We start from the raw sequence: 60,948 nt of genomic DNA on the forward strand, positions 1-60,948 counted from the left end.
TCATCTGCATAAACAGGTGGTTCTTCCAATTAATATTATGTAACATGTTATATTAAGACACCCACATTTTAAGGGATTAAAAATACAGCATTGATGTGTGTTGCCTTCGTTTTAGGTCATATTCACACAGACTATTTACTATCTATTATTGGATGGGCCAATTAGAAAAAAGGAAACTTGATACTAGTAATATCAGGGTTGGGGGGGGGAGGGGGGTGGTAGTTTGTGCGATAGACTAATGCGTTCTGCAGAGAAGGGAGACTGGCGTTGGTCACGGTTTGGAGAAAACAGGACGGCGGATATCGCTATAAAAAAAAAAAAAAAGAAACTTAGTTAAGGCGGCAGGCGTGTGTTGCGGCTGCCTTAACTGAAAGTGCTGCGGGACACCTTGAATATTAGTGATCGCAATGAGATTTTGACTTCTGTCTCTCAGCTTAATGCTGTAATGGCTAAATGGACAAACTGTTGAGTGGACATTAGACTCCACAGCTGTTGGAAAATAGGAAGTTAAGAATTTCGAACAGGTTCCATGTTCCCCTTTGATCTCATCCCAGACCGTGTTCATGCTACCAACCAGTGTAGAGCAACACCGCTAAAGGCCGATTCACACACACGACAAACCTCTTCAGCTCTCTGTCAGCATATGTAGTATTTTGCATCTAGCATCATATTGCATTTCATTGATAAAGAACCTCCTTTGAACCAAGAGGATTCAAACAACGTCCCTCTGGCAGTAGGATCTTTCCTCGATTTTTCCATTTAATTGAAAATATGCCCCCAAAAACGTAAAAAGACAAAGTGCCGGCCCACTTCTACAAAATCACTACTGCTACTTCAGAACTCTCTTCAGAAATATCGCAAATCACAATTGTATTATTTTGTGGAGCTGAACGCTCCATGACTTCAAACGAGCAGTCTTTTGCTGCTCTCTCTCCGCTTGGAGGATGAGCAACTGAACAGTGACAGGACGTCAATCACTCACAAAGTCAAACATAAACAACAGCGAGAGTACAGTATACAGAGCATCTTCTTTGAACAGTGTTGCCAATTTAGCGACTTTCTCGCTATATCTCGCGACTTTCTAAACCCTCCTGGCGACTTTTATTGTCAAAAGCGACTAGCGACAAATCTAGCGACTTTTTCCAGTTTTGTTGACTTGCTGGTAGGGATGGGCGATTAATCAAATATTAGCGATAATATCGCAATCATTTTGACGACAATGTAAAATTTGAAAATGTCGTGAATATCGTTTTTTTTTTACTAGTCCATGTGTTGTTTGTGTTTTAAGATCACTGTCTGGCTCCTCTGTGTTCACACACACACACACACAGACACAAACACCGTTTGTGCACATGCTGACAAAGAGCATGGGCACAAACTGAAAATTGCACATGCACAGGCACTATCTTTTTTGTCCTGTCACATAAGGACCTCGGCATGAATGGTTCCATGTGAAGTCCATTTTGTCAAGTTGCAAGTACCATGTTATGGCAACTGCTTAAATGCACCACACATGTTGTACTTTGTAACAATAGTTGTTCAATTTAAATTATTTTTGTAGTTTTCTAATGGGGTAAAAGAAAATCATGTTTTTTTATTATTTAAATACAAATGCAAACATATCAAGATATATATTGAATATCGTAGAAATGTTGACAATATCAAGATATCATTTTTAAATATATATCGCCCAGCCCTACTTGCTGGTGTTTTGGAGACTGACGTGAAAGCACGGATCGTTTTGCAGTACTGTCCTCAACGAGCAGCGGGTGCTGCGTGAGCTCCTCCGCGTCCCAAAGTACTCACAGACGGCCAGTCTCACAGCCTCGCGCAGCAGTCCCAGCTGCAGACCCACACACTCCACATCCAGACTGCAAATGAATCACGCATGTGCTAAGCCAGTGGTTCTCACCGGGGGGTCGCGAGACAGAGAGGGGGGGTTGCAAGATGAATTCCAGAAATCAAGGAACATTTTAAAACAATTAGAAATAGCAAAATAGTAGTTAAATTAATGCATGCAAATAAAAAAGCCATCAGCCTTTTGATTTTCCATTCACTGTAAGTACGGCAAACCATCTGACATCCAACCAGGAGGACGCATTAGTTGAACTGTCAAGCGACCGAACGTTAATGGCATCGTTCTTAACCAAGACACTGGCTGAGTTTTGGATGTCAGTGGAGAGGGAATACCCATGGCCGCGGGAACTAGGGGTGCTGAGGGTGCTGCAGCACCCCCTGACAGCACGATAATTTACATTTACATTTAGTCATTAAGCAGACGCTCTTATCCAGAGCGATTTACAGTAAGTAGGGTTAGGGTTAGTACAGGGACATTACGCCGAGGCAAGTAGGGTGAAGTGCCTTGCCCAAGGACACAACGTCATTTGGCACGGCCGGAAACGGCCGGGAATCGAACCAGCAACCTTCTAATTACTAGCCAAATTCCCTAACCGCTTAGCGACCTGACCCCAGAATTTAGAATAATATGACTTGAAAATCCACCACCGCGGCACAGCCCCGCAGTATCGGACTGGCCATCGGGAGCACCGGGAGAAGAATAACGATGGAAAAATGGGGCTGAAAAATTGAAACAAAAAGACATCACCTTCACTAGGCAAGGTTTTTTACAAACACCGATCCCAGACACTGCAGGTGTCTGGGATCGCTCCATTGACAAGCATTAACTTCCTTGAAGGCGGGTACTCTATTGGATCTGCCCAGAGCCACTCTGATCTGCCATAACAAATTGATAGCGTTTGCCTCAGCCAAGTCCTTCACCACTACTGTAACGGAGCTAGCTGCCGTAGCTGGAAAATCAAACTTTTCCCAAACCCAGTGGGGAGGAGGGCCACAACATCGCGGCCACCAACAAAAGTCAGCAAAATTTGTTCTTGCTCCAGCTTTAACTTCTGGATTTTCAGCAGCGTTGCCACAACAGACCGAATGGCTTCGCTTGGATCTTTCTCCGCCTCCATTACTGAACTACAACTCAAACTAGCACACGACATCAACGTCATCATTCTCAGCCACTCCCAAAAAAAATGCTCACCAGCCAAAAATTTCATTAGCCACAATTTTGTTGTTGGTAAATTAAGTTTTATTTTACGTACGTCCTACAATCAGTGCAATACATTATTAGAACTTAAACCAGCCATTCTCGACTGGACTTCCACTTTTCGTTGAACAGTCTTTTCTTTTTCTATTGTCTCACTCCCCCCACACACACACACACACTAATGACTCGAAAAAAAGATTTGTTCATTTTACTGAACGAGATTCAAAGAACCTAGTCAGTAAAATGATCCGAACTTCCACTACTGTCTACTTGTAAGATTAGCATATATTTAACAATGAGTAACGTTAGATAATTCTCACAAATAGTTGTTCAAGCAACCAGCAGTAAGAACATTATAATTTTGTAGTAGCCACCACGGACGTTTCATATTTTGGTATGTAGTTTAATGCCAGTTGCTAAAATCTGCTGTCAATTTTAGGGGGACAATTATGACATTTTCTCAAGAGCAATTCCTGAGAGGGACACCAAAATTACTGCTGTAACACGATAGCCTACATTGTAATATGTTAAATGTGTATTATTAATATTATTGAAATTTCATTATGTTTACAGTGGGGGTGGGGGGGGTGATTTATTTTTCCCAGGATGGGGGGGGGTCGTGTCCCCCGGGATTTCCGCCTATGGTTAGCGCACATGTTGATGTTCTCTCACCTGGAGAAGCCTGCTGTTGTGATGTTTCGCTTATTCCATCGTGGCAGCATACTCCTAGCCTCAGACCTGACCCCGGACCGGTAAGTAACTACTTCAGCTCACGTACTGGCTGTGTCGGATTGCTAGAGCTAACAAGAACGAAAGGGAGCCCACTTCCGTTACAGTTGTTTAGCGGTAGTTTTCGCAAAAAACAGACGGAAATACAACCTGGAAACATAGCTAGCTACATAAAATGTTATCACACTGTTGTTTGTGGCGTTTTTGCAGCTGCCTAATTGCAGTTTTAGCTTGCTAGCTATCTCCCGGAAGCTAGCTAACTATCTCCGACCTGTACGCTGTAGGTAAAAAAAAAAAAAACGATACTGTAAGTAAACGCGCCAAGTAGGGTTGTGACGTCGTTACGTTAGTGACTAGTGTATGGCTTGCTAGATAGCTACCGTTAACTGCACTTTTTGCCACATAAACAAAATCTTCTAAAACTGTGCAACGGACTTTCGCGGAAGTACAACGCATTTTGGAATGAGACGCACATATCGACACCGGTCATGTCGGCTGTGTCGTGCAAAAACTGATAATAATAGTAGCCTAGTCCTTGGCAAGAGAGCAAGCACACCTAGTAAAAAATACTGTATTCTCTTAGACATTATATCCAAAATTACGTTAAAGGGGATTAGAACCTGCGAGGTCTAGAATCTGCCGGGCAGTATTTGTGTGTGTTTTCTGGTTTTCTTGTTTGTCTGTTTTCTGGTTGTGTGTGTGTGCTCATGGTGCAGCATGCTTTGGGTCCCGGCTCATTCCGAGGCTGTCAGCCTGCCGTCCGCGGTGAGGATGAGAGGAAGACAATCTAATCAGCGCTAACATAGTTAAATAAGTTATGGAAAGGTGTAGATGGTGGCGGGCGCGCGGGGACGCAGGCTATTTCATATCAGGAACTGTGTCTCTCACCTCCTTTCTCCCCCTCCCTTCTCTTCCTCCTCCTTCTGCAGACGAGGTGAATGCAGATCTACTGTCAGATGCTGTGAATGTTGGAATACTGCTGACATGTCCAAGACCAGCTGTAGTTCTCTGATTAAAGCAGGTGCATTAAGCACATGCTTCCACGTGCAGTTAAGAGGCCTGAGTGCTTCCTTTACACTCATGTAGTTTGAGCTCTTCAGCATGGCTCTGAGAGTAGGCCTCAGATTACAGACTCATAAAAACAAAATGCCAATAGGTCATTGTTTTCTCGACCACAAAAAGAGTATGGCACAGACATGGTCTATGCACCAGAAGATGCTCACATATTGAAGAAAATCAATAGAGTCCACATGACACAGGCTACACACAGTCTGCACACACACACACAGACAGACAAATGCACATACACACAGTTCTCATTTCAGGTCTTGTTTACCACCAGTATATCAATTCCTCCTCTGACAGAACACTGGGCTACATTTGAAGGGTCCTGTTTGTTTCCTGCAGACTGGGGTGACATGCTGTGTACTGTAAGTTGCCATGAAGAAAGGATCGATGGCTTGTTTCACATGTGAAAGCAGGTGCTTTCGATTTCCTCTCCCTCCCCTTACCAGGGTTAGCTCAGCGTAATGAGATAATGTAAGGCTTTATGGTTTCATGTCAGGGCAATAAAGTCTTCTCATCACATCCGTTGACTAAAATGGATGCTGGTGTTGGAGTTATTTTACAGGGAGAGGGGTTGAACAGGAATGGGTGGGGGGGAGGAGGGGGGTTCCCGTAAACTTGCGTAATATGAATAATCCACTGGCGGGATGTTAAGTGCACTCATTTCACAGTCCATTTCACAGCTGGCAGCCCTCAGAGGAATCTTTGTGTACTCTGACGGAGGAGATATTCAACATCGCTCTGGAGTTTCTCTGCTCTGCTCCTTGTCTTGCTTGATGAGAAAAGCACAGCTCAAAAACGGAACTTCTTTTCTTTGTGACTGACAACTTCTGAAGGACTCTGTGAGCGTGCTCTATTATCAGAGGCTGCATTGACTGTCAAAATATTCTCTTTTCTGCTTCTATGGCGTGTCGAAAAAGGTACATGGACAGTATGAACATGACTGGAAGTTGGTAGGGCAGAACCGTTGCTTTCCAGCTCGTTCATGCACTCAATTGAAGATTAGAAAGAATTCTTCAGTCAAAAAAAATATCAATCAGTCATAAAGTAGAGTAAATTGATTGATTATTCATGACTGCAGTATTTCTCAACTCCTACTATCATGACATAGATTGAGTATATATCCATCCATATACTAATCCATTTATTTATCTGTTTATCCATCCACCCCTCCATACACCCATCCACCTATCCATACAGCCACCTCTCCATCCATACAGAGCCCTGAGGCCTTGAGTCTCATCCTCGTGGTCCTGACTAGGAACTGTGGTCTGGACGGGCTCCTCGCAGGGAAGATGGCGTCTGCCCAGAGGGGCTGGGGACTGGATCTGTGCTGCTGGAAGACTGCTCCCTCCGGCTTCACACGGAGGTCTGGCCCCAGCACGTCTCTGACCCGGGAACAACAGGACCCCAGAGAGAGTCCCGGGTCTGACTTGGGGAAACTCATGCATTTGTTATGGATCTTCTTTTCGGTTTCTCCTGTGCACCCCTGTCAGCGCTGCATTAGAAAACACACATTTGATAGAAAACTAATCGCAACCTCGAAGGAACACATCTGTCTTCTCGACGGCCTGGTTTGATTTCTCCGACTTCAAATGAACAGGATTAGTCCATCCGATGACACTTCACGCCAGATTGAAATGTTAAACATCCATTTCGGAGCAAGTAATTCGTGTTAAGCTAGTCCTCATACATTATTAACTGTGTGCTTGCTGGTGCTATCTGCTCAGCACAGCCTACATACTGCCCCATGACATATTAAATGCGCTTGGAAGAAGCAGGCCAGCCATGGTGTTTTTGCTGACATAGCAGGGCCCAAACCTATGGAGGGTGTAAGATAAGATAAACAGAGCAGGGTTGACTGAATCTAACAGAGGCTGATTGAAGTGTGGCTGCCCAGGCCTCCTCGGGCCGCTACCTCGCTCAGCCACGCGTCCGACACGCACGTCGCAGGGGTTTAACCCACACGTGCTGTGGCCACATCTACACTGCCCTCGCGAACACAGGCATCTGCGTCAATGAAGGAAAACCCCGACACGGAATCCATGTGATGGGAAGATCAGACAAGGGACTGAAATTAAATCTCCCTCCCTCTTATCTTTTTTTTGCGTGCTCAGTCAGTTTCTTTATGACAATTAACCCCGCGATTTAAGAAGTTTTTCCGCTCCCGGCAGTGCTGTGTGTTTCAAGGGAAACTTGCAGAAAGGTGCAGATTTTGGCAGGAATCATTTCGGTTCTCAAGCATGACGGGCTCAGACTGGAAGATGATACCAGGCTTATCTCCGGACCCACACGAGAGCCGGGGGAGGAGACAGGGATGGAAGCACCATCAGCGACCGCGCTGTCTCCCTGGCCCGTTATCCAAACCCAACCTTTGGATCCCGGTTCCGTACTGGAAAATGTGCTCAGTCTCAAGCCTGATGTGGCTTCAAACGTATTCTCCTAACACAATTGTGTCAGAGCAACCTCAAAAGTTTGTGATTCAGGGCACAGAGTGAAAGTGTCACTTAATTTCTACTTCGTCGATGCTCCTTGGAGGCAGTGCGTCTAGAACGCGCGCTGACGGACGGAAGATTCGGTCTCACTCAGTCTCCTCGTGCGTCATCGAAGTTGTAGGCAGTGTGAATGTGATGTCGATATCAGTGCAAAATCTGAATAATAATTGGGGGTGCGGGACTGCGGGGGCCGCGCGGGGTGGGGTTTCTAGATTCTCCCGCTTTCAACTGTCTCAACTGAATCGGAGACGGAATTTCCCATTCAATTCCATCGTGCGGAACCAATAGGTTACACATTTTGACCCCCTGCATTAGTACGAATATTGATCAATCATCAGGGCTAAATCAATCAGTCAATTAATCAATACCGCTTTCCTGATATCGCATATTTGTTTATCCCTGGGTGTCTCGGAGTATGCAGCATAATTTCTCTATAGTCTACACGTTCTGCTGGCACAGACGTGTATACACAACACTGCGCCTTCGCATAAAACAATCAATGCACCTACAGCGTAGCCCATAGTGTATCATTCTGGCTTGAGCCGCAAGAATGATATCGTTTTTGTTAAAAAAGAAAAAAAAAAACAGTTTTTAGTCGGATGTTTTGTCACGAGTGCTTTTGCCGACAGAATAATCGCAAATTAATACATAACAAAAAAAACAATCTATGGTGATGATACAGAAAGACTCGCATTCTTAAAGGCTTCGGTGTGTAAGTAAAAAACAAATAAACGTCAATTTGGGGTCAAATTCACAGTTTTTGTAAGTGTTCGTATTTGTATGTCAAAGTTGACCCATTTAAAGGCTGGGGTAGGCTACTCACCGCGTTATCCTGCATGTGAAGAATACTCTTTTGATGAATTGAATCATATCCAGTGCAAAAACGATCTCGATGGGGAGGCAAATTATTGTTCCCGTCGATGCGTGGTGATGGATTGGACTTGTGGAATGTCCTAGTCCACGTGTATAAAACTGAACGACGTTTAAAATATCCAAAAGAAATCCATTCGTTCCGTGCAACGTACGTCGATACCCAAACCACTGGAGCGCTGTCCAGTGACAAGAGGATATGAAAGTCTAAACTCCTAACTTTCGCTGCATGTTACTGTCACATAGCCGTAATCTAACTGATACACAAACCATGTATTTGCTAATAGTTAAGAGGTGTAGCCTTTCCTACAGAATTGGTGATGAAAAGAACACGTGAAAATATCTCATCCCACGCCCGAACAATGGAGACAGCGCTACCCAATCAATGGAGAAAAAAAACACCCACTGAATGTTTTTGATCGCAAGGCAAATGACTCTACTACGATGCAATCAGATAACGGGATCAGATGTCAAACATGTAGGCTAGCTTGTCAGCCATCCTCTGGACGTTCTGTTGCACTTCTTTCGAGCTATTTGAGATTCGACCACCTGCTACATTCCACCAGCTTGGTTACGGCTAAGCCTGTTTTGCTCAAATCTAGAAGCAGAATAACCTGATAATGAAAGAAAAATGCGGTGTAGACATCTATATTTGTATGGAATGTTCAGAGCTGTGATGCTGTTCTTTAGATTAGTTGAATAGTCAGTTTATTTCCAAAAGCCTTCCACAACTCTCCAATGCGTAAATCAGGTTTTCCTCCAAAAGTCCATCACTTGGGGCAGCCAAAGCGTTCAGATTTGCCAAATAAAATGCGTTCGTTTTGTAAGGGGTGGGGAGTGTTTGTGTGTATGTGTGTGTGTGGGGGTTGATGTTTTCAAATATTATGCCTTACAGCTGATTTAAACATGTGCTGTGCAACAAGCAATACCATTGTTCAATTTCAACATAACCAAATTATTCGACTATACCACAACAAATTCACATTCCTAGTTTCATATTTGCTCTCATTTTTCTGTCATCTTTTTCCGGTTTGATTTGGAAAATAGGATTTCATTCTGTGAGAACGAAATGCTGTGCTCTAAAGATTTGAGAAAATGAAAAAAACTAGTTAATACACACTTCCCTCTCATTATTCCCAATCTCCACCATAATGCGGTGCACCAGGGCCGTCACGGGTTTAAAAGACCAACACGTTTTTCTTACCTATGCCCAGCCTATACGGCAAGTGTTAAGGAAGAAGTCTAGTTCCATCTATCAATATAATTAACAACAAAAGGGCTTATAGTGCCTAACAGGCAAGCCACTGAGAGCTTTGACTCCCCAGGCAAGTCGTTCATATTCTACGCGTTCAGATGGATGGTGATGAAAGGGTGAACTAGTTACCCAGGCAGACCGTGAACACAGCTTGAGTATAGCTCTCTCCTTCTCTCTACTGCTCTCTTCTCTCAATATCTTTCTCTGTCTCTTTCTCTATCACTTGCTCAACCTCTTGCTCTCTCCCTCCCCCATTCTCTCACGCTCTCTCTCCGTCTGCCCCTCTCACTTGTTCTCACCTTCTCTCTCTCCTCTAACCCACTGTATCGAAGCAGCAGGTATAGACGCTACTTGGAGCATCCTCCGTAGACACTCGTTGAGCGCTGGACGCTGGCCATCTCCCCTCCCAGCACCTTGAGGGCGCGGAGGGAGGCCTGCAGCGCTGCTCTGGACCACAAGGGCCTATAGGTCACTGAATATTCCGACAGGGTTCGGCTGGCGGAAAGTCAGGCCAAAGTCAAGTCAAGCCAAGGTGTGCTTGGAAGCTCGTTCATCATTAGGTTGCAGTAAACCAGTCATGTACACACAGTCTATACTAGCCATCGCTAACCACACAGGCTAAATGGTATCTATGATTTGTACACATTTAGGATATAGGCTACATTAATTTATGAAACTGATATTTACACCATTTTATGACTCACAGATTCAGCTCACCACCCTAACAGCTATCCTCTGTTTCTGTCGAGCAAGCTCTTTTGATTAATAAGTGAGGGGTAGACTAATTGAATTTTGAGGATGAATGAGAAGAGTTGTCCGGGTCCCTTCCGGCAGAGCTTAAAGCGCTGCAGCTTTTAAGAGGTTTAGGTTCAGGGAGCTTTCCTAACCCGGTTCCTGTGTCCTCTGTGAGGATATCATGTTTGGGGGACTGTAAACACCGTACCCTGCAACCCCTCAGAGGTGGGAAGACTCCACAGATTACACGTTTCAATTAGCCGTGGGGCGGAGAAAATTTAAACCATGCTAATTCTGGTCCCCAATGTAATCCCGGAGAAAAAGTCGAAGCGCAGAGGCACAATCGCCAGCCCCAGCTGTCTACTATTTCATGGATGCATTACAGAAATAATTCACACACGTCCATGGTTTAGGCTTGGAATTTGGGGGGGAACAATGTTTTAGAGGTAGTTTTTCTCGAGACGAATTTCTGAGCCTGTGAGCAATTTCAGCGGTTTGCTCTTTACAATGTAGGCTATACTTTTCTGTACTAGCCTACTTCACACCTAGAGTACATATTGGAAACCTTAAAACACACTCCCACTCACAACATTGACGTGTTACTACAAACTTGAGTGTGGAAAGTCATTGGCTCCACTTATTCTCATCTCCGAACATCATTCAACCTGACAGAGTATGCTAGCTAGGCTAGGCTGTAGCCTAGATAGGCCTCCCTGATATAGCAATTTAAACAAGTAGCCTAAAGCGTTCGGTAACCTATTATAGGCCGCACGCTGTAGAAGTAAGGCAGCTTTCAGAAGATGATAGCCTAGCTACATCTGCTGGTGTGATCTGATCTGTTTCAAAATAATATGTTGATTGATCAATAATTAACAACAAAGTATTGTTGAGACTAATCATTATATCATATCTCAGCTTAGTTTGCATGTTGGTGTGTAGTGAAGCTATCCTTCCCAATGCAAGTGCATATGAATCTAATTTGTGGTTACCTTGCCCAAAACGTAAACACCCTAGCTAATTTGTTCTCCAATAGCTACACTGATCAAAGCGGATCACAACTCCCTTTGACGTTGGCTGTGCTGAATGACAAAATATAGCCTACAAAATCAACAGAAAAACATACAGTCAGAGCCTGTTTATTAGACATTCCCTGATACAGTGCCTTAGAAGAGATGCTCTATGTGACGTTGTGGGAAGTGTGACCAAGAAGAATGACTGAACTCAATCTGGTGGGTTTACGAGGCCGTGCGGTGAGCGGCCTCTACTGGAGAGAAGCGGTACTGTTGCTCCGCTGACGAGCGTGTTGTTTCTCTCCGGAGACCTCCGAAGCAATGAAATGTGTTGCCTTGGTAACTGCAGATGGTCAGAGTTCAGTGCCTCTTCGGTGTTGCATGAGACCGACACACGCGTGTGATGCTGGACGTAAAACATCTTAACGATCATAAGAAAAAAAAGAAACGTAGGCCTATACAAAATGAATGAATTAAAGGACAAACGGTTGTGTAGAGTGAGATTACACAGGCCTTTCAGAAATTGCACTTGCTGTGTGTATGTAGCTACTGTAACAGAGTTGCAGGCCTAGGCTACTTTGTTAAATGAATATAATGCCCAAATAAATGTATTTGGGGTTCATATCCCACAACGTTGGGCTGGGGTCAAAAGTGTGTAACTCACTCACTGTGTGCAAATGACTTATTTTGGTAATTTGGGTTTCGTAATCTCTCTAAACAGCAGAAGTCTGATTGTCTTTAATGACATCGTCAGGGAGAGGATTGAAGATGGGGTCGGAGGAAGAAAGTAGTGGATGGAGGTGGACGCGTCCCCCACGAAGATGGAAACGGGGGAGACTGAAGTCCAGCTGACCAAACCCCACTATTCCTGAACATCGGAACTTCCTGTTCGAAAATACAGCTCCCATAGGGGGTGTTGATGAGGAGGTGTGTAAGTGTAAATGAACAGAGGTGCAGTAGTGTAATCTAGTCTCAAGTAGTGGGCATACAGTTCATTTAATAACTTAGCTCCCCTCCTCCCTGTGCCAATGTCTGTGTTATAACAGACTGGCTGGTGATGGAACCAGACTTATAGTAGACCTACCGTTCTCAGTGACTATAGGCTACAACAAAAATAGGCCTACTTTATTTTCTTGTATTTGGTGTGTAGCCTAGCTTAGTTTGTGTGTTTTCTTTTTACCGTGCCTTGTAGCTGTCATTTGATTATGTGCAGTGTACGTGCTTGATAAATACAAACCGTTCCTTGACTATGACCACAGAATAATAGCCTACTGAGAACAATGCACTTCCTAGTGTTCTGCTGTACTTTCAATATGCAGTAGCCTATTTGTATGTCGCTTTGGAGAAAAGCATCTGCTCGATAAATCTAATGTAAATGTAAAAACATAAATATAGTGCTCAACTGAAAAAAAGACCAGTAGCCTAGGCATTTTAATGGACGTTCAACATAGCCTATATTTAATTTAAATAGCAACAATTCATGCATTTTTATAGGGAGGAGTTAGTTAAATGTTTTCTTCTAGAGGTTTTTATCAATTCATTTGTGTTACTCCCACGCTTGAGGCCACTTGTCTTACTATAGTCTATGATAAATGGCAATTTTGTGTTGTGGATGATGAATGGTGAAAGTAAACAAGGAAAAATCAATCACTTGATTTTTTATTTTTATTTAACATGCATTTTCATCACCTTTTTTTAGCAGTTAATTATTGTTACTTTCCCCTTCATACCAATTTATTGCGAGGGATAGTCAAAATGACTTGTAGGCTACAGTACAATTATTGTTGTGATTTTGTATGAAATTATAACACATTAGCCTGAAGTCTACTTTTGTACTGGCCGGCGGCGGGGCCTACTGTGTTTTTTTTGTGTTTTTTTTTTTTTTTAAACATCCGATGGCTCAATTCCTCAAAGCGAGATAAGGTAAATTCTAAAGGTTCACTGCCTATGAACGGCTACGTTACGGTTTTGGAGTAGCGGTAATTTGTAATGGCGACCGTGCCGGAGATGTGCCTAGGTTTGGGAAAATGAAGCGAAGAAGAAGTTATTTCTATTAAGAAAACACCGGGGTTCCCCAAAGGAGGAATTAACGTCGAAAACAACGGCTTTCTTAGGGTTTAAGTTATAGCTACTTTTGAACCTTTGTACCCCGAAATGATGAAGCTCAAGTCAAACCAAACCCGGACATACGACGGGGATGGCTACAAGAAACGGGCCGCCTGTCTCTGCTTCAGGAGCGAGAGTGAAGAGGAGGTAAGCCCGAGGATGAGAGGGTGTAGTGTGGGCCTCACTAGCCTATACTTTGTATTACTGGATGCTAGGTAGAACATAACGTTTGCTTGATACATGTTTAGTTTGAAATACTTATTTTTGCTGGCATTACATAGTGTTATCATATGGACAAACAAGTTGCCAGTTTTACTTCAACGTAAGCAAGTGTTTGTTTTGTGTAGCCAGCTAGCCTGCCAGTTGTCTACGTACGCTAGTGATTATTAGGGAGCTAGCTTAATAGCTGTAAACTGGCTTTCAGAAAGGGTAGTTAGCTAACCTGCTTAGTGGGACAGTTTACGACTACATTGATGGAGTTTTTAGTGGCAACTGGTCACAAGTTAGCTAGCCAGCTAGCTAACGAGGAGTCTATATGCTATTAGTAGTGTCCAGCTAGCAGAATAGCTAACTAGCTAATAACATAGGCATCATCTGATAATGACAGCCAATCTCTGACATGCTATTATGATAGTGCTGAGAAGGTTGCCAAGTCTCTTGTTGTCATCCCATTATCTGCCAATGTCCCCTTGTTGTTTTTACTACCATTAGCTAGCAACTTTTGTTTGTTAAAATAACTGAATTGGGAAAGAGGTCTGGTGTGATACATGATCAACTCTTGACTCCTCCTGTTCAGGTGCTGCTGGTGAGTAGTAGCCGGCATCCAGATAAGTGGATTGTCCCCGGTGGGGGAATGGAGCCAGAGGAAGAGCCCAATGTTGCTGCAGCGCGGGAAGTTTGTGAAGAGGTCGGTTGTGTCTCTGTGTGTTTGGAGCTGGGAATGTGTTAGTCTACATTACTGGGTTGCCTGAAAGCTCGATCACTATGAATATGCTGGGGTTGCTCTCTCTTGGTGTCGTGTAGAAAACGAGACTACAAGCATCCAGGGATGACCTCACCCAGAGCTGCCTGAAAGGCCAACATGAATAGCAGTATTCCACATGGATGAAACATCCACTTTAAACTCCCCATTCCTGCAACCCCTGCCCAGTTTGGCACAGCAGTCATCCTGTTTACACAGAATGAGAAAGCAGTGCGCCATCTAAGCAACCAGTGAATCCAAGCATCATGTTACACAAGAGTGTTAAAGTGCCAATCGGCGTCACTCTGCCCTTTACATGATGCTGTGGCTGCCCTCCAGAAGTATCCTCCATTACTACCACTCCAGAGGAACTACCCTGCAGTATTACACCTCCCACGACTTGGATAATTGTTGTTTGCTGTTTAACACCACACACCCTGTTGGGAACTACAGCCTAGTAGTTTGTAGGCTGTATTTAAGTTGGTGGACAAACATACTTTTAAAGTTACTTAAACATGGTGCAGATCACTGGCTTAAACCTTAGCCTCAATCACAATGCGAATCAGGGATAGGACAGATGTTGGACATAATAAAAAAGAGAACCTTTTAAAAAAACTCAGCGACAACCCAAATAGTTTAAAGCTTCGGTTGGCTTGCCTCTCCCCCTGGCACTTCCTAATTTAAAGTTCAGGTACTACAGAAGACGACAGAGGATGTTTCACATGAAGCCTGGTTAGCGCGCTGGCAGAAGCCCCGAGGACAGCGCGCCCGGGGGTGTTGAAGGGTACGAGAGAGAACGTCCAGGACAGCCAGGGCGTTGAATTACATCCCCCCCTGACAGATCGGCTGCCTTTAGAGCGGGGTCGCTGTGTAAAGATTATACACTTTGTGTGATCCATCACATTGTGTGCTGATATCATCTCTTATTTTGGTTGGTGTGATCAGTAGGAAGGGCATCTGCCCTTCCTGGCTTGCATGTATATTTTCCGCTGGGAGAGGGCTGGTGGAGGAGGAGTGTCTCAGTGGGCTTGAAGGCCTACGAAGCCTGTTTAGGTCCCGAGAAATCTAAGTGTCTGACTGCCCAGTCAGTTGGGTCTGTGATGGAGAGTTCCCTGCCCAACATGGGCCCAGTGCGGGCTGTAAGCCTCTTACTGCATGGGGTTGTAGCAGGTCATAATCCCTGCCGGCTGATTCTGATGGTCATATGAGAAAGGGGGAGAGAGAGGGGTGGGGGGAGAGAGAGAAGTGCTTATGCTCGTTGGTGCAGACTCATGCCAGCGATGACAGAAACACAAGGTCAAAGTTCACTACAGGCTCATGCCGTTGGGTGTCCACACCCCTCCCCCAGCGAGGGCTGTGTTGTCTGGGGTTAGGAGGACTGGAGGACGCTGCGTCCACCAGGCCGACAGAGAAGCAGGAGAGAGCAACACCCACCAGCTATGAATTGGCGTATTGTATCAGCTGAGTTTGGATCTTTAGAAAGAGAACGTAAAGGCGGGGGCTGTGTCAGTGTAGTGTGTTAGCATTAGCAGCACCTGGGCTGTGTCAGTGTAGTGTGTTAGCATTAGCAGCACCTGGGCTGTGTCAGTGTAGTGTTTTAGCATTAGCAGCACCTTGGCTGTGTCAGTGTAGTGTGTTAGCATTAGCAGCACCTGGGCTGTGTCGGTGTAGTGTGTTAGCATCAGCAACACCTGGGCTGTATCGGTGTAGTGTGTTAGCATTAGCAGCGCCTGGGGTGTGTTGGTGTTGTGTGTTAGCATTAGCAGCGCCTGGGTTGTGTCGGTGTAGTGTGTTAGCATTAGCAACGCCTGGGCTGTGTCGGTGTAGTGTGTTAGCATTAGAAGAGCCTGGGCTGGTTCTGAGGCTGAGGTTGGGGTCTGAGGCTGGGAGGTTGGTTCTGTGGTTGGGGGCTGAGGTTGGGGGGTGGTTAGGAGGCTGGGTCTGTGTCTATGGAGGAGGTATTAATAGATGAAACCTGAAGCAGGCTGTTTCAGTCTAAACCTGGCCTGCAAAACATCTCACATTCCCAGGAGGAGAGCTACGCCCTGATCCATACTAGACCCCTCGACACTCCCATTGACTGACTTGTAAACGCTAGCAGGATGAGTAATAAACTGATGTTATCAGCAGATTCCAGGGCTGTTCAGTTTGAAAGCAGATTGGAGCATGGCTCATAACAGGCTTTCTAGAAATACACATACTGAATCATTTGTACAGTGTGACCACATTTCAAGGATATTCTTAGGGCTTTTGATTGTACAGTAAGTTCAGTCAAGACTCTCACGTGATTGATTTCACCATTTATTCATATTACATGGAAAAATAGGTTTAACATTGGCGGAATAGATGGGGAAGCGCTCCCTGCCTTCACTGCAGCATGCATGACGCGAGGCAGGGAGCAACGAGTTAAATCCCCCTCGGGGAGTACAGACAGACAACATTGGGGAGAAGGGGATGGTGGTGGGTGGCAGCAGCGCAGAACACAAAGGTAATCGAGGACGCGTGTGCGTGCATGTGACAGCTTTATAGCGCCGCCTATCGGGCTAAGCCTATGGGCTAAGAACACGGCGATGGGTGCTATGACGCGTGCTGCCCGAGTGCCATGCCTGAACTAGCTTCGCTGATTTCTGAAAACTCAATACTTGTCTTCAGCCAGGGACTCTGTCAATGTAACCTGTCAGATCTAGATTAACTGAGATGTCAAAGATGCAGGAGATGATTGTCATTTTTTCCATCTTATATTATGCCTTTTACCTAAAGTACTTGTTTACTTGGCAACAAACCTGATTGTGTTGATTTGTGAGGCGTGTCCTTAGCTGTCTGGTTTGTGAACGTTACAGGCAGGTGTGAAGGGGACTCTGGGACGCCTGGTGGGGATATTTGAGGTGAGTAATCTAGTCCTTTTGGATCTACATTTCTCATGCAGAATATCACAATCCATCTACTACTACATTAACACCACACACACATTAAAGCTGCAGTAGGTAACTTTATTAAATCAATTAACATAGAAGAAACAGCTTCCCCAATTCCTGTTTGAACTACCATAACTTCCTGCAGCTAAAGCAGGAGTTTCACAAAACAAGCCAAGGAGGAAGGCCTGCCTTTTAAAAGGTGATTGGCTGGAACAGGATTGCTGGAACATAATTGTCTGGGAAGTAGTGGGCCATTAAAAATTGGAAATTTACATTCATCTAGCACTGAGCTGTCTGTGTTGTTAAACAACACTTAGAGGGCCTCATTAGCTTACACAACACATTCACAGGGGACAAAACCTTTCTTTTTAATTACCAAACTAATCTTACGGTAAGTGACGAGCAGTGTTTTGGAGTCTTTCCAAGCGAGTGAGTGAACCCCTTCTACCCCACAGAACCGGGAGAGGAAACACAGAACGTTTGTGTACGTGCTGGTGGTGACAGAGGTCCTGGAAGACTGGGAGGACTCGGTCAACATCGGTGAGTATCTAGAGGTCACCATGACCCCTCGACCCCTCCAGCCTCGTCCCCGTCACACTGTTCCTCAACCCTGTCTCCTTCCTCTCAACAGGGAGGAAAAGGGAATGGTTTAAAATAGACGATGCCATCCAGGTGCTGCGGTGTCACAAGCCTGTGCAGGCCACCTACTTTGATGCTCTTCAGCAGGGCTGTCTGACCAGCAACGGGACACCCCTGGTCACCTCCATAGGAGGAGATCTGTCCCCCACCTATAACATCAATCAAAGCTCTGTGTCGGGTATCAGATAACTACAACATCACGCCCTGGAGCCCCACGCCCTGGAGCCCCCCTCCCTCCTCTCTCTCGCTCCTACCTGTATGGTTTTCTGTTTCTTCTTCGTTGTCTCCATGGTAACATGGTTTGCCTTGCCAACTCCTTTGTGCCAGAATTGTGGCACAGACTTGATGACAAGTGTTGGGTGAAGATTCTGAAACACTTTGTAAATGTACATGTAACCTTTCAACCCCCATCCCCTGTTCTTTTTCTTTCTTTTTATTGACAACTGCATGAATTGTTCCTCACTTCCTCTTTCTCCCTCTCCTCCACTCTTCTCTTCCTCCTATTCTCCCTCTTTTAACACGCCCTTAGCGTGGTGGTTATTGAATGCAAGAACTACTTTTTACTGTTGTAATGTAAAAGTGTATACTTAGTGCTTAAGCTGAAGGCTTTCAGTGGTCTTTTTAATGTCTCATCTTTTTGGTTCTTTTCTGTGAATGAATGTTGCCCATGAGTGTATTTTTTCCCTGTTGTACGGATAGGATATGTTCTTTGTGTCTGAATGGACAGACTTGTTGGAAGTGACTTCTTTTGCATGAGCACTGTTTATGGTTTTGGTCTCACACATTCTGGCGACCTGATTCTGATTGTGAAACAGACAGTCTTTTGTGCTAAGGTCTTTGAAATCCTATTCATTTTGTTCCTCATTGTGGTTTTTGATGTCAAGATCTCATTCTTTATCTGAAGAAAAGGGGCGTCACAATATTTCAAGTGTCAAGTCGACACTCCCTAAGTCTTCTTTGATTTAGCCAATCACTGAATCAAAAAAAAAAAAAGAATGTTCCCTATATAACTATAAAATGTGAGAATAGACCGGATAATCTCTCCTCAGAGAACCAGTTTTTCATACTTCAAAATGTTCCCCTCTTATTTGGTCCTTTAGTGGGTTCTAACTTTGGGATTCAGGGGTGTGGATGACGAAGTTGTCCTTCATGTCTTAAGATCTGAGCGTTCCTGAGGAGAACAGCGAAGACTGTCAGGACACCAAGCACATATCACCTTGCAGCAGATCAGACCTTCTCTGCTCCTCCGTCTGGTTTCAGTTGAATAGTGGTTGTTTACATTGCGTTCATAACAGGTAGGCCCTAGACAGGTATTTTAAGGTGAGTTTTTAGAGGGCACTTTTCAGTAAGGTGAAGTTGTTTTATTTTCTAAACCTTCATTCTTTAGTATTTAATCTGCATCCCCAAAAACACTAAAAAACACCTGATTGACATTGAGAAAGTATTGGAATATAAAAGGATGTCTTTGGCAAGATGCAGAACAAACAAGCCTTGTACAGTTTGAGACCTCGTTTTTAACCGTGTAAAATGCTTTTGGATACTAGTTTTTTTTCTTCTCTTTGACGTCTGGCAGAAGTGTCTTTAGTCCCGCTGTGTTCTGCCTTGATATCTGGCATGGAGCGCTCGGCTCAATACTGTGAAACTGGAGGCGCTGTAGATGGCATGTACAACGTTTGTCTTGTAAATTGTTTATTTCTGTAAAGATCAAAGGTGAGAGAATGCAAATGACAAAACTCTTTTCCTGCCACGTGTAGATGAGCAGTTCCCAGCTGTGGTCTGGGGCGGGAGGCCTAGTCACACGGGGTGAAGACAGGGCCTTGACCTTGGTAAATAACTTCACTGGGGTAACAGACTGGACATCTGAGGCTTGTGTTGCAGACTGTATGATGTTAGGGGCCTGTTCAACATTCACCACCAAAACCCTCTTCCAAATCCCTTGCCCAAATTAGCCTGCCAAGCTAGAAATGGTTATTGCAGACACAAAATGTAGATTTTATCCTCGAGGCTTCCTGCTACAGAACCATAACTACCAAACTGCAGTCAGGTCATGTCAGACCACGGAGCTGTTATTTCAGCCTGGCCTCTTGTCAGCAGGCCCCCACATCAGAGGTGTTAACCAGGCCCTCCCCTGTCACCTCTCCTGCCCATATCTCTACTCGCTATGGCTTTCCAGATAAACAACCCCTACTAGCCTAGTTTCTAATAATTTATTTTGACCTGTGTTTCACCTACTTTCATTGCCCATCTGTTCCTGAGTTGATGGAGTCACGGTAGAATCAAGCCCTGCTGTGACCATGGCTGCAGACTACAAGCCCTGCCGTAACCACGGCTGCAGACTACAAGCCCTGCCGTAACCACGGCTGCAGACTACAAGCCCTGCCGTAACCACGGCTGCAGACTACAAGCCCTGCCGTAACCACGGCTGCAGACTTTGAACGTGCTTTTACTGCTTTTTATTGGTCTCGTTAGGTGTGGAGGTCGAAGTCTTAGTTTGCGTTTCCTGGCGCCAATGTCTAGCGGAGATTTCATATTAGCCCCTTTCTGGGCCAGTATGTGTCAGATGTGTGAAGGCCGGCCAGCAGCCCTGAAGACAGCCGTGTGGGATGGTCCAGAGGAGTCTCAGTCTGTACCAGGCTGGGGAGCCGGACGGCAGACACACTGTCCAAACGAATGTGACATAACTCACGAGAAACAGCCGATGTCTGAACAACCATCACCACTTCCTCCCCCAGACCTGTCGTTTCCTTGTTTGTACTTTGTGTATCTCTATTTGTGTTATTGACATGATGTCTTGTACTCTGGAAGGTCAGAGGCCGTCTCTTAAAAAGCTTTTGGCTTCAGTCTGAGACGGTCAGATGTGTCTCACCCCTGTGACCTTCTACATGCCATGCAGGCAAGGCCTCTCCACAAAACGGGCTCTGGAAAATGAAGTAAACATTGAAGTTTTAATGACTGTTTAAAAGGTCTACTGGGGGAACCATTTAGAAACACCTTTTGCGATTTTGTCTGACAGGATAGAACCAGCCAAGATATAGTTTCAGACCCAAGACATCCTCCAGTAAGAAAGGGACTATATTAAGGATTGACAAGCTGAGGTAGTCCTAAACAGCTGTTAAGTGATGATGGCAATAACTTTGGTTGCAGTATTGAACACATGACCAGCAAAGAATGTTTGGCACCATCTAGTGGTCATTAAATGTATGAGGCATCAAACCACATCACTAAACCCAAATGAACAAATGTTGCAATTTGTAGCATTTCAAGCCGTTAAAGGCCTCTGTCAAATATTGACAGAATTTTCTTTAAAATGCTTTCCGTCAGATTGTGCTACAACTTTTGTAATTGTGCCTGATGTGGGAGAAACAATTTTTGGGCAAATTACGTTTCAAAGAGAATGATCTGGTGTGGAGCCTAGCTTAACCTGGGAGCTCATGTGATGTCATCGTGTTCTCCAGGGTGTTTGTGTGGCTGACGATTTCTTTTCCTTTTTGTCATTTGGGACTGTGGAATAATCCAGTGTGAGAAGACAGAAGATTGTAATATAAATGTGCCAACAAGTAAACACCAGTATTTCACATTATGGGTCTGTTGTCTTTTTATTTTCACCTCCACCTAGTGAGTTTCTCCATCAGTATTATACTTACATATTTAATCTTTGCTAATTTCTCCTTGTACGCTCTGTAGCAGAGTACAGGACAACCAGCCTGCTCCTGGCTGATCTGACACCATATGCTCAATATACCGTATTTGTATTATATGAATATCAAATTATAAATATGCACTTGATCGGGCACTGTGCAGGTCTTGGTGGCTTGCTACAAAAGTCACACCCCTCAGTAAAAACATTTAATTGGTTACGGCTTTGCAGCCACGCAATAAAGCCATACATCTACTTCCACTGCTACCGATTCCTACATGTTCCGGGTCATTACAGAAGCACGCATCAGAGAGGCACGTAGAGACTGCAGAAGGGTACGATCAAAGATGAGCGACAAGAAGTTGTGTTTTGTCTTTATTGTACAGAAATCGATCCAGAGTTTTACTGTGGAGGCTGCTGTCCCCGGCCACGCCCAAAACCGCCCCTCTGTGGAGAGAAACAGGACGTCAACCCCCTCCTGTCACACGTCTACACACCTGCTCACAATACTGGAAATAACAGGATTTTTAACTATTGAGACCTGTGAAACGGTCTTGGAAAACAAGCCTGTTCACTACCATGTTGATAAAGTCCAAGCCTGACCCATGTTGATAAAGCCCTGGGAATGTGTGTCATATCTCCAGTGGTCCTAAGAGAAACCCTGCCTGTCCAGAGACACCCGGGATACTTACAAACTGGAACTCTGTCGCAGCTCCTGCGCCTGCCTCAGCCTTCTTATCGGCACCAGCTGAAGAGAGAAACCATCTTAATTACAACACTTCAAATCAGAGACTTAAACACTGTACACTTCAATCTAGGTCCGTTACATCCAGATGTACAGGTACAACTGAAGTTAAAAACACAATTGCATAGTCCCTGCACAGTTGAAACCAGGACTAATATTAGATGTCTAAATAAACCCCAGTGGCGTGTGTAGCAGTCTGCTGGTATCAGAGGAGGTACTTACGGGGGGCAGCGGTCCTCCTGTAGGTGTCTCTGTCTGCCTCACCACGGTTCAGACGAGCTGGTCTCTCTCCCTCCATACCTTGACACACAGGAAGAGCAGGACAAACCATCAGCTCATCCAGACAGGAAGTTACACACAGGAAGAGGAGCAGGAACAACCTATCTGATCACAGCATCCATACACACGACACACACAGGAAGTCACACACACCTAGGTTCCATCTGACACCTAACCAATCCAAACCACCAATACCAGTTCTTGAGACAACAAATAAATGACCCGTCTCCAGTACCTCAGTGATTTACGAGGACGACAGATTAAGTAAGAGCGCTACTCCTCCTCCCCCCTCTGGCTGAGCCCTGAGCCTCAGGTGGGAGACCTACCCTTGGGTCTGGGTCTGGCGGTCTCTGGCCTGGTCTGGCGGCGGAGGGTGGCAGGGACGATCTCAGGAGGAAGATGGAGGAAGTCTCTCAGGTACTGGATCCCTTCATTGGTGAGGTACCAGTAAAAATGGCGCCAGGCAAATTGCTCCTTGACATACCCACACGACTTCAAAGACTGTAGAGGCAAACATGCACAGAACACATGCTTTTTTTTTCACCCACACAAAACCAATAACACAGCAACACAGCATGAGCAGATCTCAATTCAATTGCAAAACTTCCAACACATAGTGACATCAACTGACAAGGCCCTAAACCGCTATTACTACAGTAATCAGGTAGTAGTAAATGCAACGCAGACGAATCCCCATCAGGGGCAACTCAATAGACGCTGTTCAAACAACATCCTTTACAAACGCTAACTGTGCTCATCCACTGACAGTGCTTAGTCGACCCAACATCTGCCTAATTCACTGCCAGAACAGTATCTTGGATATGAAATATACTTAGTTCCGACAGATGCTTAGTCGCTACCGTTTCCCTCCTCTCACCTGCATCGCTTTCATCACGTGCAGGTTGGGCACGTTCTTGTCGGCAAGCTCGGGGTGTTTGGGCAGATGAACATCTTTCTTTGCCACCATGACACCCTCTTTGAAGAGGAGCTCATAGATGGCAATACGGTTTTTCTTGGGCATCAGCATCTGAAGAGATAAAGTATGTTTAAGCGGGAGTGAACAACGACCATTAACAACCTTCTGCGAGCGACGTTTGCTAGCTACAGCTAGCTTAGCTGCATTGAACATAGGCTATATGCTTAGTTAGCATATTATTGCTTACTGTAGATATATTAGTAACCCACTGACCAAATGCAATCCACTTTGTAACAACTTAATTGAAATTATCATATCAATTGATACCACAATTCGTTAAGACTTTACATTGTATTAGACGCTTTGTCGTGAGTTGCCGCTACCAGCTAAGACCAACCGAACTAGCTCGGCAGTCATTCGAGGACATCAGCGCTTGAGCCTGGGTCCATCATTGCGGATCTGGATAAATTGGCGTCTCTTTCTACATCAATATATCAACGAATTGATGATTAACAGTACCATTATACAAAAAAGTAACGTAGACGTTTAAAAACGAATACGATGTCGAAGATTTATATAGATTGATTCGCCGGTTATTTCCTTACCTTTCCACTTGGTAAGTGACCGGAGCCGGAAGGAAAGACCTTCGGTTGCTGAAGAAGATTTAAGGGAGAACGTTGGACTCAGTCGCTTTACCGCCATCTCCTGGTCTGGCGGGGATAGGGGGAAACGTGTAACAATCGAAATTCACAATCGAATTAAAATAAAATTGCTAACATTTTCTCTTATAATTTACAAAATACACATGCACATTTTGCGTGAGTAGTTCTCTTGGGATCACTGCGTTTTGTGCAGAATAACTATAGTTCTCGGATTCAACCGGCTTGTTTTACAAGAGCGCCAGTCTTTTGGACCATCCCCCCTTCTGGCGCCCAATCGCCCCCTTTTATGTGATCATCACCAGTCACCACAAGCGTTAGCATAGCTGTCAGGTCTGTTGACTAGGCGAAGGGCTCTAGCTGGGTTGTGTTATCCGGGAAGACAACGGAAGAAAATAACCCAGAAACTCTTCATCATAGTCGGAGCGCATTTGTTCGAGGGTGAGTTACTTGCATGCGTGGCTAATAACTGCAACACATTGTAAGGGGTTATTGGTTAAGAGTCTAATATGAAGGGGATTCCATACGGATTACATTCACGCATTCTATTGTTCCCATAGCAGTGTAAGACTGTTTTATTTAGTCATACAACTTCAAGTTAATCCCAGGGGGTGCGTTTATAATAGTGTTAAGGTCATATTGGACTTGAATCGAGCACGTTCAGTAACCGTTGTTGCTCTCATACAAGCAACTATTTTATCCCAGTCATCCAGTTATCTGCGATCAGGTGTCTGTGACTAAATTAGAGATGTGCAACGTTATCTTAGGCACACCTGAAACATTGCCCCAAAACTCCTTCAGTTACATCAAAATCTTGGAGCAGACTCGGGCTTTGAGTAACTTTGTAACAGTCTATGGGCCTAAGATATATATATTTGAGTTTTCCTGCACAACCGCATTCTTGTAAACCTACGGCATTTGAATGTTACGTTGCCAACAGCGGTCGTCAACGCATCTACCCGTATTGTGCAATAGGCTAGTCGTGGTAATTGACATATGCCTAGTTGGTCTTAGTGTCAAATACGTTTTCACGTTTCACGATTCGGAGTCACAGGTAAGTCAATGGGAACTCCTTACAGCTAGTGCATATCCGGTTCTGGACAGTACATCAGCTTCCATAAACCGTATTGATTTATTGCTCGAGTCTAGCTGTTACTCACCTTCAACTGAATTCTGACTCGCGGACACCTGCTGATGTGAGTTTATCAGAGAACTGTCCAGGGTGCTGAACCCTGAACCCCGAACCTCCCAAACAAACATCTCTCGCGCAGCAGCCCCCCTGTCCTAGACATGACCCCACGTACCGCTACCACTCAGCATTAGCTTAAGACCATCTGAAACTTACCAACAGTACGGCCATGAGATCACAGCTCGGCTGAGTAAAAGAGAAGCACATTAATTATGTCATGTTTTTTATTTGTTCCTGTTTGTATACAAATGTATGCTTGTTTTATTTTTGTGCTGTTTGGGTTAGGGTTAGACCAGAGTACATCTGGTCTTTGAGACAATCCCCCTGTGATGTATGAGTTTGCCTTGACACTGCTGGTGTGATGGAGAGACAGGGGAACAACAGAGCTAGTGACAGTGTCCAGGTTGTTCACTAGAAGCTCTGCATTGCAGTAAACACAGACATGCATTAATAAGGGTCCTGGCAGAGACAGCCACACTACGGGTCAGCTGGCCGTGCACCCCATGGATCTATGGCAGCATCAGGACTCAGACATTCCTGTTCTCTCTCATCTCAACTTTGTTTAGGTCTGCATCTACGGTGGGTGAGAACCATCTGTTGTTTTGGAGATAAATTCAAAAATCTCTATAATATTTACTGTTATCAAAGCCTGGGATAGTTCCAAATGGATGCAACACATTCTTTTCCTTCTGTTGAATGTTAGCCCACGTTATCTGTCATGCGTAATGACTTCCGGGAGGTTCTGTAATGGCTGCTAGCCGGTGTTTATTTTCTGCTGAATGAGAAGGATGTTTTACTGGCATGGCAGACCAGATAACTGACACAGATCCTTAGAGTATATCTAGAGAGTGTGTGTGTGATGCACGTGTGTATGTGTGTGTGCCTATGTCTGCAGTTCTCTGTGTGTGTGTGTGTGTGCCTATGTCTGCAGTTCTGTGTGTGTGTGTGTGTGTGTGTGTGTGTGTGTGTGTGTGTGTGTGTGTTGTGATTAAGTGTACACATCTGAGTGTCTGGGTTAGTGTCTAATTTGATTACTTCATGTGATGAATAGGAAGACAACATCTGATTTGTAGACCTCAACTCAAACACAACATACGAGGCTTCGCTATAATGTAATTAATTAGCCCTGATCAGAAGTTGCTTTCTGTCCCCAAAAGCATATAAATCTGTCAGCGTATTCCCAGGAGAGCGGGGCATTGTCTGCTTGCCGTTCTCATGTGTTCTTACAAGTCTGCTTCAGTACATACGAGGACTCTCACCATTCCCTTTCAGACGCTAGATGACGAGGAAATGTTATTGAGTACATTTGAACCCTTTACTCAGTAATCCTTTGCATGATGTGTGGAATACTCTTTAGAATTCTGAACAATGTAATTATATTAGGCATAATGATTTAATGAAAACACATGACAGTATAATTATCAGAGTAACTTGAAATGCTGTAACTGAATTTTTATTATTAGTCTGCATAATCCTCAGATTTGACAGTGGATGTATGCTGAAGGGAAAAGGGTGATATTGATTCATTTGAAACATAAATAACCCCTCCTGGTTCCAGAACCCTTGTGAGCTTTGTTCAAATGATTCTTCAAAACCCTAAACTGTTCTTTCAGACATGAAAACAGTTATACCTGTCAGACCTGAAAAGTGTTCCGCCTCAAACATGTATTTACATTTAGTTATTTAGCAGACGCTCTTATCCAGAGCGACTTACAGTAAGTACAGGGACATTCCCCCCGAGGCAAGTAGAGTGAAATGCCTTGCCCAAGGACACAATAATAGCCTGATTCCCTAACCACCCAGCCATCAGACTTCCTTTCATATTTATTTTCATTCCCAGGGTATCAGTCTTTTGTCATTGGGGCTGTGATGTGGTAATCTTTTGATGCCTGTGCCTGTATTTACAGTACTGGATGGAAGTGGGATTGATCCTCTTAATGCTTCCTGGATCGAGCCCTGTGCTGATTGTTTCTTCTGGGGGGGCAGGGTGAGCTGTTAAGTAATTGGAGATTGTGATAGGATCTCCTGTGAGGACCACAGGGTTGTGACTGGCTGGCTGTCCTTAAAGGACCAGGCTATCCTTTTCCTACTAATACATCTACTTTATTGCTCATGTCATCTAACTCATTAGCCAGAAGATGATCAGGGACACTGTCTAGAAGTAGACAATCCTCTCATAGATAGTTGCCTGGAAGTAGCCAATCCTCTGGCAGATAGCTGACTACCAACAGCCAATCCTCTCATAGATAGATGTCTGGAAGTAGCCAATCGCCTGGTGGATATTTGTAATCCATATAGAGTATCAACTCATGATAACCCTTTCCTAGATAGTCAGTCAGATGTCAGTCCATACCTTCAGATGGATGAGAGGGAAGTCTGCATTGATCTTTCCTAGTTATCTCTGCTGCTGCTATCTTCTCCCAAGACAAGGAGACACGCACGCAGACAGACATCAGCATATCAGAGATCAGTCTGGTCCCTGTAGAGGTTAAAACCAAATCAGAGAAGAAAACCTCTAAAACTGGATTCTGCTCTCGTCTGGCACAGAGGACGTGACCTCCTCTAACTTGTTTGATTTGTCTTTGATATGCTGGAGTCCTAGACCAGCTGAAACCCTGTTCTTCCACGTACAACTATAGAAGCACCAGCAGGCCATATCTTTCCTGCTGCTCCTCTCTCATTCTCAGGCCAGTTTCTCTCTCAGGAAGAAGACCGTAAAGAGAGGAGTTAGCGTGCCCATCTAGCTCAGGAGTTCTAAAATATGAAATAATTCAAAACTACCCTCTTACAACACTGCAGGTTCAGGCAGGAGGACTCAGTATGACTTTACGAATACTTTATTTCCCACTATACAAAACACGATTGTACATTTGATTTGGCATTGTGGTTCTGCTCGCATCGGCTCCCTGCCGCATCCAACGAGACACCGTCTCGACCTCCGAGCAGAGAGCAGCGACGCATTCCCCCTGAAACAGGAAACAGAAAACAGAACCAAGGGTGGAGGCCGGGGAGGCGGAGGCAGCAGGAAGACTGAAGTCTATGTCGCACTAGCGATGCATATGCCGGGAACCCCTTATATACCCCGCCCTATTAGGAGGGAGTGCCCTGCGCATAAAATGACGCGTTGCTAGTGGCGCGCTATGTCTCACGTCCTCCTTCATGAACCAGCCCTGCTTGTTTTTCATTTTAAAAGCAATCCTGGAAAGGTCTTGGTCTTGGTCGGTGACTCTCCAGCTGACTGCAGATTGCCTTGTCAGCACTGTTGTTTACCTGTGTGTGCCTCACAGACTGTCCTCTGAGTGAATCTACTGTATGTAAACAGACAGATACTTCATTCATAGAACCTCCATCAGCATCTGTGAGTGTTTGCTCATAGCTGTGAGCAGATGCAGTGTCTGTGCATGCCTGTGTGTGTGTGTGTGTGTGTGTGTGTGTGTGTGTGTGTGTGTGTGTGTGTGTGTGTGTGTGTGTGTGTGTGTGTGTGTGTGTGTGGATGTATGCCTGTGTGTGTGTGGATGTATGCCTGTGTGTGTGTGGATGTATGCCTGTGTGTGTGTGGATGTGTGTGTGTGTGTGTGTGTGTGTGTGGATGTATGCCTGTGTGTGTGTGGATGTATGCTTGTGTGTGTGTGTGTGTGTGTGGATGTATGCTTGTGTGTGTGTGTGTGTGTGTGTGTGTGTGTGTGTGTGTGTGTGTGTGTGTGTGTGTGTGTGTGTGTGTGTGTGTGTGTGTGTGTGTGTGTGTGTGTGGATGTATGCGTGCATGTGTGTGTGATCAGACCAGACCTCAGACCGGACCCAGGCCTCAGACCCAGGCCTCAGACCAGACCTCAGACCAGACCCAGGCCTCAGACCAGACCCAGGCCTCAGACCCAAGCCTCAGACCAGACCTCAGACCAGACCCAGGCCTCAGACCCAGGCCTCAGACATGCCAACATTGTCATGTAACGACACTGCAAGAAACTGCCGTGACGCCTTCAATGTGACACACACCGCTCTCCATCCCTTTCCTCTCTCTCCTCTGTCACTTCCTCCCTCATTCACGTCTCCGTGGTAACGCTCGTTGTTTTGTCAGCTGTCGCAAGACTGTGTGAGGCTCAGCCCTCCACTCTCTTGCTGGCTAATTATTGATGGTCTGGTGAGTCTTCTAGAGGACGTGTCAAAGTCCAGCCTTACAGCTAATGGCATGTGTGTGTGTGTATGCGTGTGTGTGACGACATGGGTGGTTTAGTAAGCAAGGTGTGTCCGTTCCCAGTGTCCGGGCATGTTGTAGTGGTGTCTCTCACAATACAACAGGAACCACACACACGGACCACACACACCTGATACCAGCCTCACCTCGGCCTGTACCCCGTCCTCACACTCCTTCCTCTGAAAAGGTAAATATGCACCTGAAGCTTACTGCTAGCCTGTCTTCAGACTAGTTCATCCCTGAGGATAGGGTTGTGTCATTCCGTGTTATAGGACTTTAGTTATGAGACATTGGTTGTTTGTTGGATTCTAAACTAACGTTTAGTTTAAACGGTAAGGTCACTGAAGAAAATGCTCAAATTCAAACGTGTTTTTCTGTTTAGGAACAGTGTTATTTACAAGAAGTACCAGTACATTCGAATTCTTGGCCTGCTTCTCTTGACTGATATGGATATTCATAAAAGGACCTGAAAAGCTCTTTGCTAAAGTGCTCTTTTCTGAGTAGTGTATAATGACTAGACCTGTGTGTTTGTGTGTGTGTGTGTGTGTGTGTGTGTGTGTACATGTGTCTGACTGAATATTGTTAATGTATATTTTTTAAACAGACAGCTAAAGTAACTGTGCTGCATTATAGAAATATGTTCCTCTACAGTTGCCTTCCAGCTATCCAACTGTGTCCTGTTTCTCTCTCTCTGTTCATCTCATGCTCATTTATAGAGTGACTGACATGTTGGACGTAGATTGTGTGCAGATCTCCAGCCTCAGCCCTCTCTCCAGCCCCAGCCTCACCCCTAGCCCCAGCCTCATACCTGGCCCCAGCCTCAGCCCTCTCTCCAGCCCTAGCCTCACCCCTAGATCAAGCCTCATCCCTGGCCTCAGCCCCAGCCTCATACCTGGCCCCAGCCTCACCCCTCTCTCCAGCCCTAGCCTCACCCTTAGCTCGAGCCTCACTTCTAGCCCCAGCCTCACCCCTAGACCCAGCCTCACCCCTAGCCCCAGCCCTCTCTCCAGCCTCACTCCTAGCCCCAGCCTCACCTCTAGCCCCTGCCCTCTCTCCAGCCTCACCCCTAGCCCCAGCCTCACCTCTAGCCCCTGCCCTCTCTCCAGCCTCACCCCTAGCCCCAGCCTCACCCCTAGCCCCAGCCCTCTCTCCAGCCTCACCCCTGGCCCCAGCAGCATCCTGACAGTGAGGTAATCAGCTACATTGCTCCTCAGGGATGGACAGGCATATCCTGTCATTGTTTGAACGCAGCGTAATATCGCTGTGGATGTTTTACGAGGGTGTGGTGGAACGTGTCCTCTGGACACATTCTAAGGCTAACTGTGCTTGATGTCAAGGTTCTGTGTATTAAAGTATACTGTGAGGAGTTAAGATAAGGTGGTGGACGTTGTTCCAGGTTTATTGAGTGCTGAGGTTTGCAGGGGAGGATTCAGTGTCTGTGTGTTACACATGGTGTGTTGTCTTTCATTAGCTACCTGGTTACCTTAGTGTGTTGTAGTTCACCAGCTACCTTGTTGCCTAGTTACTTCAGTATGCTGTAGTTCACAAGCTACCTGGTTACCTTTAGTGTAGTAAATAATCCAATAATCCAGAATAGCCACATACAGAGGCTGTACCTCCTCCCTCCCCCTGCTCCTCCACCTCCCCATCTCCTCCTCCCCTTCCTGCTCCCCCTCATCCTCCTCCTGCTCCTCCTCCTCCGTCTCCCCCTTCTGCTCCCCCACCTGCTCCTCCTCCCCCTCCTGCTCCCCCTCGCCCCCCAGTGATGCAGGAGTCTCCAGGTGACCGGGGTTTGTTTCCTATCTGTTTACATCCAGCCTGTGAATAATTGATGTCTCTGGGCTCTATATATAGAGTGTGGTTTGATGAGGGCAGCACATTGGTCGTCTCCTCTGGGAGATCCTGGTGCTGCATCTGAGCCACGGTGCCAAGAGACCCTCCCCTGTCCAGCACAGGTACCATAGCAGGGGGCTGGGCCTGGGGTGTGTGTGTTCGGTTACATTTAATTGCGATCACATTGTCTCACCTCGTCAGTGACAAGTAAGCCAAGTTCAAATACCTTCCTGATCTTCCTGATCTACCAGGCCACCAGCAACCTTACCTGGCCACCATCAACCTTACCTGCTCACCATCAACCTTACCTGCTCACCATCAACCTTACCTGCTCACCATTAACCTTACCTGGCCACCATCAACCTTACCTGGCCACCATCAACCTTACCTGCTCACCATCAACCTTACCTGCTCACCATCAACCTTACCTGGCCACCATCAACCTTACCTGGCCACCAGCAACCTTACCTGGCCACCATCAACCTTACCTGCTCACCATCAACCTTACCTGGCCACCAGCAACCTCCCTCTTGAACACAGGAAGTGTTTCCTGTGTTCAAGAGGGCAGGGGGGCAGGGCCGGCCCTGTAGGGGGGCGGGGCCGGCCCTGTAGGGGGGCGGGGCCGGCTTTATTCCTTCATTCTGTTCGACGGTTTTAATGAATATTCTGCCATTAGTTTTTTTCCTGTTGGATTGGTTAGCTGACAGTCTCCTTTACATTTCTTAGATAAGGTTTGAAAATGCAAAGTCACCTCGGTTTGCAGCCTGTATCTGTCCGTCTGTCTGTCGATCAATCGTTCGCACAGTATCAAGTACCGACTCTCTCGGGTGTTGACTCTGGTCTCCCAGAGGGCCACAGATCAGGGTTAGAGCAGACCATAATTCAGTTACCCCTCAATCGCCATGGAGATCCCACAACCCGTAAGTGCTTTGTAGAAGAGGATGGATGGAAGTGGATGGAGAAATGAAATGTTCTCTGGTGACCAAGTGAAGGATCAGAGCGGTCACAGCCTGATGGACAGTCTGCCAGGAAGGCTCGCTGTGTTTGACTTTTGAAAACACCTCTCAGTGCGATAAAACTGCCAGGCAAAATCTATCCGAGTAGTCTTTTCTCACCCCTCTCCCCTCCCCATACCTCCCCTCACCTCTAATTGCTGTACGAGTCATGGCTGTATTTTTAGTTCTTACATATAACGTCATTGTACTTCAAGGTCTGGAGTGTTCTGCAAGCTATAATCACTCATTTATGGTTGTGGTATCACAGCAGTGGTCATAGTAACTCATGAATATTCAAAGCAGATCAGGTTGTTCCCAGCAACCTGTGTGTTACTGCCTAACCAGCGGCTAACACTGCGTGTTACTGCCTAACCAGCGGCTAACACTGCGTGTTACTGCCTAACCAGCGGCTAACACTGCGTGTTACTGCCTAACCAGCGGCTAACACTGCGTGTTACTGCCTAACCAGCGGCTAACACTGCGTGTTACTGCCTAACCAGCGGCTAACACTGCGTGTTACTGCCTAACCAGCGGCTAACACTGCGTGTTACTGCCTAACCAGCGGCTAACACTGCGTGTTACTGCCTAACCAGCGGCTAACACTGCGTGTTACTGCCTAACCAGCGGCTAACACTGCGTGTTACTGCCTAACCAGCGGCTAACACTGCGTAACCAGGCAGGGCTGGCTGACTGGACTCTGACCCAGACGGCTAATAAACCAAGTGTAGCTGAAGCTCTTTTACATCCTCTGCACACTGGAGCATGAAGCAATACCCTCTTTCTTCCAACAAGCTCTCTTTCTCCTCCTTTTCCCTCCTCCTTATCTCCTCTCCTCCCCTCCTCCTCTCCTTTTCCTTCCTCCTTATCTCCTCTCCTCCCCTCCTCCTCTCCTTTTCCCTCATCCTTCTCTCCTCTCCTCCCCCCCTCCTCTTCTCTCTGCAGTTCATCCTCCCCTCTGCCATCCTGAAGTGCTGCTGTACAGACTAATTATATATATATAATTATATATCCCCAGTGGCTGTTAACAACCCCCTCTCATCTTTATCCATCTCTCCTTTCCTCTCAGTCTCTCTCTGCCCCCCCCCTCTCTCTCTTTACCCCCCCCCCTCTCTCTCTTTCTCGCTGTTGGGACCTCTTTCTCTCCCTCATTCTCTCTATCTCTTTCTTCCTCTATGTCTATTTATGTCTTTAACCCTTTCCTGGACAGGTCAGAGAGCTGCCATCTCGTTTCATTGCCCCTCCCACAATTCCCTGTGTCTCCCATTCATCTTTCAATCACTCCGGATCCACCAATCACCACACAGTACCTCGCCCCAGTGATGGTCGGTAAAGACCCCCCAGCCCCCCTCTCTATCTTTTCTCCTACAATCTGAGACATTCAAGCAAAGCACTCCAGGTTTTTCCCTCAGCTATTCAGAAACACACACACGTCCACACACACACGTCCACACACACACATTCACACCGATTTATACATTGAGGCACACACACACACACAGTGTCTGTACCAGCTGAACAACAATAAACGAGAGGAAGAAGGGAGAGAGGAGGGGAGGGGAGGGGAGGGGAGGGGAGGGGAGGGGAGGGGAGGGGAGGGGAGGGGAGGGGAGGGGAGGGGGAGGAGATTCCCACATGTCTGTAGCTGTAGCCTGTGCTGTGCCGTGCTGTGCTGTGCTCTGCGGTAGCATCGTGGTAACAAGACCAAGGGGGTAAGATCTTCTTTTGTTATTATGGCGAAAGAGATCTCGCTCTATCTCTCCCTCTCTCTCTCCCTCCCTCTGTCTCTCTGTCTCTCTCTTCCTCTCCCTCTCTTTCATTCTCGGGGAACACCCCACCCTTTGTCTGGGGGCTAATTCATGCTGTGTGAGTATGTGAGAGAGGACAGGCTGGGGGTACCCAAGGGTGTCTGGCAGTGTGTGAGGTAGTCTGGGGTTGTCTGGCAGTGTGTGAGGTAGTCTGGGGGTGTGTGGCAGTGTGTGAGGTAGTCTGGGGGTGTGTGGCAGTGTGTGAGGTAGTCTGGGGGTGTCTGGCAGTGTGTGAGGTAGTCTGGGGGGGTGTGGAGAGGTTGGGGGGGTGGAGGGGCTGGGGGTGTGTGGGGGTGTGTGGAGAGGCTGGGGGGGGGGTGGAGAGGCTGGGGGTGTGTGGGGGTGTGTGGAGAGGCTGGGGGTGTGTGGAGAGGCTGGGGGGGTGGAGAAGCTGGGGGTGTGCGAGCCCTACACACTCGTCCTCCAAGCCACCCACGCCCCAGTCCCAGCCCCACTCCTAGCCCCAGCCCCACCCCTAGCCCCAGACCCAGCCCCACCCCTAGCCCAGACCCAGCCCCACCCCTAGCCCCAGACCCAGCCCCACTCCTAGCCCAAACCCAGACCCAGCCCCACTCCTAGCCCAGACCCAGCCCCAGCCCCACCCCTAACCCAGCCCCACCCCTAGCCCCAGACCCAGCCCCACCCCTAGCCCAGACCCAGCCCCAGCCCCACCCCTAGCCCCAGACCCAGCCCCACCCCTAGCCCAGACCCAGCCCCAGCCCCACTCCTAGCCCCAGCCCCACCCCCTGCATCGCTGCCAGGCTGTGGGGAGATTGGACGTGGTCTCTCTCCCTCCCTCTAACCTCTATTGTCAGATGTAGAGCTTCTGTCATTGGGCTTGACCCAAATACTCATGTAGCAGTTAGCGCCCCTCCCCCCTACCACCACTCCTAGAAACCTCTCTCTCTAATTCTCTCTCTCCCTCTTTCATCCCCCTATCTCTCCCTCTTTCATCCCCCCTCTCTCACTTTCTCTTACTCCCCCCCACATTTCACTCTCCTTCTCTCTTTCTCTCATGTCCATCTCTGATATTGACTCCATTCCTTGAGAACATCTTTCCCACCAGACTAAGATGTTTCTAGGGCAGTTTGTTAGTAAAGCAGGGAAATAATGAGGCTTTAATGGTGTGTTAGCCTACACACATGCTAACTAGCCTAGCATGTGAGAGAAAGAAAGACAAAGAGAGAGATAAAGAGAAGAGAGAGGGAAAGACAAAGCGATAGAGAGAGCTGTACTGTGGACTCGTCTGCAGAACCAGCATCAGAAGGCTTGTTCACACTCGCTCTGTCCCTCACACCCCCACTGCTCCCTGTCACAGAGAGAGCAAGACCAAAGCAACACACTGCTGAGAAATAGAAATGGGAAATGGTAACTGCTCTGGCTCTCTTGATCTCCGCGGACTGCCACCCTGAGCTGTGTGTCATGATGATGTGGAGACAGGCGCAGGCAGTGATGAACAGGAGTGATTACTCTGCTATTAGCATCCAGCTGCGCGGTTGAGGCCAGTGAGTCACTGACTACCACAGGAAATCGATGAGCAGTTATCCAAGCTGCAGACCAGCACGTCTCCACGGTCAGCCAGGAAACCTTGCTCTGCAGATGGATCAAGAAAACTGACTGAAGTCTCTCTTTTGGTGTGCGTGCGTGCATGTGTGTGTGTGCATGTGTGTGTGCGTGCATGAGTGTCTGTGTGTGTGCATGCGTGTGAGAGGAAGGCCTACTGATCAAGATTGAAGGCCTAATTACTTTTCCAACTTTGTCTTCCCATCAGTGTGAGGTCCAATAAGAGTTGCTGAGTTGCTGCTCTCTACAGAGACTTGCGTAACAGCTCTGAACCAGATCAGGACAGTTATCTTTCATCCCCTCGCATGACTCAGCACTGCACAAGATCAGCTCGCACCAACAGATGTTTGTGTGGATTTTAGACAAGCACTTTATTTGATTGTCTTAGTTGAGTCTATACTGTTCAACAGTCCTCAGTGTCTGTATCTCTCTGGGACAGTAGCAGGATGTTGGTCTCTCAAGAGGAGGTTGTGTCTCTCCGGGACAGTAGCAGGATGTTGGTCTCTCAAGAGGAGGTTGTGTCTCTCCAGGACAGTAGCAGGATGTTGGTCTCTCAAGAGGAGGTTGTGTCTCTCCGGGACAGTAGCAGGATGTTGGTCTCTCTAGAGGAGGTTGTATCTCCGGGAGAGTAGCAGGATATTGGTCTCTCTAGAGGAGGTTGTGTCTCCGGGACAGTAGCAGGATGTTGGTCTCTCTAGAGGAGGTTTTGTCTCCGGGACAAGAGGATGTTGGTCTCTCTAGAGGAGGTTTTGTCTCCGGGACAGCAGGATGTTGGGTCTCTGCTGCCTCTTCAGAAGGGTTTGTCTCATAACATTCTTCCCCTCTTGCTCCTCTCCCCTCTACCTAACCCTCTACTTAACCCTCAATCTAAACCTCTATCTAACCCTCTACTTAACCCTCAATCTAAACCTCTACCTAACCCTCTACTTAACCGAACATTAACACCAATGCTGCCCCCTCTGTGTGTCCCCCCTCGTTTTTGTCTCCTCAGTGCATGAGGACCGTCCCCCTGGCACAGACAGACAGGTCACCGGACAGACAGACAGGTAGAGGGACAGACAGACAGACAGACGAGCAGCATGTCTGGAACCTACGACGAGAGCTCCAGTCTGGAGGAGACCACCGACAGCTTCTGGGAGGTGAGACTAGCGGCTTTTTTTCTCTATCTCTCCATCTTTCAGATGTTGTACCTCTGTATTAATGTTCTCTTCCTCTCTCCCTCTTTCTCTCTTGCTGGTTTTATCTCTCCCTCTGGTATCCCTCCATCTCCTTCCATCTCTCTCCCTGTTTCCCTGTCTCCCTCCCTTGACCCATCTCTCTCCTTCTCTCCCTCTGGTATCCCTCCCTCCATCTCCCTGCCAGGTGGGCCAGTACAAGCGTACGGTGAAACGTATTGATGACGGCCACCGCCTCTGTAACGACCTGATGAACTGCATTCAGGAGCGGGCCAAGATCGAGAAGGCCTACGCCCAGCAGCTGACCGACTGGTCCAAGAGATGGAGGCAGCTGGTGGATAAAGGTGAGGAGAGGAGAGGAAACTGTGGACACATCAACAAAAACTGGAATATCAAAGTTTCTCTCTGTCTTTGGCTGATTTTTCTTTGATCTATTTTTCTATTTTGCTTCAACTCCCTACCTCTGTCTGTCATTTTCTGTTACTTTCCCTCTCTCTCACTCTCTACCTCTGCCTCTCTACCTCCCCATCTCCCTCTGGTTCTTCCTCTCTCTCACTCTCTACCTCCCCCTCTCTTTCCTTAACTCCCTCTGGTTCTCCATCCCCGTCCTCCCTCTCCCTGCTCTCCCAGGCCCCCAATACGGGACGGTGGAGCGCGCCTGGACGGCTGTGATGACGGAGGCGGAGAAGGTAAGCGAGCTGCACCAGGAGGTGAAGAACAACCTGATCAACGAGGACTTTGAGAAGGTCAGGAACTGGCAGAAGGACTCGTACCACAAGCAGATGATGGGGAGCTTCAAGGAGACCAAGGAGGCTGAGGAGGGCTTCAAGAAGGCCCAGAAACCCTGGGCCAAGAAGCTGAAGGAGGTGAGAAGGAGAAGGAGGATGGAGAGAGAGAGAGATGGGCAGAGAGAGATATATAAATAGAGAAATAAATGGATGGAGAGGCAGAGAGAGAGAGAATGAGAGAGAGATGGAGAGAGAAAGCAAGAGAGGTAGATTTAACGAGAGAGTCAGAGACTAATATACAGCATAGTGAACCATTCTCGAGTTAACATAGCAGTCAGGTAGAGGCACACACAGCATGCCTCCTAAACATCAGCTTCCTGGAGAAGCCTCTTTTCTCAGTATTTGATTGTGTGTCTTCTCTCCCCTCATGTTTCCCCCCCCCCCCCACCCCCACCCTCCCAGCTGGATGCTGCCAGGAAGTTGTACCACCTGGCGTGTAAGGAGGAGAAGCTGGCTTTGACCCGCGAGGCCAACAGCAAGGCAGAGCCCGCTGTGGCTGCAGAGCAGCAAAAGAAGCTGCACGAGAAGGTGGACAAGTGCAAACAGGACTCCCAGAAGGTGAGCGTACTCAGGAGCAGGAGTACAACTCCTCCTCACCCTCCTACTCCTCACCCTCATACTCCTCACCCTCCTACTCCTCCTCACCCTCTCATCCTCCTTCTTCTCACCCTCATCCTCCTCCTCCTGTATAAGAAATAACAGGGTTTCCGCGGGGTCTTAAAAAGTCTTAAATTCTGAACTTAAAATGTAATTCCTTAAAAAGTCTTAAAAACGGCTAGATTTTCATCCGAGGTCTTAAATTTAATGTAGTCAAGTCTAAAAAAAGTTTTACCCTCATTCATTTCCAGAAACGCTGGCCGCAGCGTTTTTATAAAGTAGCAAAAAAAATAGAGTCGTAGCCTCCAGAGCGGAGCTCTAGAGTCGTTGCTACAAAACCAGCAGAACGCTGCCCTCAGAACGTTGGTTCGGTGTGTTGTAGTTCTTTCTCTGGGATCTTGTGTTGGTATGTATGCGGTGATAAAACTACAAATCTTGTGATAAATGCAATACCTGCCCGTGAAATAGGTCTGCGTCTTCTCACAATTTGTTCAAGTTTGGCTACGTGTGAAAAATGGGAAAGTGTACTTTCAACGAGTCATGGCTAGATCACAGCGATTTCCGCTGTTGGTTACAAGCGGCACCCAGCTCCAGGTACGAGGCTCGCTGCAAACTGCCCAAAAAAATATTCAATTGGGTGTGAACTGTGAAGGCGCTGGAGTCACACACACACTCACACACACACTCACACACTCACTCACACACTTTCTCTATTTGAGGGCAAGTTTGTTTTACCCTATTTTTATTTTGGGGGTAAAGTTTTGGGGATTTGGCACGTTGTTGTGTGTGGAAGGTTACTAATGTGATTAACCTATGTGTAAAATTAACGCTTTTTCAATGACTGAATTAATTTAAATAAAATTATTTTTTCAGAATTTCTTTGATTTGATTTGAATTTTGTGTAGGTCTTAAATTTCGATCTTTATGGTCTTAAAAAGGTCTTAAATTTGACTTACTGAAACCTGCAGAAACCCTGAAATAAGTTCTGTGTCAAAAAAATGACGTTTGTTGAATGGACATGAAATGGAACAATGACCTTTGACCTCTCCACCCTGTGGTTGTGCTTCCGTGGCCAGGCCAAGGAGAAGTATGAGAAGGTGGTGGAGGAGCTGGGGAAATGCACCCCTCAGTACATGGAGAACATGGAGCAGGTGTTCGACACGTGTCAGCAGTTTGAAGAGAAGAGACTGAGCTTCCTGAGGGAGGTGTTACTGGATGTCAAACGTCACCTCAATCTCACCGAGAACCAGAGGTACACACACACACCTCAACCTCACCGAGAACCAGAGGTACACACACACACCTCAACCTCACCGAGAACCAGAGGTACACACACACACCTCAACCTCACCAGAACCAGAGGTACACACACACACCTCAACCTCACCAGAACCAGAGGTACACACACACACCTCAACCTCACAAGAACCAGAGGTGGGACACACACACACATCCACTTCTGCTTTAACTGCCTGTCTGTCTCCCTGCCTGTCTGTCTCCCTGCCTGTCTGTCTCCCTGCCTGTCTGTCTCCCTGCCTGACTGTCTGTGTGCAGCTATGCCTCTGTGTACCGGGATCTGGAGCACACCATTGTGTCTGCCAGCGCTCAGGAGGACCTAAAGTGGTTCAGCAACACTCACGGACCTGGCATGCATATGAACTGGCCCCAGTTTGAGGTACCACAGAGTGTATAGCAGTGTGTATAACAGTGTGTATAACAGTGAAACTGTGTGTATAGCAGGATGTATAACAGTGTGTATAACAGTGTAACAGTGTCTATAGCAGTGTGTATAACAGTGTGTATAGCAGTGTGTATAACAGTGTGTATAGCAGTGTGTATAACAGTGTGTATAGCAGTGTGTATAACAGTGAAATAGTGTGTATAGCAGTGTGTATAGCAGTGTGTATAACAGTTTAACAGCGTGTATAGCAGTGTATATAACAGTGTAACAGTGTGTATAGCAGGATGTATAACGGTCCCTCTATATCCTGCAGGAGTATAACCCAGAGCTGACCCACATGATCAGTAAGAAAGAGAAGGTAAAGAAGCCCAGCGAAGGCGTCATGCTGACCAACATGACAGCGGCCGTAGACCACGCCCCCGCCAGCGACCGGGGCAGGTACACAGCTCTCTGACCACTTCCTGACTGAGGGAGGAGGGGTGACCGTGGATCTGAAGTAGCTCTGTATGAGCTTGACTTTGACAATGTGTGCCCTTCTCCCCCCCCCCCCCTCTCCCCCTCCCCCCCCCCCCCCCCCCCCAGTGTGAGCAGCTATGAGAAGACCCAGGCCAACACCCCGGAGTGGTCTGATGAGGACCACACCGCCCCCCAGCCCGCCCCATCCTCCTCGGGCAGCGACACCAACGGAGGCTCCAACCCCTTTGAGGACGTCTCGGGGACGGGGGTCCGGGTCCGAGCCCTGTACGACTACGACGGGCAGGAGCAGGACGAGCTCACCTTTAAAGCAGGTGAGGAACCCTGACCCCTGACCTCTGAACACTGACCCAGCAACATAAGTAGATTTTTATCTTCTGCATTAGTGTTTCAGTAGAAATAAACGCTTTTAGTGGGCTGTTTTAATTTAATTCTTTTTTCCTTTCTTAATTAAGGATTTTTGCCTAAGACTATCACAAAGGAGATTAACCAAAGATATTTTTATAGATCGATAAAATAGTAGTTCACCATATACCTGCTAGTCACCCTGATGTGTCTGTGGTTCACCATATACCCGCTAGTCACCCTGATGTGTCTGTGGTTCGCCATATACCTGCTAGTCACCCTGATGTGTCTGTGGTTCATCATATACCTGCTAGTCATCCTGATGTGTCTGTGGTTCACCATAACCTGCTAGTCACCCTGATGTGTCTGTGGTTCACCATATACCTGCTAGTCACCCTGATGTGTCTGTGGTTCACCATATACCTGCTAGTCACCCTGATGTGTCTGTGGTTTACATTTAGTCATAGTCCCGAGGCAAGTACGGTGAAGTGCCTTGCCCAGGGACACAACGTCATGTTTTACTGCCGGGAATCGAACCGGCAACCTTCTGATTGGTAGCCGATTCCCTAACCGCTTAGCCATCCGACCCCTGACCCTGTGGTTCAACATATACCTGCTTCTTGGCCGAAAATACCTGGTTTGATATCTTCCAGTCCGCTTTTCATCAGCATCACAGTACTGGAACTGCTCTTGTTAAGGTCTTCAACAACATCCACTTAAACACAGACAGTGGCAGAACTTCAGTTTTAGTATTACTGGATCTTAGTGCTTCATTCGACACGGTCGATCATGACATACTACTAGACAGACTAAAAGTCTGGGTAGGACTCTCTGGCGCAGCAGGTTTGAATCCTACTTGAAAGACCGACAATACTTTGTGTCTGTAGCTAATGACAGATCAGAGCTGACAGGATGAGGTGATGTGGTGTTCCTCAAGGTTCAATACTGGGGCCTCTTCTGTTCAACATCTACATGCTTCCACTCGCTCAGATTATGAAAAACAAAAAAGTGTGTTATCATAATTATGCAAACAACACACAAATCTACATAACTTTATCCCTTGGGGACTATAATCCCATACAAGGGCTAGGTAAATGCCTTGAAGAAATCAATAACTGGATGTGCCTGAATTTTCTTCAATTAAATAAAGATAAAACAGAAGTATTTGTTTTTGGTCCCAAAGACGAACGATTGAAAGTCAGCACTCAGCTTCAATCGCTGATGTTAAAAACCACAAACCAAGCCAGAACTCTAGGTGTAATTATGGATTCAGAGCTCAACCTGAACAGCAATATTAAGACAATTACAAAATCAGCCTACTATCACCTGAAGAATGTATCAAGGGTTAAAGGACTTATATCTCAACAGGATTTGGAGAAACTTGTCCATGCATTTATCTTCAATAGACTCAACTACTGTAACGGTCTGTTCACAAGTCTCTGTAAAAAGTCAATCAGAAAGCTGCAGCTCGAGTCCTCACTAAGACCAAGAAAGTGGATCACATCACTCCAGTTCTGAGGTCTTTGCATTGGCTTCCTGTCCAACAAAGAATTGAATTTATAATCCTGCTGCTGGTTTATAAAGCACTGAATGGTTTAGGGCCTAAATACATTTGTGATCTGCTGCTACCTTATGAACCATTCCCGACCCCTCAGGTCATCTGGGACTGGTCCACTTTGTGTTCCAAGAGTCAGAACTAAACATGGAGAAGCAGCGTTCAGTTTGCTGCTCCACATATCTGGAACAAGGTCCCTGACAGCTGCAGGTCTGCTGAGACCCTCAGCTCCTTTAAATCCAGATTGAAGACTTTACTGTTTGCTGTTGCCTTTAATTGAACCAGATTCAAGGATATCAATTTCTGCATCTCACTCCTGCATTTTATTTCTTAAACTACACTGCAACTTTTATTTCATTTCTTGATTTTGACTGTTTTGAATGTCTTATTGAATGTTCTGAATTGGTTTTAAATGTTGTTTTCTTTTGCATTATGTTTTGATGCTTTTAATAGTTTTATGTGAAGCACTTTGAATTGCCTTGTTGTTGAAATATGCTATACAAATAAACTTGCCTTGCCTAGTCACCCTGATGTGTCTGTGGTTCACCATATACCCGAGTGTCACCCTGATGTGTCTGTGGTTCACCATATACCTGCTCGTCACCCTGATGTGTCTGTGGTTCACCATATACCTGCTAGTCACCCTGATGTGTCTGTGATTCACCATATACCTGCTAGTCACCCTGATGTGTCTGTGGTTCACCATATACCTGCTCGTCACCCTGATGTGTCTGTGGTTCACCATATACCTGCTCGTCACCCTGATGTGTCTGTGGTTCACCATATACCTGCTCGTCACCCTGATGTGTCTGTGGTTCACCATATACCTGCTCGTCACCCTGATGTGTCTGTGGTTCACCATATACCTGCTCGTCACCCTGATGTGTCTGTGGTGTTCCTTTCTCCCAGGCGAGGAGCTGACCATGTTGGAGGGGGAGGATGAGCAGGGCTGGTGTAAAGGTCGTCTGGACAGCGGGCAGCTGGGTCTGTACCCGGCCAATTACGTGGAGGCGATCTAGCCCATTGCCACGGAGGACACTGCCCCGTTGGTGGGCTGACAGACTGAACCGACCAATCCGACTGCACATTGCTAGACTTGAGAGCAATGCTACCCCGCTGCAAGGCCAAGCAGACTCCATCTTCACTTCACTCATCACCTCATCACAACACAGGGTGGGATGTATCAGTTCCCGTGGTGACTAGGGACCACAGCCTTGTGTGTCTGTGACCCCATGTGACCCCAGCTGAAGAGGGAAGACCTCCATTTTATTTGTGTAGTTGTGTTCTATATTTCGATTATTTGTGTAGCTGAAATGCCATTTGCGTTCTCACTATGATATTGATGTGGTATAATCTGTAGTGCCTGCATAGCAAGAATGAGCTATGCAATGTGCGTTGTATATATTGATTATATTATTTTTGTTTTGATTGTTTTGTTTTTTATATTCTGAATGCTTGTGCGGTTCTTCTGTGGGATTATATTGAGGTTGCGTTAGTCATCAGCTTTTCTACCTTATTTTATTTCAGCGAGGCAGTGGTCATGTTCTCCTGAGTTTCTCCTGCACAGCAGCATGTGCTAGCACTGTGTCTCCTGAACACACACACAGGGACACCAGACACAGCCTGTCTCCTCCTGAACACACAGAGACATCAGACACAGACTGTCTCCCCTGAACACACACACACATTTACATTACATTTAGTCATTTAGCAGACGCTCTTATCCAGAGCGACTTACAGTAAGTATAGGGACATTCTCCCCGAGGCAAGTAGGGTGAAGTGCCTTGCCCAAGGACACAACGTCATTTTTCACAGCCGGGAATTGAACCAACAACCTTCTGATTAATAGCCCGACTCCCTAACCGCTCAGCGATCTGACCCCGAAACAGAGACACCAGACACAGCAAGCCAAAGACCTTCAAGAACTCTGAGTAACGAAACACAAACTATTCTGGGAAACAGAACCAGGATTGTTAGCCGTGCGTGAATATGAACCATGGCGGTTTAACCAACAACAAAAAAAGGTTTGGTTACTCTTTGAGAGCACACAGATGACTGTTCTGGAGTGTCGCACCAGACAAAGTGCATCTATTTGTTCTCCTGCTGAATCAGCGTTCCCAGCTTGACTTGTTCAAGGACCTCGGAGGACTTGGTGGGAAGAAGCAGGTTGTTTAGTGAGGAAAAGAAGTGAGGAAGAAAGAAACAACAGGTGGAGTTTAAATCCCAACCTCCTCCACTTCCTGTACACCTACTCACCTATAGGCTTAGTTGTACACCTTATGTCTTTATTTTATTTACTTGTTTGGCTGTTGTTCCCTGTGAATGAGGAGCTTGTTTATGCTAAGATGCACCTGAATGTGCAGTTTGTGAACGCCCACATCACCTTGAGATGTCTGCTGTAATCAGAAGTTGTTGTTTTTGAAGAGCCCATGGATGACAGAATGGCTATGTTTTTAATCTTTATCTGGTATTTTTGATACAGTTCCATACAGTTTTATCTAATCTTGGTAAATCTAAGTTAACTAGCAAAACCTTAACAGTATTTGAAATATTTGATGGTATGATCCAAACATCCGTATCTTCAGAACAATGTATGTTAACAACTTCATCAGAGAAAGCGGATAACTGGGATTTAGCAGAATGTGATCACCTGTTATCCTCCCACCTGTGTCCTGCCCTTCACACCTCCCTGCTCGTCACCCCTTCCTGTCTCTAACCTTGGCCGGGTTTCCCAGATTCGTTAAGAAGCTCTTAACGCTAAGAGCTTCTTAGGAACGTCCTAGAACGCTCTTAGAACGCTCTAGAACGCTCTTAGAACGCTCTTAGAACGCTCTAGAACGCTCTTAGAACGCTCTAGAACGCTCTTAGAACGCTCCCGTTAAGAGCTTCTTAACGAATCTGAGAAACCCGGCCCTTGTCTGTCTGTCTCCCCGTCTTTCTTTCGCTCCTCCCTCCTCCCTGCCTGGCTGCTGGCCAGGAGAGCAGGTGAACGCTACACTTTAACTGGCTTGGTGTTCCCTTACAGACGCAGAAACGGACACAACCAGAGGCAGAAATATGATCCTTCTGTAAAATATTGATGAGGAAACTGCCTGCAGAAGAGCGTTCTAGGAACACACAGGCCTTTGGACCAGGATCCAGACTTGATATGAGATTGTCTTGAATTCCTCAAGTCCTGTGTCTGATTGTCTGCTAGGCCTGAATTTCGTTCTCTCACACCTACCCCGCCACACACCGACAGAGAAGGAAGAAAAAACTTCAGAAACTGACTCTTAGCTTTAGGCTCACTTTACACGTAGGCTATGGGAAGACACAACCGTTGACATATAACGTGTGCATTTTCTCATTGGTCGCTGCCCAGATAAGATTATGCGATGTAATTTAATGACATAAAAACGGTATTGAAAACGTTAGATTGTTTACATGTGTGTGGTAAAACGTGTTACCGAACATGTGTACAATCACAGGCCTAACGTCCACTGTGAACCGATTCTGCAACAATGGTGTCTGCTATGAAAAACCAATGTGAAGCCGTAACGGATGGCGAATATTTAAATACCATATCTTTCCTTCTGTAACTAATGTAGGGGAACATCGGTTGTCAATGTTGTGGAAAATAATATTAGTCTGTTTAGAGTAGCCTAGCGTGTCTCCGACTTTAATCCCTCAACTGTAGTGCCTGTTCATCTGCAACATACAGAAATAAAAGACGTAATCAAAAAATTATCACGCAATGTTGGCGTTGTTGGGCTGTGGATTTAGCAGGGTGCGGCTTGTTACAGATGCGATCTATTGTCATAGGTAGGTCTTGAGTTAATCACCATCGCACATTATTGTGCACTGTTCAGGATTATGCAATCCTGTGAATCGACCAGTAGAGGTCCCTGGTGAACAGACAACTGTCGTTTCCCTGCGTAGACTGTGAAACACGGTACAACAGCTCTGAAAAGTGAAGCCAAAACATCTCGATCGCCACCTGGTGGCTGGCTGCAGTATAGGTCATAAGTCCAGCCCCCTCCATGTTAGCGAATGGGACATGAGCCAAACAAAAAATGCACGTCAAAAGATTTTTTTCCAAAGACGGCTTCTGTCATTTTAGGTAGTTCTTATCACGCTGATGTCTGTTCAAGTACTCATTTTTATGATCAGTTCCTTTTTAATTGGTTATTTGACAATATAACAGATCTAACAGGCTGGTCTCAGGTCAGATCTAACAGGCTGGTCTCAGAATTTCAACCTTTGAAAACATTGTTTGTGCAACTTATTTTTCAACTCTTTTTTCAACCACTTAACTGAGGCTTCATTACTGAGAGGCTGCAGTACTGAGAGGCTGCAGTAGTGAGAGGCTTCATTACTGAGAGGCTGCAGTAGTGAGAGGCTGCAGTAGTGAGAGGCTGCAGTACTGAGAGGCTGGTAGTCTCTCTCTCAGTCTCGGCCTACTGCAGAACTAACAGGCTGGTCTAACAGGCTGGCCTCAGGTCAGATCTAACAGGCTTGTCTCAGGTCAGATCTAACAGGTCAGATCTAACAGGCTGGTCTCAGGTCAGATCTAACAGGCTGGTCTAACAGGCTGGTCTCAGGTCAGATCTAACAGGCTGGTGTCAGGTCAGATCTAACAGGCTGGTCTAAGGTCAGATCTAACAGGCTGGTCTCAGGTCAGATCTAACAGGCTGGTCTAACAGGCTGGTCTCAGGTCAGATCTAACAAGCTGGTGTCAGGTCAGATCTAACAGGCTGGTCTAACAGGCTGGTCTAAGGTCAGATCTAACAGGCTGGTCTAACAGGCTGGTCTAAGGTCAGATCTAACAGGCTGGTCTCAGATCAGATCTAACAGGCTGGTCTCAGGTCAGATCTAACAGGCTGGTCTCAGGTCAGATCTAACAGGCTGGTCTAACAGGCTGGTCTAAGGTCAGATCTAACAGGCTGGTCTAACAGGCTGGTCTAAGGTCAGATCTAACAGGCTGGTCTCAGGTCAGATCTAACAAGCTGGTGTCAGGTCAAAAGTATACAGTACATATATTTGTGTAAAAAAATGTAAGGAGTGAAAGTAAAAAGTTGTCAGAAAAATAAATAGTGAAGTACTGAAACCAGAAAAATCTAAGTACGGTCATCTCTGTAAATCAGTTTAACAAATATTTGATGTTCCTCGCAACCCGATGAGCTTGTGTTTTGATGCATTTATTGATGCACTGAGGTGAAATTAGATTGTTGCTCCCTGGGTAACTGCCAGCTTTGTGGACTTTGGTAGGCTATTTCAGTAAACTGTAATGCCCCAAAAGGTTGTCTTTTTAAATAGTAAGTGGTAATGCTAAACAAAATCCTATTCAAGTTCATGGTATTCTAAAGTTGTACTTAACTTTTATTAAACTTTTATTTAGGCCATCTGGTAACATTATCTGTCATCTTATATTCTCTGTTGCTGCCTGGAATACAGCAGGTAAGAGTTAGACAGGCTCCACACCAACATAGAGCACGCAGAATGTAAACACTTGAGGTGATCAGAACGTAACACAACACTAGGCCAGTAGTTCCTCCCCACGCTCTTATAGGTGGGTCACATGACAGAGCAATTCTTCACACCTCTCTCACGGAGAAGGCTTGACCGCTAACTCCATTGTGTTGAGTAGTAAAACATTAATGATTTAACTAGGTGTTGTTCCTTCAGTCATTGTCTGCTGGTCATTGTAGGTTTGCAGTCTCAGTGCACTGTGTACCACAAAAAACACAATGCGCCATGAAATTTTTGAGATAAGGTTTTTGATAATTGACATATATGTTATGTGGGTTACTGTGGAAAAATACTGAGGGGAATAATAGTTAGACCCCTGTTTAAACATTTTCTCTTCCGTTCACATAGCGCCGTGGGTGAAGCTTTAGTCTCTATTTCAGGTTCAAAGAAGTGCTGAACTTCTCGGTCTGCATTGTTGCAGCGTGGAGATCAGAAGTGTGTGATTAATGCCTGACTGTTTGCCTCGCTGGGAGAAAGCCAAAGCCAAACCCAGGGTGAACACTCAGACACGCACACACGCAAACGCACGCGCACACACACGCACAAACACGCACACACCCAAACAACACACACTTTTGACATTGTTTTGACAAACAATGTATCCTGTAAAATGAAGATAAATGGTTTAGGTTAAGAAAACCATTCACACACATACAAATGAAACATACGTTCATTAAGATACACTAACCTTTTGGCTTTATGGCAAACGAAAATAAGATAAGATCATTTTATATGACATGACATACAAGAACAGGCAGAGCATGCAAACGGAAAAAGGCAGTTCAGTTTCTCTTGAATTTATATGTTGTTGAAAAGTCAACGCCTTGATCACATTCTGTTTTGAAAAACCCCCCGAAAAAATGTCCTCCACCTTCTCCGCTGAGCGTGAGCGGGGCAAACTGTTGGTGATCCTGAGAAGCCTTAGCCCTCCTCGCTGCAGGCGGTGAGGGGAGATACCTCCTAGCCCTCCTCGCTGCAGGCGGTGAGGGGAGATACCTCCTAGCCCTCCTCGCTGCAGGCGGTGAGGGGAGGTTGTTTACACGGAGGCTTGTCAGTTGTTCAAGTCTGTTCTTTTTTCCCTTCCAACCTCGTCCTGCTCACGGCAGCGTGGGTGTTTAAGTACAAGGTGTGACTTCAGCTACCTCTCATCTCCTACACAGGCATCTCTCCTCCTCCTATCTTTCCCTTTCTTCCTCCACACCCGATATGAAGGGATCTCTCTCTCCTCCTCCTCCTCCTCTACACCGGGTGAACGAACTGGTAGACGAGCCTCTGGGAGACGTCTGGCTTGCGGATGATGCCCTTCTTGTAGTACTGTCGTATGGAGCGGCTCAGCTTGTCGTAGTTCATGGCCGGACGGTTCTTCCTCAGGCCCCACAGCCGGGCCACATGGCCAGAGTCCTCGATCTTGAAGATGCCTGGAGGAGGAAGGAGAAGGGCAGAGAAAACACAGGGACTTATGGAACTCCTTCTGACAATAGAGGAAATAACAGCGCTAACTCTACCCTGTTGCTAGCAGTGCTACCTCTACCCTGTTGCTAGCAGTGCTACCTCTACCCTGTTGCTAGCAGTGCTACCTCTACCCTGTTGCTAACAGTGCTACCTCTACCCTGTTGCTAGCAGCGCTACCTCTACCCTGTTGCTAGCAGCGCTACCTCTACCCTGTTGCTAGCAGCGCTACCTCTACCCTGTTGCTAGCAGCGCTACCTCTACCCTGTTGCTAGCAGCGCTACCTCTACCCTGTTGCTAGCAGTGCTACCTCTACCCTGTTGCTAACAGTGCTACCTCTACCCTGTTGCTAGCAGCGCTACCTCTACCCTGTTGCTAGCAGCGCTACCTCTACCCTGTTGCTAGCAGTGCTACCTCTACCCTGTTGCTAACAGTGCTACCTCTACCCTGTTGCTAGCAGCGCTACCTCTACCCTGTTGCTAGCAGCGCTACCTCTACCCTGTTGCTAGCAGCGCTACCTCTACCCTGTTGCTAGCAGCGCTACCTCTACCATGTTGCTAGCAGCGCTACCTCTACCATGTTGCTAGCAGCGCTACCTTTCTCCTTGTTGACCCAGCGGATGCAGCGTCCGTAGTTGTGGGGCTTGAGCAGCAGCTCTCGGAGGAACTGCCACAGGTGGATGGGCTGTCCCGTACAGGAGGAGTCTGCCTCGGACCACAGGTCCTCACCGCCTACACACACACACACACACACACACACACACACACACACAGGGCAAAGCTGTGGTTGAGGGATTCAGCTGGGTGGACATGAGAATGAAAAGTTTAAAAAAAAGTGAAAGTCGTACCGGTCAGTTTGGCTTCTCCAACTGAACACCGCTCCTTCATCCAAGCAGCTGGAGAGAGAGAGAAATAAAGGGTAGAGAGACAGACAGAGAGAGACATAGAGAGAGAGAGAGAGAGAGAGACAGAGAGAGAGAGAGAGAGGGTGGAGAGACAGAGAGAGAGAGAGGGTGGAGAGACAGAGAGAGACAGAGACAGAGAGAGACAAAGGGTGGAGAGACAGAGAGAGACAGAGAGAGACAGGGAGAGACAAAGGGTGGAGAGACAGAGAGAGAGAGGGAGAGAGAAAGAGAGAGAGAGACAGACACAGAGAGAGAGACAGAGATAGACAGAGAGACAGAGAGAGAGACAAAGGGTGGAGAGACAGAGAGAGAGACAGAGAGAGAGACAAAGTAAAAGAGAAAAAAGAACAGGAGAGTTGTGACAGAGAAAGAGAAATGTTCAGCATCATATTTCTAACAGACGACAGACACATCTGAAACCCTACCCAGTCCAAACAGAAGGACACTCACCTGACTTCCAGATGTCCAGGTGGGCGTGGAGGGTGTCCCCACACTGGGGCGAGCGCTGACGGAAGTCCTCCTCGCTCATGGCACACAGGTCCTTTCCCGTGAGCTCCTGGAAGGCCCTGCCAGCCTGGGGGAGCCGGTACAGGTGCTCCGTCCACAGGAGCCACTTCTGCACATTCCCACAGCTCCACTCTGCAGGGTCTGCAGGGCCCACAGGAAGGACCACATCAACCACACGTGCACACACACACACACACACGGGTGTGCACAAACACCATATGCATTAACACACACCTGCACATACCCATGTAGAGACACACACACACAAATGCATATACATGCACAGACACCCACACACATGCCACACACACATGCCACACACACACATATGTAGAGACACACACACATACAGTTAGGTCCATAAGTATTTGGACATTGACACAATTTTCATCATTTTGGCTCTGTATACCACCACAATGGATTTGAAATGAAACAATCAAGATGTGCTTTAAGTGCAGACTTTCAGCTTTAATTTCAGGGTATTTACATCCAAATCAGGTGAACGGTGTAGGAATTACAATACATTTTATATGTGGCCCCCCCCTTTTTAAGGGACCAAAAGTAATTGGACAATTGGCTGCTCAGCTGTTCCATGGCCAGGTGTATGTTATTCTCTCATAAAGGGAGTTCGTTATTTCATTGACAAGGAGCAGATAAAAGGTCTAGAGTTCATTTCAAGTATGGTATTTGTGTTTGGAATCTGTTGCTGTCAACTCCCAATATGAAGTCCAAAGAGCTGTCACAATCAGTGAAGCAAGCCATCGTTAGGCTGAAAAATCCAAACAAACCTATCAGAGAGATAGCAAAAACATTAGGTGTGGCCAAATCAACTGTTTGGTACATTCTTAAAAAGAAAGAACGCACTGGTGAGCTCAGCAACACCAAAAGACCCGGAAGACCACGGAAAACAACTGTGGTGGATGACAGAAGAATTCTTTCCCTGGTGAAGAAAAACCCCTTGACAACAGTTGGCCAGATCAAGAACACTCTCCAGGAGGTAGGCGTATCTGTGTCAAAGTCAACAATTAAGAGAAGACTTCACCAGAGTAAATACAGAGGGTTCACCACAAGAAGTAAACCATTGGTGAGTCTCAAAAACAGGAAGACCAGATTAGAGTTTGCCAAAAAACATCCAAAAGAGCCTGTACAGTTCTGGAACAACATCCTATGGACAGATGAGACCAAGATCAACTTGTACCAGAATGATGGGAAGAGAAGAGTATGGAGAAGGGAAGGAACTGCTCATGATCCAAAGCATACCACCTCATCAGTGAAGCATGGTGGAGGTAGTGTTATGGCGTGGGCATGTATGGCTGCCAATGGAACTGGTTCCCTTGTATTTATCGATGATGTGACTGCTGACAAAAGCAGTAGGATGAATTCTGAAGTGTTTCGGGCAATATTATCTGCTCAGATTCAGCCAAATTCTTCAGAACTCATAGGACGGCGCTTCACAGTGCAGATGGACAATGACCCGAAGCATACTGCGAAAGCAACCAAAGAGTTTTTTAAGGCAAAGAAGTGGAATGTTCTGCAATGGCCAAGTCAATCACCTGACCTAAATCCAATTGAGCATGCATTTCACTTGCTAAAGACAAAACTGAAGGGAAAATGCCCCAAGAACAAGCAGGAACTGAAGACAGTTGCAGTAGAGGCCTGGCAGAGCATCACCAGGGACGAAACCCAGCGTCTGGTGATGTCTATGGGTTCCAGACTTCAGGCTGTCATTGACTGCAAAGGATTTGCAACCAAGTATTAAAAGTGACAATTAGATTTATGATTATGTTAGTTTGTCCAATTATTTTTGGTCCCTTAAAAAGGGGGGGGGCACATATAAAATGTGTTGTAATTCCTACACCGTTCACCTGATTTGGATGTAAATACCCTGAAATTAAAGCTGAAAGTCTGCACTTAAAGCACATCTTGATTGTTTCATTTCAAATCCATTGTGGTGGTATACAGAGCCAAAATGCTGAAAATTGTGTCAATGTCCAAATACTTATGGACCTAACTGTACATACACATTCACATGTACATACACACAAACACACACACAAGTGCAGAGCTACACACACCCACACTCGGATACACACACCTTCACCCAATATGTGCTCTGTAGCTGTTCAAGCAAAGACAAAATTCAGTTTCTTCGGAAGCCAAAAGATTCCATCTTAATGGATTCTTGTAAACGTTGGTGTTTGGTTAAGCTAACAGATGTGACCTTTTTGGAAAAATGATGAGTTTGCTTAAGGCGTGTGTGACAGTGTGTGTGTACAGTCAGTTCTCCCAATATGAAACTGACTCCGGTGAGTTCAGACAATGATGGAGGACAGATTGAGTGACAGTGTCATCGTGACAGAGCTGTGTTTGCCCTGCCAGTTCTGCCAACCTCGCCCTAACACTGTGTGCATGTATAGAGGCAGGCACCATCACACTCTCTCCCAGTCCAGAGGAAATGGATTAAACAGATCCTGGAGAGGGTAAATAGAACCTGCGTCAGCGACCAGTTACACAGCTGTCACTCACACTATCTGGACAGGTATCTGTTATTTTTACAGATCCCAGGAGTAACTCATACCGTCGCTGATAAGTATGCAAGATAAACACGCAGGCCTAACCGATGTACCGAGTGTTTCAGTGTTTCCTGGTGTCGAGAGGTGTAGGGTGTCGGAGATTCTGAGATGTCTGTCATTTGTAATTTCAGACTTGAATTGAGATAGTTATTGTTGCACGGTAGTTGAAATGTTTTTGCGCAATAGTTGAGACAGTTATTGTTTCACGGTAGTGATATTTCACACCTGCTAAATTTGACAGCTGTGCATTTCTCATCCTTGATATTCCGCTGAACTTTGCAGGCACCAATTCTACATCGCTTTGGAGAAGAGTCTGCTAATATTAATAACATTTCAAAATGTGATGAAAATGTGAATGAATTAATTTTTTGTCTATGGTTTTCCTGGAGTGATGATGAACAATTTGAGGTAGATTTACCTGGAGTGATGTTGATGTGTTTGAGGTGTTTACCTGGGGTAATATTGATGAGTTTGAGGTATTTACCTGGGGTAATATTGATCAGTTTGAGGTATTTACCTGGGGTAATATTGATCAGTTTGAGGTATTTACCTGGGGTAATATTGATCAGTTTGAGGTATTTACCTGGGGTAATATTGATCAGTTTGAGGTATTTACCTGGGGTAATATTGAGCAGTTTGCATGCCGTCTCCACATCCTTCAGCACCTCCCCGACCACCAGACTCTGCACCTGCTCCAGGGAGCGCTCCTCCTCCGGGCCCTGCAGGGCCTCAAGCCCGGGGGACAACCCCAGGCCCTGGCTGTCAATGACCGGGCACTGCTCCGGTTCCCCCCTGGCCTCCCCCCTGGCCTCCCCCCTGCTCAGGGGGACAGCCAACGCGGGCACAGCCTCGCTGACCTTCACCAGCCAGGCGGAGTCCTCGGTGAGGAGCATGTCGATGCAGGAGAGGTAGAGGCCGGGGAGGCCGGGGAGGAGGCCACGGTCCATGGCCTCCATGCAGGGCTTGGTGTCCTCAGCCTCCCAGGCCTCTCCTCCAGCCGGAAGGGGGCTCTCGGACACGGGCATGCCCAGGCGGGGTGGGGGGTAGGCTGGGCTCCCTGGGTGGTCTCTCCCTGGCTGAGACATGGCTGGGTACTGGAGGGATGGAGGGGCCAGACACATCGGTTACAACCTGCTGGAACTCTACAATCTTTGATGAAAGGGCGAAGGACTACGCTGTTAAATGTGACGAGCGTAGAGGTGATGTTACATTTACGTTACAGGTTCACATGTTCGTAGTTTAATTTTCTCTGCTTTTTTTTCAAACTGATCTCAGTGTTAATCCTGGTAGGGTCTCTAAACCCTTAACACTTACACAACTTAAACACCAGGGAATATAACAGATCCTCTAGTTCTGGTGGACTAGCTCTGTCACAATAAAATCACTGAGCCTGCGATTAAGATAATTATTTGTAAAAATTTAAATTCATTGTAAACTTTTAAAAAACTGGATAATTTCTCAAAATGTACAGGTTATGTCTTATTGTTCATTAACATCTGTGCAACCACAACAACAGTTTCACAACACTTACAAAAAAACAACAAGATGTTCCTCTGCAGTAAATCTAAACAGCGATACCTTAGAAAACCTCGTCCTGCCAGCTAAACCTGCGTCCTCGACATCGCAGTTGCAACCTCCACGAGCGAGAGATGTTTCGTCTGAATCCTGACAGAGAAAAGCTCTGAGAACACTGAGTGGGTCTGAGGTGAGAAGCCGTTTACTGAGGCTCTTTAAATGAGCCCTGAGCCCTGGAGAAGCTTCCAGAAGGACGAGGAGAGCCTCACCACACTGGGGCAGCAAACTGGATTTGACTGAGTCTCTTACTCGTGGGTCAGTGGGCCAGAATGGCCGTGTGTCTGGGGGTGCGAGGGCTGAGCTGAGGCCTGAAGAAGACAGGCGCCTGCCTCTGCCTCCACACCCCTCCGCCTCCACACCCCTCCGTCTCCACACCCCTCCGTCTCCACACCCAGCTGGAGATTTTAATCAAATGGAAGTCAAGAGAACGGGAGACGCCCTGACGGAGTCGAGACGCCCTGACAGAGTCGCGACAACACGTTGTCGTTCTTCAACCATAATAAACTTTTTTTATCTCAGTTATTGCGGCCGGTCGAATGTTTGACACTTGGTGTTTAGCTCTGGTGGGTTTAATGCTTGGGTGCACGTCTGTGTGCTGGAGTAATCATTATGTGTCAATATTGTATAGATTTCAGCTGATTCTCAGGTGCTGTAATCTCACTGATGTTGCACACGCACACATAGCTATTTCCATTTTCTATCCATCTACCAGCTGTGGCAGCGTGTGTGTACGTGTGTATGCGTGTGTGTGTGTGTATGTTAGTGTGTGTGTGGGCATGGCCATCACACAAAAGGGTTATCAGTGTCTGGGCTGGTGCCATGCTGCTGTAAAAGATTTTCTCATACTGCACATGTTCCCAGTGGAGACAGGCAGGGCCAGAGAGCGGATCTCCGTTCATAAAGCCACCAGAACAGCACCACACCCAAACAACCTCAGATGTTTCAGGAAACATCTCGTTGTCAGGTAGCACACTGACGTGGGTAGGAACACGCCACAGGAAGACTCTGTGGCAGATCAGACTCAGTCACACAACAATCCCCAACGAAAAATATGTTGTTCTCTCTAAAATAAGTCCTCTAACTATCACCCCACCCACCCGCCCTCCCTCCATCTCCCCCTCTCCCTCCCTCCATCTCCCCCTCTCCCTCCCTCCCTCCCTCCATCTTCCTCTCTCCCTCCCTCCATCTCCCCCTCTCCCTCCCTCTATCTCCCCTTCTCCCTCCCTCCCCCTCTCTCCCTCACCTTGAACATTCCCCATCCTTCACTCCTTCTTTCATCTCCCGACTTCCCGCAAAGGCTCCTGGGATGTGTCAGTGTCCCTCCTGTGTTCAACGGGAGTCCGATTAAAAAGCTCCTGCCTCCTGCTGTGTGTGCACTCTGCCCTGTAACAGCTTGCACTAAGCCCATTACACCAGCAAATGTAGCCATATTAGCTCTCTCCAAAAGGGGAAAGGGACAGAGGAGAGCGGGGCAAACACAGGCCCCAGGGGTAGAGGAGAGCGGGGCAAACACAGGCCCCAGGGGCAGGATTAAGGCTTTGACTGATCTCTAAATGAGTTTGGTGAAGAGGCTGATATTCATTTCAGAAGAATTAGAGTTTGCTCCATTTACTGGCAAGGCAGCTTTTGACACCACAGTCAAAGGAGACCCCCAAACTGCCTCATCCTGCTCTATCCTGCCCCAAACTGCCTCATCCAGCCCCAAACTGCCTCATCCAGCCCCAAACTGCCTCATCCTGCTCTATCCTGCCTCAAACTGCCTCATCCAGCCCCAAACTGCCCCATCCTGTTGCTGTACCTGGTCCCCCCCTCCAGCCTGCAGGTTCGGTGTCTCTGCACAGCGTCAAGGCTGCCTCTGATGTCGTTAGAAGACGGTTCCCCTGGAGGGATGTTTGGAGCTGGTGGTGTATAGGGTTTCACATCTGAGTTGATGTCGTGATGGTTCTAGCCATGGTGTAAAGGGACAGTTCACCCAAATATCAGAAACGTCCAAGTGCATTTTTTTTGTGTGTTTGTTTCTTGGATGCAGTGGACCAGCTTTATTAGTTGAAAGTATAATTGATTTTTATCATTTTTACTCAAGACTAAGCATTCATCTGCTGTTGTGATCTGTCCAGAATTGATTGTTTAAACCTTACAAGTCTGACCTTTCACAGGACTCATGAATAAACTGTTTTTCCTCCTCTATCTCCTCCACTCCTTTCCTCCTCAACCTCTCCTTCGCTTCCTCCCCCCTTTCCACTCCAAGCTTGGCCTCCCTCTCCCTTTCCCTCTCCCTCTCCCTCTCCCTCTCCCTCTCCCTCTCCCTCTCCCTCTCCCTCTCCCTCTCCCTCTCCCTCTCCCTCTCCCTCTCCCTCTCCCTCTCCCTCTCCCTCTCCCTCTCCCTCTCCCTCTCCCTCTCCCTCTCCCTCTCCCTCCCCTCCCTCCTCTCCCTCTGTCTAGGTCTCTTGTTTGATTGTGGAGTTTAAGGAGTGTATATAACCAGGCGTGACTGTTTGCTCTATGTGCAACTGCGTGCGGTTTAAGGAGAGATTTGGAGCCAAAGGGATTCTTTGTTATTGTTTCTCATGGGAAACACAGCTTAAAGAGTGAAAGAACTGAACTCCAGGACTCAAGGAAAGGAGTCTGGAGGAGGGTGTGAGGCATCAGGAGGTTCCCCTGGCCCGGCCGTGCTGAAGAGATAGACCCAACAACTGAGCGGCAGCCGGTGTTCGCTACAGAAAGATGTAGAACCGATTACAGCCCCTTTACAGATTATAACTTTCGCTAAACCCTCTTTGTTACAAGCCCAGGATGGCCAGGTGTCAAATATGAGGTCTATTCACACTGTCAAGACTGCTGTTAGGAATAGTTTACTCATTTTACAAGTCCCATTTTACAATGTGTGCTTGAAGGAGAGAGACTCCAGTGAAGAGTGAGAGTTGTCTCTGTTAGTTTGACTTATTGACCCCTAGTCTTTAAAGAAAAACATACAATGGCTTTTCATTAGTATAAACAGAATACTCAATTGCATAATTTTCTTGATGCAAAACAATGTATGTTTTATCTTATATTTTTGAGGAAATTAATATTAATAAATGTTTGTGGTTCCAATTGGCCCATTTCATGGCATCCACGACTTATCCCTTAAAATTGCATTTAGTCAGAATTCTACTGTACCAGAATGTTTCTGGGTAAGAACCTTTGACCAAAAAACTAAATGAAGAGAAAGGTTATCCTGTGAATTTATCCCCGATCTGGACCCTGAGCACAAGGTTTGGAAAAGTCTCCACACATATTCATCTTCTGTCTGCTGTAGAAAAGTCTTTACAAGTCACTGATAAATCTGCCTGTTAGAAAGTTGTTGTTTTACATCAGGGTTTACAGTTTAAACGTATTAAAACTGTTTTTTAATACTTTTTAAAAAACCAACAGACAGGACCAGATTCTTATCTCGTCCTCTCCTCTTAGTTTGCGTGTATTTTCTCACAAGACTGTTAAGGCCGGTGATTCAGGCATCCCGCCAATTCACCCAGAGTGAAACACTCAATATAAGATGCTGCTCACAGTTATTGTGTTTCTGGACGGGACATAGTTCCAGTTCTACCAAGAAGCAGAACCTCAAGTCATCAGCCCTCTCATTATCTCTGCTGCCCGCAGGCACAGAGGGCTGTGTTTCTGTTGCGACGCAGCCGAGCACGGTATAGAGCTTGGCCCCGAGCCACACCACACGCCTGCAGCCTTCCAGAGAAGCACAGCCCTCCTCCTGCACACCTGCAACGCTCCCTGGGGCGGCTGGAATAGGTGTGTTGGCGGATGGTTTAGCTCAGGACTGAGGTGTCTCAGAGAATGTGGGATTGTGTTCACACACCAAGGGTTGATGGTGAAATCTGATAGGTGGTTTAAGCTGCGTGAACAGAACAAGTTGGACGAGGTTATAAAAAGATCTGCTGTTTGTGATGGAAGAGGAAGTGATATTTAGATCTAATGACAATAAAACTAATCTTGAATTCCACCAGAAAGATATATTTTTGGATAAGGTTATTTATACACAAAACAACTTTTTTATTTGGATGTAATAGGGGGAAATACACAAAACTATTCCAGAAACTAAAGTAGACCTACATATTACATTGTTAAACACTGATAAAAATATCCCTGAAAAATAACCTTTAGGCCATTTCTAACAACCCCTGTGATACCATCACCTCCCAGTCTCAGTCCCTCTCTCAGTCCCTCTCTCAGTCCCTCTCTCAGTCCCTCTCCCAGTCCCAGTCCCTCTCTCAGTCCCTCTCCCAGTCCCTCTCCCAGTCCCAATCCTTCTCTCAGTCCCTCTCTCAGTCCCTCTCCCAGTCCCAGTCCCTCTCTCAGTCTCTCTCTCAGTCCCCCTCTCAGTCCCTCTCCCAGTCCCTCTCCCAGTCCCAGTCCCTCTCCCAGTCTCTCTCCCAGTCCCTCTCTCAGTCCCTCCCAGTCTCTCTCCCAGTCTCTCTCCCAGTCCCTCTCCCAGTCTCTCCCAGTCCCTCTCCCAGTCCCTCTCTCAGTCCCTCTCTCAGTCCCTCACTCAGTCCCTCTCTCAGTCCCTCTCTCAGTCCCTCTCCCAGTCTCTCTCTCAGTCCCTCTCCCAGTCTCTCTCCCAGTCCCTCTCTCAGTCCCTCTCCCAGTCTCTCTCCCAGTCCCTCTCTCAGTCCCTCTCCCAGCCCAGCTGTTCTTACCTGGGCAGTGGTGTCGCTCCCTGACAGGGGTGAGGAGACGACCTGGATGATGTTCCTTTGGTTCCAGGACAGGCAGGGCCCCTGGTGAACCCAGGTCCGGCTGCTGTCAGGTGGGTTTGATCTGCAGCCTGGTCCTGGTGTCTGCTGGAGGTCCTGGTCCTGGAGATGGTTCAGGAGATGCTGCAAGCAGCAGGAAGGGCAGGTGTCTGTCTCCCTGACAACAGAGAAATCCTTAGCCTGGGTCCTGAGGCAGATAGTCTCTCTCTCTGTTTCTCTCTCTCTCTGTCCCTGTCTCTCTCTGCCTGTCTCTCTCTCTGTCTCTCTCGCTCTCTGCCTGTCTCTGTCTCTGCCTGTCTCTCTCTTGCTGCCTCTTTCTCGCTGCCTCTATCTCTCTGCCTCTGTCCTGGCTCTGCCTCTCTCTCAGACGGTGGTACAGGTGTTGCTAACAGGGCTGGGAGGCACAGCTCAAACTCTCCAGCTCTCTCTGTGACAGGGCACCTGCCTAGGGTGTGGACTGTGTCAGTGGGAGTGAGTGAGTGTGAAGGAATTCCTGCACCATTGACAGCAGCTCATATTTATAGGGCAGCCCTCTTCTACTTGTGCACACAGTCTGTGTGTGAGGCATGACCTCGGTGTAGGAGTTCGGCTTTCAGTGTCTTCCCTGCCCCCCTCCTCCCCTGCCCCCCTCCTCCCCTGCCCCCCACCTCTTCTAAGGAAATGAGGAACCTTTTCAGCTCTGATGGTACAATACAAGACTCAGTTCAAAGGGGAAAACTTGGGACTGCTTCCTGGCATTGTTTAATAAAGTTCTAGTCATGGCTGTCAGACCATGGATTTCCTCCTGGGTTCATCTTGCTTCTGTTAAGTTTGAAATAAATCTGAATGTTTTTTCCAACACCATTAATTAATCAGTTTAATTGTTTGATACATTTAGAAAATAGTATAAGTTACTTACTACATGATAAAAATTTAAATAGAAAAATAAAAAAGCGTAATTGGTATTTTGTCAAATTTGGTACAAACTTAATGTTTTTCATTTTCTAAAGCATAATCAACAACAGCATGAATGACAAATTATTTAAGCTGCGACATTTGTAACGTTATAAAATAATTTCACTGATGAGAAACATCACCCTCAATTTCAGGTTAATTTATTTGTACCCATAGGTAGATCTGGTTATTCCAACATGAATAATAATCAGTTTATATGATTTGTGAACTTCCGTCTTATCCTCTGGTTTGAGGAAGACTGACGGCGGTTTCACAAAATAAGCCACAGATGAAAAATAACTGTCAGGAAAGTAGCGGTCCGAAATTGACATTCCACTGACACTGAGCTGCTCCTCTGTGTTGCTAAACAGAGAGGAGCAGCTCTCAGAGGGCCTCATTAGCTGACACATGTTTATAGGGACAAAACTTGTATTTTATTACTGAACAAATCTGTACCTTCATCCCTCTTCAGCTCCTGTCTTCTAATC

At 46.7% G+C, this 60,948-nt stretch overlaps 4 protein-coding genes across 5 annotated transcripts; 2 read left to right on the forward strand and 2 right to left on the reverse strand.

The window, feature by feature from the left end:
• The first annotated feature begins 13,211 nt into the window (after nucleotides 1-13,211).
• On the forward strand, nucleotides 13,212-21,412 carry nudt3b (nudix (nucleoside diphosphate linked moiety X)-type motif 3b). Its single transcript, XM_067252697.1, has 5 exons — nucleotides 13,212-13,467; nucleotides 14,117-14,227; nucleotides 17,122-17,166; nucleotides 17,652-17,736; nucleotides 17,828-21,412. The coding sequence occupies exons 1-5, from the start codon at nucleotides 13,369-13,371 to the stop codon at nucleotides 18,022-18,024; spliced, it is 537 nt and encodes a 178-aa protein (XP_067108798.1). The 5' UTR covers nucleotides 13,212-13,368; the 3' UTR covers nucleotides 18,025-21,412.
• A 422-nt stretch (nucleotides 21,413-21,834) lies between these two features.
• Nucleotides 21,835-24,073, reverse strand: rps10 (ribosomal protein S10). Its single transcript, XM_067252824.1, has 6 exons — nucleotides 24,018-24,073; nucleotides 23,374-23,523; nucleotides 22,823-22,997; nucleotides 22,440-22,517; nucleotides 22,165-22,220; nucleotides 21,835-21,919 (listed from the first exon to the last, which is right to left on the reverse strand). Exons 2-6 carry the CDS (start codon nucleotides 23,521-23,523, stop codon nucleotides 21,875-21,877), a joined length of 504 nt encoding a protein of 167 aa, XP_067108925.1. The 5' UTR covers nucleotides 24,018-24,073; the 3' UTR covers nucleotides 21,835-21,874.
• A 334-nt stretch (nucleotides 24,074-24,407) lies between these two features.
• Nucleotides 24,408-44,489, forward strand: pacsin1b (protein kinase C and casein kinase substrate in neurons 1b). Of its 2 annotated transcripts, none has more exons than XM_067261322.1 (10): nucleotides 24,408-24,512; nucleotides 36,640-36,787; nucleotides 37,011-37,167; nucleotides 37,454-37,689; nucleotides 38,014-38,169; nucleotides 39,285-39,460; nucleotides 39,763-39,883; nucleotides 40,203-40,327; nucleotides 40,472-40,677; nucleotides 43,173-44,489. In XM_067261322.1, exons 2-10 carry the CDS (start codon nucleotides 36,728-36,730, stop codon nucleotides 43,280-43,282), a joined length of 1,347 nt encoding a protein of 448 aa, XP_067117423.1. In that variant the 5' UTR covers nucleotides 24,408-24,512; nucleotides 36,640-36,727; the 3' UTR covers nucleotides 43,283-44,489. The 2 variants fall into 2 exon arrangements, with proteins under 2 accessions (XP_067117423.1, XP_067117504.1); XM_067261403.1 differs by lacking the exon at nucleotides 43,173-44,489 and adding an exon at nucleotides 41,170-41,334.
• Nucleotides 44,490-47,605: 3,116 nt separating this feature from the next.
• Nucleotides 47,606-60,001, reverse strand: LOC136932122 (SAM pointed domain-containing Ets transcription factor). The gene is made up of 6 exons (XM_067227550.1): nucleotides 59,471-60,001; nucleotides 53,821-54,298; nucleotides 50,575-50,772; nucleotides 50,068-50,115; nucleotides 49,817-49,951; nucleotides 47,606-49,189 (listed from the first exon to the last, which is right to left on the reverse strand). Exons 2-6 carry the CDS (start codon nucleotides 54,287-54,289, stop codon nucleotides 49,011-49,013), a joined length of 1,029 nt encoding a protein of 342 aa, XP_067083651.1. The 5' UTR covers nucleotides 54,290-54,298; nucleotides 59,471-60,001; the 3' UTR covers nucleotides 47,606-49,010.
• Between the last annotated feature and the right edge of the window lie 947 nt (nucleotides 60,002-60,948).

Source organism: Osmerus mordax, chromosome 1 (assembly GCF_038355195.1).
Source record: "Osmerus mordax isolate fOsmMor3 chromosome 1, fOsmMor3.pri, whole genome shotgun sequence".
In the NCBI taxonomy this organism is placed as follows: Eukaryota; Metazoa; Chordata; class Actinopteri; order Osmeriformes; family Osmeridae; genus Osmerus; species Osmerus mordax.

What these genes read in the sequence shown, in the direction of transcription:
- pacsin1b (XM_067261322.1), top strand. Translation starts at nt 36,728, where the DNA reads ATGTCTGGAACCTACGACGAGAGCTCCAGTCTGGAGGAGACCACCGAC. An exon ending in TGAACTGGCCCCAGTTTGAG is followed by an intron (nt 39,884 to 40,202) that starts GTACCACAGAGT and finishes TATATCCTGCAG; the next exon opens with GAGTATAACCCAGAGCTGAC. An exon ending in CGAGCTCACCTTTAAAGCAG is followed by an intron (nt 40,678 to 43,172) that starts GTGAGGAACCCT and finishes CCTTTCTCCCAG; the next exon opens with GCGAGGAGCTGACCATGTTG.
- LOC136932122 (XM_067227550.1), bottom strand. Translation starts at nt 54,289, where the DNA reads ATGTCTCAGCCAGGGAGAGACCACCCAGGGAGCCCAGCCTACCCCCCA. An exon ending in CCTGGACATCTGGAAGTCAG is followed by an intron (nt 50,116 to 50,574) that starts GTGAGTGTCCTT and finishes CTCTCTCTCCAG; the next exon opens with CTGCTTGGATGAAGGAGCGG. An exon ending in TGGAGAAGCCAAACTGACCG is followed by an intron (nt 49,952 to 50,067) that starts GTACGACTTTCA and finishes GTGTGTGTGTAG; the next exon opens with GCGGTGAGGACCTGTGGTCC.
- rps10 (XM_067252824.1), bottom strand. Translation starts at nt 23,523, where the DNA reads ATGCTGATGCCCAAGAAAAACCGTATTGCCATCTATGAGCTCCTCTTC. An exon ending in CAGGAGGACCGCTGCCCCCC is followed by an intron (nt 22,221 to 22,439) that starts GTAAGTACCTCC and finishes TTCTCTCTTCAG; the next exon opens with CTGGTGCCGATAAGAAGGCT. An exon ending in CTGCGACAGAGTTCCAGTTT is followed by an intron (nt 21,920 to 22,164) that starts GTAAGTATCCCG and finishes TTCTCTCCACAG; the next exon opens with AGGGGCGGTTTTGGGCGTGG.
- nudt3b (XM_067252697.1), top strand. Translation starts at nt 13,369, where the DNA reads ATGATGAAGCTCAAGTCAAACCAAACCCGGACATACGACGGGGATGGC. An exon ending in GCCTGGTGGGGATATTTGAG is followed by an intron (nt 17,167 to 17,651) that starts GTGAGTAATCTA and finishes TCTACCCCACAG; the next exon opens with AACCGGGAGAGGAAACACAG. An exon ending in GGAGGACTCGGTCAACATCG is followed by an intron (nt 17,737 to 17,827) that starts GTGAGTATCTAG and finishes TCCTCTCAACAG; the next exon opens with GGAGGAAAAGGGAATGGTTT.